The sequence below is a fragment of the Solanum stenotomum genome, chromosome 12, assembly GCF_019186545.1.
Source record: "Solanum stenotomum isolate F172 chromosome 12, ASM1918654v1, whole genome shotgun sequence".
Lineage (NCBI taxonomy): Eukaryota > Viridiplantae > Streptophyta > Magnoliopsida > Solanales > Solanaceae > Solanum > Solanum stenotomum.
In genome coordinates, this window is record NC_064293.1 from 44365296 (window position 1) to 44426243 (window position 60948).

Sequence of the window (60948 nt, forward strand, 5' to 3'; positions counted from 1 at the left end):
AGGTATTTAGGAGATAAGTAATCCACTGCATCCGACACGATAACAAGAGCAAATGATTTTGGCCTGTAGGGTAATGGGAATTTGATGTCTGCCACACGCACTATTCCTCTGCGGATAAGATTCTTGCAGTTCACATCAACATCCTCAACATCATAAGGTTCAACACCCCATGCTTCAGTTTCTTCTTCTTTTAATAGTTTGGATACCACGGAACAAGTATCAGGTCCCACGTGCAAAACTTTGCGCATGCTGTCACCATATGCCTTCTTTAAATAAGGTATTGCCTGGTGAACCTCCGAAGTGCAGGTAAATTCACCTACAGCCATTGAAAGACAAGCAACCTCTAAGTTCAATGAGTTGCTCTTTTTGAACAAAACTGATTCGCAAATACAGTAAAAATTCATAGTGGAATATTGCACCCTGAAATAAGATATGCACTTTCAACATAGTTTAATCTGATAAGAAATGCCACCAGATATGCTTTCAGTCTTATTCCCTGTATGAATTGTTTCAAGATGGAAGAAAGGATCTTTGTAGTTCATGATGAAGGCAAACTATTTGATGATGTAGCTTAAGTCTATGACTCCTGCCCTGATCTTCTATGACATATTGATCAGTTATATGAAAAAAAGAATGTGAATCGCTAGACAACAGATCTTACTAAATTTGGAAAGATGTCAACGGTTTTAGCATGCAAGAAATGTGAGACTCTTCCCCACATAGGATCCTGAAAAAGCTAACTGATTTATAGATTAAGGCTCCCTACTATGGGCATCTGAATTAGTGGTGATACCTAAAATTCTTTCTGCTGTTAATTGTTGGTATTAAGTCCAAGGTAAGAAGCTTTCAGATTCAAGGACTTTACATTGATCACTTGTGTAATTATTTTTTTGAAATCCTGACCTCCCTATCCCCTAGCAATTCATCTTAAATTATCCTCTTGAAACAGCAAAAGTTTATCCATTATTGTTAAATACCGCAAAGACAGATAATTTAATGACATGATGCAACGGAAACCACCATTACATAAGGGTGCTTACCTTCAAGCCTGCTGAGTGCTGAACTTCCAGATGAACCTATTAAGGAAACATAACCAATCAGCCAACGTATATAAAGCCAAGTACTATGAAGCAAACAACACAATTGGCAATCAGGATCTTGCTACCACTGAGTAAATTTAAGATAATCTGAAGTATGTGTTGAAAGGATAAGAACGATAGGCAATGACAATTTCTGATTGGTGTAGGAAAGAAAAAATATATCATCACAGATGCAACCGGTGATCCCATAAAATTAGGAAGCACACAATACTTTGAAATAATTGCTTATTTTAGACCCAAAGAAAAAATAAATACCTGAGCCTCGATAGAAATAGCCAATAACAAGGACAGCACCCTGAAATTAGTAGATAAAATAGTTAAATGCACTTAATTGGAAACATAGCCCAAATTAGGGAACCAGATATTAAAACAAAGTGAATATATATTGCTAGAATGAGTCATACTTGATCACCAGTTATAGGGCCTTCAGAGAAGTAATTACGAAACTTACAAGAATGAGGAGGACTGTAGGTAATAAAGGAGTAGGGCGCGATTTTGGATGAAAAAGGCCTCCGAGGCTTCCACCACCAGCAAAGCGCCGTGTGGGGTTTCCGGGCCTTCTAGACATAATTGCTTTACTGGAATATTGAGTCCAGAATACTACACCTGGAACCAAATTAGAAAAGGAAATTTTTAACCACTGCTCCTCACTCCAACAATAGATGTGAACATATAGAAACAAAGTATTAATAAGAGAGGCATACACGCTCAAAGTTCTTGCTGTTATGGAATGGTCCACCTTATTTATGGAGTTGATCAATTGTTAACACAACCCAGGGGGGATCCACAATATGATAATGTGGGTTCACAGGAAATCGGTAACTTTAGTTTAGATTAGGTAGATGTATCAAGAAATCTAAATATTTATACATATTTAAATGTAAATCCAATCATTAGTATATTAACTTGAGGTCGTAGGAACCCATAAATTTCAAATCCTGAATCCCATATGAACACAATCATGTTGTTTTTTACAACCTTTGGCTCACACACAGAGAGTATTAAGAACCAGTATGGTGATCAAGGATCCCCAAAATAAATATAATAAATGAGGTTAACTAAATACAGATGTGTAAAGTAGCACAAAAATGGAAAGCCACCCAACTTTCTTTTTGTTCTACATGTGGATTGTCACATACGAAACTACAGCCACTCTAATTTTAACAGAACACAGAACTTCATTATCCGAAAATAACAAGAAGAAAGTTTCTTGATCTTGAACGAATTACCAATTATGGTTTTATCTTTCAACTAGAGAAATTGAATTCAGTGACTAACTACGCAATTCTTAAAGAAAACAAATGAGCGCCCAAAAGGGACAATGTGGATCTGCTAAAGAAACAACATTAATAGCAGCAAAATCAAGATTCAAGATTTAGACAAAGTAGGGAATCGGTTAACAGAAAAATCAAGATTCAAGAATGGGGTTGACAGAAAAAGTATAAAAACACAGAGATTAGATTTCAAGAAAATGAATATCGGAAACAGGGCACAAATTAAAAGAGGCAAGGAAACCAACCAAATCACGACGAGAGAAGCTTTAGAGGAACAGAATTGGCAATTAAGGAAGAAAAGAATGTATTATTGGATCTAATCTTCAAAGGTTGCTAGATTTGGATCTGTTGTTGTGTTTTACTTAGAAACATATGCATGCTCAGGTCGGATCCAACGCGTATTTTCTTGGGTGTAAGTAAGTGAAAACCAACCAAAAACTACCCTAGCGGATGGGGAACCCTGAAAGACAGCAAATGTCAAACACGTAGGAATTAGAAATGGCCATCCTTTATTATAGACAGCGACTTAAAGTTGATACTAATATATTATTTTACCCTTGCCGTCGACCGTCGGTGATCCTACTTTATTAATCATAACAAATGCACACTCATTACACTAAACATGAACAAATTATACTTCTATCTTACTCTTTCTTTTAAATTCTTAAAGATAATTTTAGAGACTTTCCCTCATATTTTACTTCGTTTTAGTTACCTCTCTTTTACATTTACAATATTACAACTAGCTCCCTTGTTTTAACTTTTTTGTAACACATGTATCTGGACTGATTTGTCCTCCCTAAAATCATATTTAATTGATTAATTGCATCACAAGTTCTAAAGATATTTAATTAATTAATTGCATCACAAGTTCTAAAGATATTTAATTGATTAATTGCATCACAAGTTCTAAAGATATTTTGGTACGTAAACAATGCACAGTAAGGTTTACCCTTCTTCAGTTTTTGGTGGAACTTTTAACAGTGAATAAGTAAACCACCAGTACAAGCTTCATCATCTAAAACGACAATTTTAGGTTTTGTACTCTGTACATCGTCTAAAAAGGAATTGCTTGTGAAAATGATAGGGCTGACAGTTAACAGAAATGGATAAATGAACTTCTGCTACGTACTTGGTTTTATCAGATTGCCCAAAGTGTGTCGGCAGTAGTGGTTGATAGAGAATTTGGTGAAAAGCTACTTTCATAACTGAGAAATATAGAACCGCAAACTATTTCGGGATTTGCTCTACAACTTGATAGTTTTGTCTCACAAGCATTTAAACGTCTACTTCTACAACAACACATAATATGTCACGGCTCACAAGTTATTCTAAGTACATGATGTAACATAAAGGAGATATCATCTATACTACAGGCAGTGTGCCGAAAATGGCTGTGAAAGCCAGAAGCATGTAACTTGCAAGAGCCTGTGAACCAGTTACAATAGGCATTTTCGTAGTTTGATAAGCACCTCTTGATATTCAGAGAATGAAATACCAGATATAGAATAACCTTATTCGTATTTAAAATGGGAGTGAAGACATCCCAAATAACTGATAACCACGGTCTAAAAGGCAGCTCCAATCCATGTTCGAATCTTCCATGTCAAGGAGATGCATGTACGTAGTTGTTAGTCACGAGTCCTCCTAACTGTGTTAAAGATTCCACAGCTGCTATAAATAAATACTATTGTTCAACTGCTATTCTGGTATCTTCTGTGCGTGGTGGTCTCCATTTGCGGTCAAATATATCCTTCTCTATGGTTTTCTGGGGCTTCAATTTTTCATCAAGAAGCTCCAGCAACTCTTGCAACCCAACACCTGTTAAGGCAGATGTCTTGACATGTGGAGCAGACTCAGATCCAAACTGATTTTCACTTCTAACGACCTCCCACTTGTTAGAGGGGTCGTTTTGCTGGACCTCTGCATTCCCACAGCCCACTAAGGAACCATTATAGTCAATCCAGGAATCTTGTTCTTCACCTGAGACCAACTCATCGGAGTAGTTACCTTGTTGATCATCTATGACCTCTCCAAGCTTGCCTGATTGCTCAAAGTCCTCATCTTCATTATCATCATAATCAAGGAGGTCCTCTTCACACAATTTATTGGATGCAACATCATTGTTTTCTTCTGACCCGCTAGGAACTTCATCCTCATTGCAATAACCATCTCCAACAAAATCCTCGCGAAGATCAATCTACATAAATTTCGAAATACTGAAGCAATGCATCTGGATCCATGTTTCAGAATTTTTGAATATCTCAGACAGTTTTTAAAATTTAGGGAATGATAGTTATTTTACTTACCTTATTCCAAACTTCAATCATATTCTGGAGCTTCTGCTCAGAGACTCCTATCTGCCCGAGAACTTGCAACACTGCTTCCCGCTGCTCATTTAGGTTTGGTGCACTTGAGTCCAGAACATGCTGCAAGAATATGTAATCTATCAGATTAGAAACTTTACAGTTCAAGCAACTTTTCTTTAGCTAACAGATTTGCAATTCTGATTTGAACATCATTTTGGTGGAGCTTGGCAGAACATAATATGTTAACAACATTGAAAATGTAATTAGAGAAAGAAGATACCACAAGGAGGTCAGCTTCAACAACCTCTTCCAATGTTGCGTGAAAGGCTTCTACTAGCTGCACAAAAAAAAAAACATTTTGAAAAATCAAGTCCAAGTGATTGCTAAGGTCTCTGATGCCATAACAAGAGGACCAGGTGGTGACACTATCCACTCACCTGTATAGGCAACTCTGATATGAATCCCACAGTATCACTGAGCAGCACTTTCCTTCTGAATATTATGTATTTAATCCAATGACCAAAAATAGGGGGTGAGCATTCATCCTCGGCAAAAGGCATAAATCAAGTTAGCTACATCAATATTTTGTAAACCCAGTTACTTAGACATCCCATCTATGCAAGAAAAACTTAATGGACCTCCTTTCCACTTTGAGAAATATCATAAACTTCCCTGTATAACGGGGGAAGTCTATTTAAATAGTCTGATCAAAATAGCCTCATTTTTCAAATTGATTGCTTAGGGGACTTCACCAACCTTTTTGTCAACAAAAAAGTTTAATGGAAGTACGAAGCGAAATGCATGAAAAAATTAAGAACTGCAATTCACTTCCAGTAAGAAGCTACAAAATAGAAAAAAATTGTCAGATGTCTCTTTCTTATTTCTCCTATCCATGTTAGGTAAGACATTGATATTGTATGGACAAATTGAAACAAAAACTTCAATTTATTACGGCATCATAGCTTATAAGAGTACTGACAAACTCCAGCAGAGGTATGTGTAATGAAACATTAAACTTTTCGGATATTTCTCAAACTAAAGGGGAGGTCCTTCTAGTTTCTCTTCACTAGATGGAAGGTCTAACGAATTCATCCAATTTCATATTACCCTGATGGGAGAATGACACTTCTTAACTTGGGGTCCACTGTGGCAAACAATCTGCACAATTAAGATCCCAAATGTTGGATAGTGTCATATAACTCAACTTGTCACAATTCAAGCTTAACTGACATCCAGCATCAGAGTCAAACTACAGACTAGCAAGTTGTTTACCATACCGATCATCGCAGTAGAGAAAGCTCTCTGATACTGCACTAACCAAAGTAGATTTCCCCTGTTAAGGAAACAATTTCATCCATAATAAGAGATTGCTGTAATATCAGATTAAAGGGATTCACGTGTTTCCGATCAACCTACAGCATTTGTGTAACCAACAACAGCAACTGTAGGAATTTCTTGACCATCTGATCCTCCATGCCTCTTACGAGCAGCACGCTGCAATTCTCGCGTACGACGAACCTCTTTAATCTCAGATAACAATTGATTCTTCCGTTCTAAAATTCTGAAACCGAAAGCAGTAGAATTAGAAATATATCATATGTATACAGTGAGCGAGTAAAACACTATTGGATCATTAACAACTAAGTGGAAACAGTAAAGTAGGGAATGTATTCAGTATATAGACAACCTCTACTATTGACTGAAAATAATTCACTAATCAAATACACGAATCATCCAAAAGGACAAAAATATTTCTGCTGACACACATTTCATGGTTAAACCATATATTATCACACACTATTCTTCAAGTTACCACATTCATTTTCATTTTTCTTCTGTAGTTCTGGAGAATACACACATGATCAAGAAAAATATGATGATATCATAGCCCTTGAAAGCACTAGTTGCTTACCGCTACACATTACTAAGGTACATTCATCCAGTCAGCTTCATTTTGCTTCTAAATCTTTAATAAAGTGAGGTTCATATTCCTTTGACTCTCAAATAATATTTCTTTAAACGAGATCGCTTGCATAAGTTGAATCATAAACAGAGTTGTGTACGCAAAAAACATGCACAATCAATTATTAGCTGACTTGACAAAAAGTGTGTTTTCCCACTTTCCCTAGAAAAATAATTAGAACAACTATGCCTCAACGCAAGCTAGTTGGGCTGGGCGGCTGGATAAATGCATCCTCAATGTCTATTTCGCTCAATTTTAACCAGTTTCGTTCCTATAATCAATAACTTAGAGTTCTATAGCATAAGAAGTTCTCTACATGTTCAACTGACAGACTGAAACCTTTCCAGCCTTATCTATCCACAAAAAACGTTTAACAAAATAATAGTACATCAGGGTCAGTAACAAACCTTCGCCGCTGAAGCTGCAATTCTGTCTCCCCAGCACCACTAATGAAACCACGTCCCCCACTTCCTCTCCTGCAAGTGAAAATGGCATACTTCAGAAACTCTAGCAGCAGCAAATGGAATTTCTTTAACTTCAGCAATCATCTTAGTTACAGTAAACATATAACTGAAAAGTGGACAACTCTGCCAGGAAATCAATTCTTTGAACTTCCAAATGCATCCTTCAGTAGAGATCAAAAGCCAGTAAGCAATAAAATTACCCTCTGGCACTAACTACTTCAGCTTCTCCACCTACGCCAAAACCATAACGTCCACCAGGACCGCGCACACGAACAAGGCGACTTTTTTTGTACATAAGTGCAGCAAACTCAGCCTGTAAGTTAATGGCAAGTCAGAGAGACTGCGAAGGTCTAAGTATTCCTTCTTCTATAGGCACAAAAACGATCATCTAAGAATACATTGAACACCATAGCGAGATAGAGCAGCAGGTCACCTGTAGCTTAGCTTCTTTCGTCTGAGCATGTGCATTGAAAATCTCTATTATCAGGCCTACACGGTCCAGAACAGGTTTACCCCAAGCCCGCTGCAGTGGAAGAACAAATCATAAAAATAGAAGGTTAAGGGGGCATACATAGAAACCTTGGCTGATGGATAATTGTAGCTGTGAGATTAATTAATGTCTGCCTTCAGAATATGAATATAACTAACAAGTACAGCAAGTCAGCAACTTTTCCAATGGCTCTATCAGTTTCTTTTAGAGGCTAGAGCATAAAATTAATAAACCAACAAGCACAATGACTTACTTCTAAATTTCGCTGCTGTATGCCAGTAAGAATTGCATTTACAAAAATGGCATCTATTCCTTCCTGCTAACAAAATGCCAGTGACCAATATCAGCCTGATTAACCGTTAACAGTTCCATAATGCTAGGAGAATTAATGAATTTATTAAATCACATTCATATAGTAAATCCTCTACCTGAGTATCCAAAGAATTTACATGGCATTTCACTGTATCCACAGTTCCAGGTCCAAAAAATGTATCTGTCATGACAAGCACAATGCACAAATCATTTCAAGAATAGGCCACAGATCAAAAACTTACCAATAGTTGGCTCTCCTTTCTACCAATAACTTAAGGAAGATTCCCACTCTCCCCCTTAAACAACAAGTCAGCTCTTATATAAGGAAAACATTTCGACCATATTTTATAAGGAAGAACCCCAATACAAAGGCAGAGGTCTACCAGACAATTTTCAACAGACAACCTTTCGCATAGATGAAGGGGGAAATGTGAGCACAAATATCCAGTTCGAACAATAACTCTTCCGCTTCTTTCTATATCCCCTCTATAGAGAACACAGTCAACTTTGTTTTGATCTGAAGGTGATGAGGGGCGAGAGAGAGAGAGAGAAAGTGGTTTAGAAATTTTTCTTTCCCTTAAGGAAGTGGTGTCTGCATAATCATTTACTAATGTGAATTCTGTACTCTCACCAGCATGATAGTTTCATTTACTCGTAGTTACAAAAATGCACCACAAACACTGTAACAACATTAAGGCAATTAAACTTTAACACACACATTTTCAAAGGGAAAACAAAAATGAAACTTGATGAGGAAGTATTAGGATATGTCGAAATGACAATGCGTCAAGCACTTAAAGTTGTTGAATCAAGCCCTTACTTTGTGACTTTGTTGCTTTACAAAATAGCACTATAACTGTCCAAGCCCATAGTTTGTTTCCTCTATTATGTAGCACTTTAATTGTTCAAGGTAATGGGGGCATAAAAAAAGAGCCTTCATATAGATAGATTATTGATAAATTTTACATAAATTACCCAAGTTTCTAACTTTTTTCCCAAGGACAAGCAATATTGCAGAATGGAATATATCAACTGGGAAAAAGTAGAGTTCAAAGTGCAAATATAACCATCTATGATCAAACCTGTTTCAGCTATTTTACTGTATCTTCTCAGTTTCAGATACTCTTTTACTAACTACATTCAATGTGACAGACATTACTCTAAGTTGACTGTCTTCACTCCCTGAAGAAATGAACCACCATAATGGAGAACCTTCTTGCTTATTTCAAAGCTATTGATAAGACAAAGCAATAAAAACAATAGAGTACAGATATCATACTTCACATTAATGCTTTAAAAAAAATTAATGCATTTGACTCAATGGGAAAGAGATCATAACCAGCTAAAATGCTTGAAAACAGGTTAAGGAATAGTGTTCAATACATTAATGAAATCTCAAATTTCATACAGGTAAGGAAACCATGCGACATATGAGAAAACCAGCACTTGGTAGCCTTATTTTATGTACCTTTTAGAGATGATATCGCGGCTGTAACGCAAAATGTATCAATAAGTTGAAGATAATAATCACTTCTGTTGAGCAAGCCTTTTTAAAATCTTACAAGAGTTAGACTGGCTTTACATGTACAGTTTTATCTCAACGTGTAGATATCCGCCCACTAAATACACGTGAAGGAATGTTCAGAAAAAATATCATTCTGGCTGATGCATTGCTTAGATTCAGACGAACTACTTTCCTTGATTTTTTTCCTTAGTATGGATGAGATTAAAGTTAGCAGTTTAGAGTAGAAAAGGCATTTTTCTTCACAACATACTCAAAGGTCAGATATAACATAATTTTGAGGTTAGTTTTAACAAATTCAGAAGGGACTCATCCCATGAAGATAATAAGTTCTCCATCACTTTTTATAGGTTGAAAGAGAATTTGGTATATTGTTCACAGTAAATGTTGGTTATTCGCTTACCTGAAAAAAGAGCGGCAAAAACATTAGTAAAAGAGAAAGAACTCTAACATAAAGCGAATGCTTTTGTTTCAGCAGTTGTCTGAAAAAGTTGATTACACAGTTTATGAAAGAGATTAAACCAGGACCTGTTATTTAATCTTGGAGGTCCTAGCTCTTGGTGTTACTATATGTTACGGTTACCTACAGATTTAATACAAACATTGCTTGGATTTCTAATGAGAATTCATATACTACCTCTGACCCAATTTATGTGAGGATTCAAACAACTTTTCCTTTGATTACAATTTTCTCAAACTTCTTAGTTATGTTGCATTATAGCAGTTTTCATGTATATTTTCAAATATGTACATTAAATTTAAAAAATATTTGATGAATCTATATCCGATTTCTTGATCAAAATTAAGTGTTCTGACACTCATACTGATAATTGAAACAAAAAACACAAAGAATCATTTAACAGATTACGTGACGAGGAACAATGGTACGGGAAACGCACCAGCGCGAATTGATCGAGAAGCCGGGTTTTGGACGACAAGATGATGGGGCATTTGTTTATCAAGAAACTCAGTATCGTAGAACCCATCTCTTTGTTCTTCAAGGGAATTAGACAGGTTCAGTGCCTCATTAAGTTTAGGCCTGAGAACCGAATCAGGCCGAAACCGAGGCTGAACAACAAATAGCCTTGGAGGACTCTTAGGGTCCGAGTTGAAGTCATCTCCTGACCCATCTTGATGCTTCTGTAGAAGAAGAGAGCTACAAGGCAGTGACAGAGAATGGAATAAAGATAATTGAATAGACGGTGATGGATTAACGGGCAAGTGGATTGATTGAGTTGGAGTAGGCAGTAGAGAGATTGAGAATTGAGAGAAGTGGCGTAGGGCTTGAGGAAGGCAAATCTTGGAGGTTAAAGAAGATCGCAAGTGAGAGATTGTTCTGAACATCGGAGACGACGGTGTTCATTAGGCGTTTCCGGCCGGTGACAACTGATATTACACGGCATATATATATGGGGTGACAGTCGCAGCCGGTGGAGTTGCATTGTGCATGTTGGGTTAGCCCAAAACCGATTTCGTTAAAGTTGGACGGCCCAAGCCCAATCCTTATTGATAGGCCTAAATTAGGAAGTAAATGTACGCGACTCTAATTTCTAAAAAACCATTGAGAACTTGTTTGGGGCAAATATATAATTATTAATTTCTCTTTAAATTTTAAAACTTGTCCCAATTTTTTATATTTTATGAAAAAATCACTTTTTTTGTGACCTTAAGTCTCAACTAATTCCTATCTACCTTTTTCGATAACCTGATCTAAAAATGCAGGCACGTCGTGAAGAGATTATCTATTCGAAATTTGTGAAAAAATTATATTAAACAATAACTAGTTAGTATTATTGTAATTATTCTTTTCACTAAAAGATTTTCGTAACTAATTGTAATTTGACGAATTGTAATAGCTGATAATTATGTTATTAGTAGTTTTTATCAAAATAACATATTATGATTGCAGAATAATATACTATTTAGATTGTTATAAAAATATAATTTTGTGTCAAATTTATAAGTATTTTGGATAGGTGTTAGAACTTATGGGTAAAAGTTATGTTTGTTATATATGTCATGAAGGGAAACATACATAAATATATTATATTAAGAAAATATTTACCATTTATATCACCAACATTTTTTTTCACTTGATTTCTTTTAATACATTTATAATACAATTTTAATACATATTACAGAAAACAATTTATAAAACACATTGAATACAAGTTTTATTGATGGATAATACATTTATCACACATTTTAATACAATCTGTCAATATCTTAATAAACAAGCATAATATATTTCAAAACAATTATAATACATATATATTGCATATATAATTCACTTTTAATACATATTGCAGATTTATCCTAGTATTGTTATGTATTGCTATAAATGGTAATAAATAAAAGGTATCGCTAAAATAAGTAATTATTTATTAAAAGGTATTCATCCAAGTAATTTTTTCATTTTATTTTTAGAAGAAAAAAAGACCCAATTTGAAATGTCAAAATTATTTTCACAATTAAATAATTTTTTTTATTTAAAATAGAGTAGCCAACTAATATTTTAAAGAAATTAAGAAAACTTGATTATAAGAAGATTCAAACAAAAAAATCCTTTAAAAGTTTCGAGACTTGGTTAAGGGATTCTCTTTCCCGCTTCAAGAAGGTAGTAATACTTGAAATGTCCGATAATATGCAATTATCTGACATTTTCACTAAAAAAGTTGATTAAATTATATTAAGTAAAAAAAAACGTTTGATCATTTAAAAAAAAAAAGAGAAACAAACTTGAAACAATTTTATTAATCAAAGATGAATAAAACTCACCCAAGCTGAATACAGACTCCATGTCTCAGTAGGGGTGGGCATAAACACCGAAAAACCGAACCGAACCGAATTATTTTGGTAATTCGGTTTCGGTATTTCGGTTTTCGGTTCGGTATTCGGTATATGGTTTTGTATTTTTCGGTATTTCGGTTCGGTTTTCGGTATGTAATTTTTGTGTATTTCGGTTTACCGAAATATATTAAATTATAATATATATTAATATTATATTAATTATTAATATTTAAAAATAAATATTATAATTTAAAATTAAAAACAAAAGTTTGTCTTTTCAAACTTTTCAACTTTACAAACCCACTTCCCAAAAGGCAAAAATTACCGTTCCCACTTCTCACGTCTAGTCGTCTACAGACTATAGCAGCGTCGACCATTCCGGTGACCAGCAGCACGCAGCAGGGCAGCTGGCAGCCGTAGCACAACAACGACCGATAAATTTCAATGTTATAACAAGGATAAATTTCAATGTTAACGACAATTTATTATTTTGAATCATACAATAATTTGAAAAACAGAGTAAAATAAGCAAAAAGAAATAAACATAAATAAAATAAACAAAAAAATTACAAAATTTTAAAAAGCCCACTAAGCAGGCCCATAACAAAAAACCGAATTAACAAAAACCGAACCGAAATAATAAAAACCGAACCGAACCGTTCGGTACACGTTGTACAAGAACCGAAAACCGAAAAAACAGAAAAAAAAAAACCGAAACCGAACCGAAATACCGAATGCCCAGCCCTATGTCTCAGGCTTTTATTTGAGCATGAAAAATAACAAGACCCAAGAAGGAAATGCAGACGTAATTCTTGAAAACAAAAACTTGATTCAAACAAATAAGTGATAACGGGGCAGTAACAAACTAACAATACATAAAACAAAGTAGATGAGGACATATATTCACAACAGACATCAAATTTGGATCCAATGCTAATATCCAGGCCATGATGCACATAAGTGTGACAAATTGATTTTTTTTTAGAGAAAAAAAAATCGGATGAACTTAACCCATGACATAACAACTTGAATAAGTGACATCAATCAACGATAGAAAAACCAAACAAGCAGGACCATTATGAGGGCTAAAATTTGGCAAATCAAACAGAAAAGATTTGAACGATAGGGCATCACCTGCTTACTAATACAAAGATTCAATAAAGAAGTAGAGCTCAGACTTCAAACAAACACGACAGTTACTGATTCTAACCCATTCAATATAAACACTTAACACGATGCTTCACGATATCAATCATAAGACAGGGCAAAACATAATTATATACAGAAACAAGAACAAAGTGTAAGATTTTGCAGCTGGATTCTTGTACGAACTCGTACAAATTCCAACGGATTTTCGAAAATTTTGAAAAGGAGCAATCGATTGGGAAATGAGAATGGAGAGAAGAAGAAATGAGGAGCTTAGAATAACTGAACTGTCACTCCAAATCAGATATTTGTACAAGTAACTAACTGATTCATTAATTACTAACTGACCAATAATAGTCTAACCAATTCTGTAACTCCTTTCTATTTCAAAAATATGTGGCTAAAACACACTTAAAAGATTTGAGGGATAAGGATCTGAAAAATACCCAACTTTGGTTGGATTTGCTATTGCGATACTAAACTTTCACAAGGACCTATTATCTCCCTAGACTATTTAATACCGTATTTTTTACCCCTGAACTATTTAATAGTGTATTTTAAAGGTATATATGTGCCCACGTGGACAAATTACTATTTATAATTTTGCATTATTTTTTATGTCCATGTGGGGCAGATATATATGTTTAAAATACGGTATCAAATAGTCTAGGAAGGTAATAGATCCTCATGAAAAGTTTAGTATCGCAATAGCAAATCCGATCAAAGTTGGGTATTTTTCAAACCCTTATCCCAAGATTTAATATAGTCTTCAATATCCAAATATAATTTTCCAAAAGAAATTAGAAATTGATGTCCAAAATTGTTATTAGATAAATTTTCCGCTCATTTTTTTAATAATATAAAAAGAAATCAGAGTTGTAACAAACTCCACCCTCTAAACACATGCAACTCAGTTTCCATTTTAGACGCCATGAATGATCAAGGTAAGAAAAAATATGTTTCAATTAGTTCATTATCTTTGAAACTTTCTTTAACTATTGAGAATTGCTTCTTCTTTACTGTCTATTTTTGTTTAATTCTGCACAAACTATTATTTAATCAGAGCGCCACCCTCTATACGCATGTAATCTTGTATCATTCTCCATTTCCTCTCAATTTCCATTTTAGACGAGAAGATCTAAGAGATTGCTTCTGTCTCAATTAGTTGGATTCATCTTCGGGACTTTCTTTACCTGGAAAATTCCTTTTCATTACCGTGTATTTGTTGCACAAACTGTTGTTTAATCAGTATAATCTTGTATCCACATAACCAATCTTCATTTCCTCTGTGAAAATTTTGTTTAGTTCCGCACAAAGGATTTGAGAAATTTTCTTATTAGTTCCGCACTGTATAATCTTTTTTTTTTTTTGGCAAGTCTCTATACCGTGGATATACCTTAATTACATCAGTGTTATGGCACATAAAAGCCAGCCAGTTTGTCCGCTACTTTGTTAGCTTCTCTAAAGCAGTGCCTAGTAATCATCACTTCATGGTCTATTACTAGTTTCTTGATCTCATGTACCTCTTCCTGTATCCTTCAAGGTACTTTCCAAGAGTCATTTATACAATTTTAAATGAATAGTGAATCTGTTTCTCCCAAGATAAAGGTATGACCATTGTCCACACATTACTTGAGCCCAAAAAGAAATGACGAGGCTTGAGCTAGGTTGCTAGAGAAAGAGTATTGCATGGAGTCTATGTCTCCTTTTGACATGAGCATCAGTATTTGCTACAATAATTATACGTCACCAAGTTAATGTGGTTCAATTAATGCTCTGGTAAACGTGAAGAAAGTTCAGAAGATTTAACACAAACTTGAATGTAGTTTCTTGTTCACTTTATTGTCTTCTTTTGGCATGAACATCAGTTTCTTGTATATATATATACTAAAATGTTTTTTAATCTTGTTATCTTAAACAGGTCATGTGTATTCTAAATTTAAAAATTGACAAAAAAAGGAAAAAACATTCTTTAATATTTCGAAACGAACAAAAAACGAAGACAAATAAAATGAAAGACACTATACAATTTATTTATTTATTGTTAAAAAAGACTTATAATAATTCAATTATTACTAAAAAATGAGGTCCCTCAAATTTGAGGGCCTAAATGGAGGCCTCGTTTTAAAAGGCATTGAGTTGTCCTTACCGACTCACTCTTTAAATTATTATTTCATGAATAAAATGAAAAAAAAAATATCGATTCATGTCGTAACATCGATCCCACGACTTACTCCCCGACTACTCCAACCTCCTCTTTAAATTATTATTTCCTGAATAAAATGGAGTTTTTTTTTTATCTTTGTCGTAACATTTTTTAAATCCATTCAATTTGAATTGGTATTTTTCTCAATCACAATATTACGAACATGGATAAACAATTTCTTTGTGAAAATGTATGCATAGCCAAAACTAGACCGCCCTTCAATCGGGTCAAGTTATAATTGTTCAAATTGATTTGATAGTGATATGATCAGTTAAGTTTTATTTGGCGACACCTACGCAACTATCCATAACTGTTATAAAACATTTACCAAGGAAATATATTAGTTATATTTTACATGAAATATTAAGATATGGTAATATAACACGTAATCTTTCAAAAGTATAACAAATGTTAGAAGTGCATTTGTTTGATTTAATATCACAAATCTAGGAAAAAAGTTTAAGAGTTGGAACACATGCATGATAAGAATTCCTGAAATTTTTTCGGGATCTTGATTAGTGTTAAGCTAACTAAAACATAATCTCTTTGGTTAATAAAATTCAAAAGGCCGATAGCTTTGAGAAGGTGCATGTTCATAATAGGCACATACATAAAACAAATTTCATGTTAAATAATACTCTCTGTCCCTAATTATTTGTCCACTTTTGACTTGACACATCTATTAAAAAAATAAGTATTGATATAGTGAGTTTATCATTTTACCCTTATTAATTATGAAGGGTATGAATTAAAGACTTAAGGTTTTCAAAAAGTTCTACATTTTTCATAGTAATTAATTGAGGGTATAATAGGTAAAAAAATTGTCTTTTCTTGATTTGTTAAAATTGACAAGTAATTAGAGACAACTAATAAAAAAAATTGGACAAATAATTAAGGACAGAGAAAGTATTAAAAGTGTTTGTTTCCGTAAGATAGAATGTTTTTTCACGTGATGAACTTATGAAATTGTTGCAAGCAGCACGAATGAGGCTGCTTTGGAAAAGCAATCAGTTATCGAGTTGTCTCGTAAGGAGTATTTATGTCAATCTATTACTCCCTCCGTTCACAATTAATTGTCATGGTTTCCTTTTTTAGAGTCAAACAATAAGAATTTTGACCAACATTTTACGATGTATATTTTCATCATATTGATATACAAAAAATTGCAACTTATAGTACTTTTCGTATAGTTTTTGATTATCTAATTTTTTTTAAAAAAATATAGAATTAAAGTAATCTAATTTAACTTTAAAAATTAGTCAAATTGACTTTCGAAAAGCGCAACATGACAAATAAAAATGGACAGAGGGAGTATATAGGTATATTACTCCCTGGGAAGTGCTAAATGGCCAGAATTATGCGGTTATAATTTGGTCAGAATTGTAAAAAAACTAATTTAACCTTCTTCCATTTCAAAGTAAAATCAAGTCTTTATTACTACTATTTTCTAAACTTCTAGAAATACGTGTGAACAACAATTTTATGTTTAATGAGTTAGAATTATTATTAATTGTGTGAAGGAAATTATTTAATGAGCTTTATAATGTGGGACCCATTATAGTCTAACTTCACCTTCTTTTAATTCTTCCTAATTCACTCTTCTTTGTTCCTTTTTCTTCATCTTTTTTGTCATCCTTTCTCTTTTCTTTCCCATTACATGTAAAATTAAATTATACAAATTCTAATTCCATAAGAAATTTTTGGATACAGTTTATCAATGATTTTCTAATTTTGAACTTGCAAAACAACATTTGTTTATTTCTATTATATACAATTCATCCAATTCTAAAATCAAGCACACAAAAAAAATATTCATTAATATCTAACTTCATAACACAAAATTTGTTGGGAATAATATTAAATTTGTTTTCTTTATTTTAATTTCATTATAATATATTTAATACACTATCATCAAAATTTAAAACAATATGATTTGATTTTTTTTTCTTCATTACTATACTCATTTGAATATTATATTTCATAATCGTCTTTTAAAATAAATAAAATATTTTTTTATGGCAAACTTAAAAGATTATTCTTTTCAGATAATAAGAAATATTTTTTTAATAAAGTTTGTAGTTTAATTTGATAACTATAAAAAGATAAGTTTTGTGGGATAAATTAAATAATTAGATGAATTTAATGTATTAAAAAATAAGAAAGTAATTTTCGTGTTTTAAATTTTTTTGATATTTTATAGTGAAAATATGTCATAACGCTATAAATAAGTTTATTACATTCAAGGTAATTTTAGAAACTCCCTTTAATGTGATACTTCTCACAAAATTCAGTAATATATTTGATACTTCTCACATGTGATTTCTTTTTTTAAAAAATTATTTCAATGATTAATTTCAATCTTAAACATCTATTTGTGGATTTATTTACTTATCATTATTTGAATATTTTGTTCAAGTTAATAAAAAAAATATTTTTTTTTCATATATGTGTATAGTTCATTCGATTTATTTTTAAAAATAAATATTGTTCATTTAATAAAAAAAAATTGCACGTTTTAGTTAAAAAAATATTTTTGAATAGTACCTTTAAAAATGTTCATAAGGTACCAATGCATACCTTTAAAAAAATATTTTTTCGCTTAAAATAAATCTGAAGAAGACAATTAAATTTCTCATTAATATTAACTACAAATGACTATCTTGTCTACTTAAGATTATACTTAATTATTTTGTAATTTAGCGTAGATTCAAAAAAAATTAGTTGAATTTTTCTTTAAATATAATCAACTAAATAAATTAGTCTATATATATTGGATGTTTTTCAAGAGAAAAAATAATATTATTTTGAAAATTAGATATTTCTAAAAAATAATTGATGATAAGACATTTACAACTATGCCATGAATAATACATTAGATTTTTATGGCCAAAAGAATTTTCCCATTAGGATATACATTTTAAGAAAATAATTTTCATTTAATATAGAACTTTTTACCGAAGGAGACAATTAAATTCATGTTAATATTATACATAAAAATATGTTTTTAAATATAATTTGAAAAATATTTCAATAACAATAAACAAAACTCAAAATACATTCGAATTGATAAAAATCAACACATTATAGAACTACGTAATTTAATTTTTTTAAACATAATAAATAAATATGTAGTTTAATTTTTTAAATATGTAGTTTTAAATACGTAATTTAATTTTTTAAAACATAATATTTAAATATGAAGTTTATTTTTTTAAAAGATAATATTTAAATATGAAGTTTAATTTTTTAAAACATAATAATTAACAATATCAAAACTACAACGTTAATGTGTAACTATCTTGGTTTGTTGTGAAATAGGATCGACACTTATGAATCATATGATTTTTAATATTTCTTTATTGAGTCGATATCTACCGATTCTAAAGTATTTTGAATATTGACTGTTATTATTGAACTATTTTACATTATATTTTAAAAAATAGTTTAAAATTGAATTAAAAAAATTATTTAAAATTGAATTTAAATAATTAGTTAAATAGGTAATTTAAATTTATTCATATAATAAATACAATAAAATTACTTAATTTTAAAAATTCTTAATCAGTTTCAAAAAAATATTAATTTGAGAGCAAAGAAAATATATATTGTGACTACAACTATGTATACTTAATATTTGAACATATCATTTAATAAAACAACAAATAATACTGATAAAGAAAAAATATACATGTGATGAAACTTTGATCTAGTTCATGTTTAATAAATTTGTGTTGTCATTATCATCGGAGAACTATGAAGATGTTTCTCTTTCAATTTTTTTTTTATAAAAGTTTATTTTGAAATCATAAAGAACGTTCTATATCCTTTCCTAGTTATTATAATTTTTCAATGAAGCACCATCAACATTTTTTCCCAAAAAAATATTTGTATACCTCTCTAGTACTAAAATAAATAAATAAATAAGTATTAATTTTAGTGAGTCTTTATTTGTGTATGATGTGATTCATATACGTTCGAGGATATGAAAGCAATCATATAATGGACGAAACATGATGGTAATTTCAGTTTTCTTCATATTTCCTTCACATACATCCTAAGTATAATCGGATAAATATATTTTTATCAATTATAGTGAGTTATAGTACTTTAATTTAAGTTATTTTTAAATATGTAAATTATATTTTAAAAATAAATAAAGATTCTATGTTCAAATTTATGATCAAAATTAAGAAGCTTGATTCTCGATAATCACAAGATATCACTTAAATTGGGACAAATGAAGTATATCATTGGAAGGAGCGATGTGAAATATTAATATTCCGAAATCAAAACTATCAAATATACTTGAGTCCGGAATCCTAAAGGGCAAAAAAAAATTGACAAAAATTTCAAAGGGGTACATCAATTTTTTTACCAAAAGAGCAAAAACGCTCCTTACGTAGCGATTTTCTTTTGACGCTGCTACTCCGTTATAATCAAAATTGCTGACCTACCAGCGATTTTGTCCAAAAAAAAATTCCTTTTTTTTAAAGAAAATCGCTGCCCGAGAAGCGTTTTTCACAAATTATTTTTAATAGTAAAATTAGCAGTGATTTTCTTTTAGAAATTAAAAAAAATAAAATTGGAAATCGCTCCACTTGTAGCGATTTTGGTTTTTTTTTTTTTAATAACACTACAATTGTTTGAATTTTTTTTTTGAGAAAATCGCTGACAAAGAATTTTTTTTTACCGAAATCGCAGTCAAGGCAGCAATTTTTAAAAGTTTTTTTTTGTTACTAAAATCGCTACATGTGGAGTGATTTTCAATTTTTTTTTTATAATTCTGAAAGAAAAATGCTGCTAATTTTGATATTTAAAATTTTTTTTTTATAACAACGCTGTCATAGTAGCGATTTTATTTTATTTTAAAAAAAAATCGCAAAAAATGCTTCTCGGGGAGCGATGTTCTTAAAACAAAGGAAATTTTTTTTGGACAAAATCACTAGTAGGTTAGCGATTTTGATTCTAACAGAGTAACGACATCAGAAGAAAATCGCTTTGTGGGGAGCGCTTTTATCCTTTTGGTTAAAAAAATAATTTGATGTACCCCTTTGAAATTTTTGACAATTTTTTTGCCTTTAGATTCCGGACTCAAATATACTTACCAGTTTTATAAATAATGAGATTTTGAATGGAAGGGACACTGTGAAATATTAATATTCCAAAAATCAAAACTATCAAATATACTTACTAGTTTTATAAATAATGAAATTTTGAATGAATTACGAATAAAGAATAGAATATTAGTTATATTTTGGTACCGTTAATTTGTTGAATTATTTTCCGAAAGTTTATATTGCCAACTATTCCTAGTAACGAGGTTCGTGGTTGCTAGTTGCTACTACCTCCTTATGAAACAAATAAAAGATATGTAAAGTTTTAGAGTTTACATGCAAGGAGGGTTCACTAACTCGAGGTTCCAGATCAGGTCCTTGATAAAAAGTTTGGGGATCTTCTCATAGTTGGTTAGTTTTGTAGCTATGCCTATCTCTTATTTTCTATTATCTAGGTAGATAAACAAATTTTGATTGTAATTAACGAAATATTTTTTAAATTATAATTTAAAATTTATCTACAATATAAATAGGTAATTTTTTTTAAAGAAATTGGTATGAAATATATTTTTATTACTTTGATCAAAATATGATAATAATGTTATTACATTATAGATTTCGTTAAAATTAATAACATTATTTTTATTTTGTTCATTTGTTTCGTTATAGAACGACATTAAATTATATACTCAATCAATTTTTTTTCCTTTTCTTTTTTAGACGAAATTAATATTTTTCTTAATAAAAAATTGTCATATAGTTTAAAAGAAGCATAGAAAAAAAAGGATTAATAATGTAAGGGTAGAATAGACATTTTAAAAAGTCAGTTAGGAAAAAAAGGCAAAGAATGATTATTTCTCAAAATTGAGGAAAAATTTGATTTTTAAAGTAAAGTTGGAAATGTAAATGATTTTCACCCATTTCAAATAGTCTAGTTTTTCTCTGTTTATGTTTAGTTATTGCTTTTCATTTCCTTTAGGTATAGAAACAAATTAGTTATAGAAATCACATTCTAAATAATCAATCTTTACTGAAGTGGACTTTGATAGACAACTTGGAACCGGAAGGGAATTAATGATGGCTTTAGAAAACAATTATGTACTGCTAAAATTAATAAGGCAACAATTTTGATTCATGTACTTATCGAGTAAACCAAGAGACTTAAGCATCGGATTGCTAAGCCAAAGCGCGGCTGACCTTTCGCCTATTCCAAATTAAAGTTTTGCCTCCATTTTTTATGACAAAAGATTTGAAATAAATATAAATACTAGTTCAAAAATTTAGCCTTGTTTTGTATCCGGATATATTATTATTCTCTGCATGCAGGCAAAAAGATATTCCACTAATTGCTCATGGGATTTCTCGCCCAAAACTAGCTTGTTTATTAATCTTTCAAGCATAGTCACAAAGAGAATTACATTTCATTAATTAAGAGGACACAATAAAGGTGAAAATTAGGAAGGAAGAAACTAAAATGGGACACACGTACTTGAAATGTTGCAATACAGAGTTCTTCATCTATATTGCAGCAGTTGTGTTTCTAGTCTTGTGTGCTGGTCTCATGTCTGGCCTCACGTTAGGCCTCATGTCTATGAGCGTCATTGATCTTGAAGTTCTTGCAAAATCTGGAACGCCCAAAGACCGTCTCCATGCTTGTATGTACTCTCCACATATATTCATTGATTTCTTCTTGCTCCAATATTTCCAATTATAGAGTTAACAAGTGAAAATTTTAAGACATTTTTCTTGGTCTTTTGACAAGATTGAAGAGTTGATTTTTTAATCGTGTACCAACATGTTTAACTGCTACTTTTCTGGTAACTTCAGCAAAGATCTTGCCCATTGTGAAGCAACAACATCTATTGCTATGTACGCTTCTGATTAGCAACGCTGCTGCTATGGAGGTAACCGCTGCTGCTATAAAAGAAGCCGTAACAATTATTATTCAATTGCAATTGAAAGGAATACTTTGATTTCTCAGGCACTTCCTGTTTTTCTGGACGAATTAGTGCCAGATTGGGGAGCAATTCTTCTTTCAGTAACATTGATACTCCTCTTTGGTGAGGTTAGTTCTCGAATTTTACAAATTAAACGCCTTAGCATGTGCAAAAAGGGATTTTTTAATATATTTTTTCTGCTTTTGCTTTCATTTTCTATTGAGTATAATGTTCCAATTAAGTAACATTTTGGTATGTAGATTATACCACAATCTCTCTGTACAAGGTACGGGTTAGCCATTGGTGCAACTGTTGCTCCACTTGTTCGAGTTCTTATTTGGTTTTGGTTTCCAATAGCCTATCCAATAAGCAAGGTGCGAATACAGGAAACGCAGCTTATTGTGTTTTTTCCAACAACAACAGAAAAAATAAATTGATGAATTTACTTACTCCATCAAGAAAAGAATAGTATGTGTAATTTTGCCTTCTTATGTTCTTAATCACCAGATCTTAGACTACCTGTTGGGAAAAAGGCATAAGGCTCTATTTCGAAGAGCTGAACTGATGACATTAGTTGACATGCACGGTAATAAGGTATTTACCTATCACTCTCTGCTGAAAGACTCTTGTTCTGTCCCTCTTTTAGTTTTTAAGGATGAAAAATGTTTGGTGCTTTCAGAATTAAAGGCAAATCCAGAAAGACTTATTTATGTTTTGCACATATATAGGGTTCGAACACATAACACTGGGTTCTGCTAAACATGGCTGGACCGACCACTATTCAGAATCTACATTTCCTCCTCCTTGACTTAATCCTAGTTTGATGCAAATTGTACATCTACTTGCCAATCCTGACCACTTGACTGTTGTATAGTCTCAAACTCCTTAGAGGCTTCTTAGACACTGTGGAGATGTCATATGTTATTAACTTCTCGTTGTTGTTGCTAATCAGGCCGGAAAAGGAGGAGAATTATCCCTTCACGAGACAAATATAATTGCAGGAGCACTTGAGCTCACTGAGAAGACTGCAAGGGATGCCATGACTCCTATATCTGAAACTTTTGCTATTGATGTCAATGCCAATCTTGACAGGTACATTTCACTAGAGTTAACATGACCACTACCAAAATAGATAGAAATCGATAATGTCTACTATAATTTATTATGCATACCTAATAAATGATGTCTTTGAGCAGGGTTCTGATAAATTTGATCTTGGAGAAGGGACATAGCAGGGTTCCAGTGTACAATGAACATCGAGCAAACATAATTGGACTTGTCCTGGTAATTATTTTCTGCTGTCTCAGTAATGCACATGAGAATGTGTCGCTGAGATATAGTTACCTTTCCGATATAATTTGATAAGATCCAAGCGGTATATGTGAGATATGTTGTTCATGCTAAGTTTCAAAATAGATGAACTTAAACATATCCCTGGAAATTATGCTGACCTTCTTCCTAGAATTAAGCTGGGAAGTGCTGGTGTCCCAAGAGCAAAATCTTTCATCTTATCCATTACAGGTGCCTGCTCCAATAAAATAATATGATGTCTATCCATGGACCATGGAGCAATAAATAGCAAAGAAGTATGAAGAGATACAGTACCCACAGAAAGAGGAAAAGGAAACGAAGGGTTTAAAGGAATAAAAATTTCTCAGATTTTCCAAGAGACTAAAAGACTCAGTAATTAGTGCAAAGAGAACCGATAAGCAGAAATTTCTTGTCAAAGCATGAAGTATAATTACAAACTACTTAGCTTCACCTAGGATGTGAGAAAGTGGTTTTACAAACCGCCTGAATCTTTATTGATTCAAACTGGATCATGATTCAGAATCGAGTTCTTCTTTGAGTTAAAATAGCTGTCTCATATAGATGCCTGACTCTGTTAATGTATGCTTAATTACTAATTATGGTGATAACATCATAAGAATTTATTGTTCTGATTAACAGGTGAAGAATTTGGTGACGATTAATCCAAATGATAATGTGCCCGTGAAGAATGTAACAATACGGCGTATCCCAAGGTAGTTTAGCTGGAAACAAAATATCCAAATTGTCTCTTGGATGTTATCTGCATAATAGTCAGTATCACAAATTCCAATTTCTTATTTGACTCTCAGTTCTAACACCTAACAAACTGCTGTAATATTTTCTTAGCTTAGTTAAAGTCCCCTGACATCGTTTGCACAACATGCTAGAGTTTCAGCGACAATGCCATTGTATGACATACTAAATGAATTCCAGAAAGGTCTCAGCCACATGGCTGCTGTTGTGAAAAAGCCAAATGGCACAATCGAGAAAGGAAGCGCCAATCTGTCCACTGGTGGTGAGGAAGAACTTACAGTTCTATATATTTTCTAGTCATTTTACTGTAATCTTGCATATCTATACCTCTGCCTTCTGTCTTACTTTTCCGCGGTAATTTCTACATGTGAAATGCTATATCAGTAAGAGAAGTGAGATTGAACATTCCTGGGGAAATGTTTTATCAAAGGAAAAGCTCGAGGGCCAGACGATCATTGAGGAAGTCAAAGAGATTCAGTGCAAGTATTTCGCGAAGGGAGTTGTCAAAAAGCAGAAGGTGGTCAGAGGAAGTTCACCCTGAGATCCTGCCAATTAAGGAAAAATCACTTTCAACTCTTTCTTCCGAAGAAGTAATAGGAATCATTACCATGGAAGATGTCATTGAGGAGCTTCTAAAAGTAAAGAAAATGTTCCCTCCTGTAAGTTTATTTTTATATCTATCACCTAAAATTGGTACTAATTTCTTGGTGTAGGAGGAGATCTATGATGAGACAGATCATGTTGATGCCAATTCCATGTCTAGACTCGGCCGCGCATCAGCATAGACAAGTCACACCGGGTAATGTACTCATGAAGCACCAAATTCAACATTATTGATGTTATTTGAACAACCTGACGGAAGAAGCAAATACACTTGAAATCATATTAGTCAATTTCCTTGTGATTATAAATGAATCGATTTGCACAAGCTATTTATTCCTCATCTATGTAACATGTCGATCCCTGACCCCCTCTTAATTTTGACTTATAGCAAAATTATATCAGTTATTACGCCTCTGCATCTCTGACTTTCCACGTGTTTGGAGGGGTACTACAGGTAACAGGCTTAAAGAAATAAGTAGGCATATTCTGATTAATCATTTCAATAACAACGACATATAGTATAATCTCAAAAGTAGGTGCAAACATAACACCATCGGTTACAGAGATTGTTTCAAATAAATCCAGGCTAAAAACTTCAAGTGGGTTGGAGTATCTCGTATGTACATTTGAAGCTCTAGGCCTGTCCACTAGCCCACGGGCTATCTCATGGGACTGGTCCATCTGGCAAACGTGTGAGTCCATTATATTTATTAAAAAAACTACAACTTTTTTGTTTTTAAGAAAAAAAAGACTTGAAGAGATTGGTAGGCACGATTAATTACTTTAGGTATCTAATCTTAAATGTTAATGAGTGGTTGTTAATTATTTGAGTTCTTAGGTATAATACTTATTAATTAGAGAGGTACGGCTTTGGATAAATCAATGAGAGTATAACATGTAGCCTACCTAATTGATTCAGATTTCAAAGCAAAGTACATCAGAATAATAGATCAAATGAACTTAGATGAATAGAAAACTAGGATAAGCAAGAAAATAATGGGTTCTATTAGTCAAGATAGTTGTGCTGTTGTGACGATACATGTCGAAGGTATTCCGCCATTAGTTATATTGGAAGAATAATTTTAAAAGGTCTCAAAGTTAGTTTGATAGTCATGTTAAAATTTAAAATTTGTAATTCAAATTCTTAAAAGCTGTTTAAGTTATGTCATATATGAAAATGAAATGGTGTTAAAATTCGGAACATGATATAGTGGAGGAATTAATATCCCATCAAATACATGAAATACTACTATTTCAATTTAGAACGTGCCTAAATGATATGTTTTATGTAATGTTACTAATCTTGAAAAGATCAATTTAATAATTTATTTAATAGAGGTATAATACATAGACATTTTAACTTGATTTTACTTGGCAATTAAATATTCTTATAAAAATGTACATTTAGATATTTCAACTCATTTTTATTGTATTTCATGGACATTTACATAACACAAAAAAGGATATTTAGATGATCATTTTAATATAATGAAAACAAATCGAGATGTCTAGCTAGATATACATTTTCAAATTAAAAATTTTAATGGTCGTTTTAACAAAATTATATTTGGAATTTTAAATATTGTGGAAACACCGTTTGCCTAGGTGGAAGCGTTCCAGAATGTGGGAGGAGAAAAGAGAGGGCCCATTGATACCATTATGACGCATGTCATTCTCCGTTGGCCCATTAATGAGATGGGTCAATCTTCACTTTGACCACTCTACTTCTTTTTCTTTTTTCTTTTTTCTTTTTTTCCACAATATTTTACTCTCTTTTTATTTAGATCTGATGTTACTTTCGGTGGGGGAGTTGAATATTTGTCTTCTGGGGCCCATCCAATCTGCTTGAATGTTTTTATTCTTCCATAAGACGAAAAGGCATATCATAATAACACCATTATTAACTTCAAATTTAAATCACTTTGCATTTGTCTTTCTCCTAATTATAAATCTAATTTCTTTTCTTCTGTGATAAACTGAGAATAATGTTTTTTTTGTATTATTACTTTTTCATGACGGAAAAATAAATACGTAGTTAAACTTGGTATTAGTCATCACAAATGGAGTTAGTAATATACCCTCTTCATTTATTTACTATGTAAATTACGGTAGACCGTAACTTTTTAATTTTTAAGAGTGAAATTTATGTATTTAAAAATTGTTGTCCATCTTGTATTCCTAAGATACTTAGAATAAAACTTTGAAGAAATTGGTAAGAAACAACAAAGTTTAAAGAGTATATTTTCAAACTAGAAAATTAAAACTAGTAGAGAAAATAGAATCAGAAACAGATTAGAAATAATATAAAAATATTTTTCTCAAAGAAAGAAAATTGAGCCCACTGAATGCACAGTGTCCCCTTAAGGAAATTATTCCCCTCAAGTACCCGAGGTTAACAGAATATATCCTCTCAGGATAGAACGATCTTACTCACCGGTGTATCGGTACCTAAAACCACGATGTCAGCGAACCACTCAACGGCAGTAAAGTACACTTTGAATACTAGATTTAGTAGTAGTAGAAAAAGTTCAGAAAAATTAGTTCAACTAAAATGAGAGGAAATCCCTCAATTTATAGAAAACAAAGGGTAGTGTGAAAAAGTACTTATTGTGCCTTACTGGAAAGGTCACAAACCTTTGGAAAAGTCACAATCTTTCAGAAAGGTCACAACCTTTCATAAAAGTCACAACTGTTCATAAAAGTCGCAACTCTTCTGTAACAACCCGGAAAATGATAGAGTGAAACTAGAGCCTCACATGTGAGTTTGGAGTCGAGAACTTAATGAAATGATTATATTTGAATTTGACCCAAAAAGTTCTTAAAAATGTGCTTCGGAAGTTACCGGAAACTTGTTTAGCTCTATATAAAAAGATCCGTTTCGTTTTTCGAAAATCCGACTTCATATTCTTGTTTAGGGGGTCAAATTGAGTGGGAAATGGGTCTAACCCAAATTTTAGAGCAACCGTATCAAAATCCGAAATTTCAAAGTGAAGCCTTTTTCGAGGGTCTACTTTGGAGGGTCATATCTCCTAGCACACAAATTATTTGGGTGGCCAATAATATATCCATGGAAAGCCCTTTGAGTTAGCTACCTAACGCACTTCGTTTCATCTCATTCGGAGTTCGGACGAAGAAGTTATGCCCATTTTCGTAAAATCTGTCCGGCAGAAAAAGGCAATTTCCAGTAGCTAATTTTACTGTTCACCCGCCCCATTTTTTTTCTAAGTGTTGGACGAATTTTTTTCCAAAGGGCATATATTATTTCCTAGATACCATTAATTCAATTCCCATCCCTAAAACATTTCCCTCTCTACAATCCTCCATTAAGAAGAAGAAGAACTTGGAGCTAGGGCTTGGATTCAAGGCTTTCTTCATCAATTTTCTTGGGGAATCATAGCAAAGGTATGGTGACCCTTGATCCTTGATTATCTTTCCTTCAAGGAGTCCATTAAAAAGGGTTTCAAAAGTCTTCAAAGAACAAAATTTCTATTTTCTATTCTAGGTATGGGTTCATGGGTAAAATGTTTTCAAAGTCATTATATTGGTGAATTGAAGTTGTATTTATGATTTTAAGATGATTTTATATGAAACTTCTTCAAGAACCCATGATTTCTCTCTATTCCTAGTTTATGCCTTTATGAAGTGGGTTGCTTGATAATGAATGTATATGAATCAAACTTGTTTAAATGTCTTTAGATTGTTGGAGTATGTCATTACCCATGCTTATTTTATGGTGTATTGTTGGTATATGGATGAATTGAGGATTGTGGCCTTATGGGCAAGTTATGGATGAATTCTCTTGTGGTAAGAAAAATGGTTGGGACTTGAGTGTTGTTGATTATGGCTTTGGAGGATGGTAAGTTAGCTTAATCTCATATTATGGATAAAAATTGTTCTTGCTTGGTTTGATCCACTTATGGTGGAGGTGTTTAATTATGAAATGTATTGTGACCATGGCCTTAAAGGCATAGTATGAGAAATTGGAGTGTTATCATGACATTATATGAATGAGAATTCAATGAAGATAATGTGATCATGTTATGAACGTAAAGGTGTTGCTATTGAAAGATTATTTCTCAATTTGACACTCATGAATGTTGATGATAGAATATGAAGGATTCTTCAATATAAAGTATACCTTGAATTGGTAGGGCTTATGCATCATTTTCTTGTATAAATGATTATATTGTTGATTGTTGAATCCTCGGATCGGTAGGCTAGTGGCACCCTTCCACACGAGCTTATAATGAACCTTGGAATCGGTAGGCCTATGGCACCTTTCCATGAAGGTTAATGATGAGACTTGAACCGGTAGGCCCATGGCACCCTTTCAAGAGGAGTTAATGAGCTTTCCTAAATGAACCTTGAAACGGTAGGCTTAAAGCACCCTTTCACGTGTTAATAAATGTAATTTGGAGTTGGTAGGCCAATGGCACCTCTCATATGTGATAATGTCAATGTAACGAACTATTCTATGGGAATGTTGGCTAAGCACCGAGTGGATTTGGTTAGATGGAAACTCCCCCAATAGTTAGGCATGAGTTTCAATGATCGTCTACCTTATCCCATAAACTATGTGCCCGCATAGGTAGCTAGTGGATCCATTAAGCTATATACCGGTCTTCCTTAGGCAAGTAGACCACCTCTTTACGGTGTGGGGACTTATGACACCGGATTCCATGACAAGCTCTCATGGTCTATGTCGGTTAAACGCTTACTTCCCATCATGCGAGATTTCATTATGGTTTCTTGATAGGTTCTACAAAGTGTAGGTAGTAGTATGGGATGCTACCTATACATTGCACGAGTAGGCTTGGAGAGGGTCATAGTGAGTTTCTCTAAATCCTAATGTATGTGATACAATTGTGGCCTAAATGAGGTTATTAAAGAATGTTGGCTCTCAAATGCTTAATATGAGATGCATGCTATACTTGGGTTATATTACGAGTTATTTTCCCTTGTCATGTCTTAATTAATGATATACCTCTTATGTATGAATATGGTGCAAAGGTGAAAGAAAGGAATGATAAGTTACCTTAAGTGACCTTAATGTGGTGCCTTAGTATGGATGGTGGTATGGGACGCCATCCATACATTGCACGAGGTATAGCATAAGGGTTTCTTGAGGTGAAGGTCCAAGGTAAAGGTTTTCATGTTGAAATTGTTTAAAGGTAATAGTATGACTTACATGATGTTTATGCTTGTATTGTATGTCTTTTATGCAACTATTCATGGTACTTCAAAAAGTGGCATAATGCATGGTTTCTAACCAAAATGTCCCTTTTAAAGCATGTTTTACACGGTTATCATACTTAGTACATTTTGTGTACTAACCCATATTCTTCATATTTTTACTATAAGTGTAGGTTCCGGCAAGTGATCCCTCCTAGCTAGTTGAAGTGTTAGATTGCTTTCCTCCAAGACTTGGTATGTCCTCATGGATTCGAGGATAAGACTTTTAAGTTCTTTTGTTCATGTAATAGACTTAATAGACTTCTTTTGATTGTAAAGGGTCGTGTCCCTACTTATGTTTTGTGACTGTGTCTAAGATGGCCATGTGAGGTTTAGACTTTCGCTGTGTGTTTTTAAAATTGTTTTAATGAAGTTTAAATGTGTGGATGTAAATAAGTTTTTTTTTATTCCGCACTATTTTCATTATTGAATGCAATGAATGACTATGTGGCTCGTATAAGACCCCTTCAGGGTCGAATACGCCATGTTACGACTAGGGGGTACTCTCGGGTCGTGACATCTTCATTTTCCATTCACACCTTTTAAAACCCAACAATCCCCCGCATGAATGGAGGATGACTCCAAGACAAAGAAACGTACAAGTATGTGTACTTTACAGGCAAGAATTAACTGCATTTGGATAAGTAGGTTTTCCCTTGGACTTTCCGTAGTGAACATATGTCAGATATACTCGGTCAATCTGTAGATGCGATATCTTTGAACCGTCGAGCTTTGGTGTATACCTAGACAACCATATGTCACACAATTAACCCTGTACCATTTATGGTTCTTACGATTGTGTTCGTTTCAGCCATGAACACCTCCTGATTTCATGAGATTATAGATAGATGTACTTTTGACAATCATCCTCTTTGAAGAGGCTCACACTTCACACTCACATAGGTGATTTCTAAACGTGTTATCGGGTAGATACACTATTTGATCAAATCTGTCAAACTTAGCAAATTATTAAAAACTTTAAGCTTTATTAACTCATTAACAAGTCTTAATGTTGTATCATTGTTCCTGAGCATTGTCTTCATCATGGGAATAATTGAGTTAGTTGATAATGCCGAACCGTCAGTCACAATTTTGTTTTTCTCCTTGAATCTAGCTCTTGGGATCTCCAGTCTGCTAGATAGAGTTACCGCCATGATGACTTGTCCTAAGCCGTAAACTCATTCCCTTAGATGATCTTTCAACTTTCTCTCTAGTTAGGCCTTTTTGTAAGTGGATCCGACACTTTATCATTTGACTTTACATAGTCAATTATGATAATTCCACTAGAGAGTAGTTTTCTAACGGTATCATGTATATGTCTTATATAACGAGACTTTCTGTTATGCATCATACTTCATGCCCTACCTTTTGCATCTTGACTATCAAAGTGTATGCATACTGATGCCAAAAGTTTGGGCCAAAAAGAATATCTATCAAGAAATTTCGGAGTTTTTCAACTTGGTCACTGGCCTTATCTAGAGCACCTAGCTCAGAATTCATTGTAGAGCTACGATACATGTCTTTTTGGAAAATTTCCAAGAGACTGCTCCTCCACCAAGAGTAAATACATATCCACTCGTGGATTTTACTTCATTTGATCTCGGTGATCCAATTTGCATCACTATATCCTTTCAATATTGCATGATATTTGTATAATGCAAGACATAGTTTTGAGAATGTTTTAAATACCCCAAAACTCTCTTCATTGTCATCCAATAAGTTTGATTGGGATAATTCATGAAGTGACTCAGTTTATTAATAACGCATGCTACATCTGATCACATACACTTTCTAATATATATCATACTTTTCAATACTCTAGCATAATCCAATTGTGAGTCACTTTCACCTTCATTCTTTTGAAGTGTAAAGCTCACATTATTGGAGTCTTGACAATATTAAAATCCAAATATTTGAACTAGTCAAGTACCTTTTCAATGTAATGAGACCGTGACAATGCTAAACATCTTGTAGTTCTAAGAATTCTTATACCTAAGATCACATCAACAACTCCACGATCTTTCATATGAAAATTGCTTTCTAGCATATGCTTAGTAACATTTATGTCATTAGTGTCTCTACTGATGATCAACATATCACCAATATACAAACAAACAATGACCTTGTGATTTTAATGTAAAAACACTTATCACTTCCATCATTCTTAAATCCATTTACCAACATAGTTTGGTCAAATTTCTTTTGTCACAGTTTGGGTGCTTGTTTTAGTCCATAAAGTGTCTTAACAAGTTCGCACACTTTCTTTTCTTTACCAGGAACCACAAAACCCTCGGGCTGTTCCATGTAAATTTCTTCCTCCAATTCCCTATTTATGAAAATTGTTTTCACATTCATTTGATGAATTTGGAGGTCATATACCGCAGCTAATGCAATTAACATCCGAATGAATGTAATTCTAGTTACTGGCGAGTATGTATTGACAAAATCAAAATCTTATTTTTGTCTACAGCCTTTGACAAAAAGTCTTGTTTTGTATTTGTCAATAGTTCCATCGACTTTCATTTTCCTTCTGATTATTCACTTTGAACCCAAAGGTTTATTTTCTGGAAGAAAGTCGATTAACTTGCAATATGGTTGCTCAAGATTGAATCAATCTCACTATTGACACCATCTTTCCAAAAGGATGAGTCTACAGAAGACACAACAAATGTTACAAAATCATATTCGAAGGAAGTAGATGTCCTTTGACATTTAGTATGCCTCTCAATCTCTTTATTAAGTACATTCTTTTTTTTTTTTCTTTCCAAGGTCTTTTAGACCCTTCACTAGACTACTCGAGTCTAATTTTACAGTCCACAGTCATAGGTCCTATTTTAATCATTTTAGGAATAGGAACTTGGACTTTGGCTAGACACCCCCACACTTTGAAATATTTCAAGTTGGATTTCCTTCCTTTCCATTTCTCATATGGAATAGATTGTGTCCTGAACAAACAAAACTTTTTATTGCTTTCTTTCTGGAAAGATAACTTTTTTTTTGTTGTTCCCTTTTGCTGTAAGGATAGCTTCTAAACACAAGTTTTGTGGTAAACCTGAACTTATAAGTAATGTAGCCATCATTTTCTCCAAAGTTTGATTTTTTTTTTCCATTCTGCAATTCCATTAGATTGAGGTGAATAGGGCAGTAGTTTGATGGATAAATCCACTTTCCAAACATATTTCTGCAAAAGGAGATTTATATTCTCCATCCCTATCACTTTATATCTTTTTTCCAACTGATTTAAACTTCAATTTTATATTGCCTAGACGTTTCTATTGCTTCATCCTTACCATTAGCAAATATACATAACCATTTCAAATTCAATTGTCAATAAAAGTTATGAGATAACTTTTTCCAACCACGAGATGGTGTTGACTTCATATCACAAATGTAAGTGAAAATCAACTCTAAGGAATTAAAATTCCTTTCAACAGATTTATAAGAATGCTTAGCATACTTAGATTTCACACAAACTTGACATTTTTATTTATTGCACTCAAAGTTAGACAAAACTTCTAAGTTGATCAGTTTTCCATACAAGGTTTTATAATTGACATGTCATGTTCATGTCACAAACAGTTTGACTCAAGAAAGTAAGAACAAATAAAAATATTGAGTTTGAAAAGCTCTCTGCCAGGTAGCTTTTTCTCACAATTATTTTGTTCATCTTTCTTACAATTTTTGTGTGATACAAACACTGTTTAAAGTCACCACCTTGTCAAATGTCCTTTTCGGAAGGACCTTTTCATAACTTTCAATTTGATTGTTATAGAACTACCCATGAACAAAGTTTCATCGGGTCCAATAAAGACAATATAGTCCAAATGCTTTTTTTACAAAATATGACAAATGACTATTCACCAATATTCATGTCTATACAAATAGTTATATTTAATAGACATATCTTTTCATGAAAAATCACAACATTTTAAGTGACACTTTGTTCATAAAAGAACTCAATCATTTTGAACAAGTATACATATAATTTGGTAGTTTCATACTAGTCATACTATATACTAGTAAACGAGAAACTCAACGACCACAATATCAAATATACTCCAAAAATTTTGTGGGTCTAACATAATACAAAAGTATCATCAAATTTCGTATCTTGTGCTCCAAATTTAAATTAGACACTAAGGGCCCGTTTGGCCATGCGATATGGTATCATGATATGGAATCATGAGATGAAATTGAAGGTTTGTTTGGACATGCGATATGTAATTTTTGTATTGTATATTTTCTCATAAACATGAAAATCCCATAAGTTGTAAAACTATTAAAATAGCCCCAATGTTTATTCAATCTTATCAAATACACAAAAAATTATAAAATCACATAACAAATTATTACAAATTTATTTGTTCTCCACTTAAGTAATTGTTTCATCTAACTTTAATTTAATAAAAAAAATTAAACATAAATTGTAGTGTTGCACCGCTTTAGGAACCTCCTTTGCGATTACGATATGCTTGTTGCACCGCTTTAGGAACCTCCCCTTCTATATATGTTCCATCAATCGCACCAACACAATCCTACCAAATAAAAAAATACATCAATATTAGTTTAGTGAACATAAAATAAATTGGAAGCATTATAGAATGCACTTCATAAAAATAATGTTTGTAAGAGTAATAAAAATAGTGCTTCCAAGACAATGCAAAGTCATAAAATAAATATTATCACTTTAAACAAAGTTGATAGGAAATATGTAACTAAATACTAATAACTTGCACATAAAATGTAAATGTGCACTTATTAAGGCCATAAAATAAATTTATTAATGTGATTGAAATTTTACCTTAAACCAAGGCCAAAATCGAGTATTATGTCGAATTTTGGAATGTACACCAATCATAATTTTTGGTTGTATAAATGTTGGTGCCATCTTGCTAATTGCCTCGGCAACTATTTTAACATGCCGGTTAATTGTTTCAGGTGAATGTTGAAAAGTTTCACAATCGTGAGGTGTGAGTCAAAGTGACTATATGTGGGTGCGAATAATAAATTTTATGTCGGTGAGAATAATAAATTTTAAAAAATAATGATGTGATTATAAATTTTATTTACATATGAAACAAATGGTTAGTAGATATAGATGTGGGGTTGTTTTAACAAAATATAAACTCATGGATCAATTATTGTATTAAAAGATCCCAAATCATGATATGGAATCACCATGTAATTCCATATCATGGTTTTTGGAGAATATGGTATCACCTCTCATGATATGAAATCATGAGATGGAATCAGCGTAAAATTGCATGTCCAAACGCTGATTCCATCTCACGATACCATATCGTGATATGGTTTCACATGGCCAAACGCCTACTAAGTCTTATTTTATTTTGTCATAAGCAAAGAACCTCCCACATTTTAAATATGACAATTTTTACACAATGTCAAAGTTCATTCCATAAAGGCACAAAATCACAAACTCTAAGTCACTGGTATTTTTCCTCAATCACAAATAGACATACCACTTAATATTTAAAATACTAACAATAAAGACAAAAAAAAAATTGTACAATTTGTTTCTATATAACAGTGAAGTTTATTGAAAATCAAAAGTACAACACTGACTTATTATGTGAAGTTTTCATATTCTTCAAATCAATTGCATAGTCTAATTTTTCCACAGTAGAAAACTACAAAATACTTTAGTCTAAAAAAATCATACAATCAAATTTCACAAGGAGTACAAAATTATAAAAAAAAAAATTTCAGTCTCCAAACAGAATTGAACATATTCATAGATTATCACATAGATATGCTTTTCTTTTCAAATAATAGCCTTCTAGCTATAACATTTTGACATACTATTTTATCAAACAAAAATGTGCATCTCTCATTCTGCAAACTAAAGAATTTTAAAGGCAACACTTTTTGCCAAGGAAAATTCATTCAAAAAACCATATGGTTTGCAAATCTTTTTCCAAAGGCATACATGATAAATATCAAAACTGTTAACTTTTAGAAACTATTTTCCTCCTTAGATAAATAATAAGAAGGTTACCTGGTGTAATCTTTAACCGAAATACCACCAATTCTTCTAGTACCTTCTCACTTCGACCTTGCTAAACAAAGCATATAAATATTTCATCACAGTTCACTGTTTCAATATTTAGAAATTGAGGAGAGGAAACTTTAAGTATGTTAAGTTAATAATCCAAGAAAATGGGGAGATTGACGATGGTATCACACATTACATTAGAGTGGGTAAATGAAATGAAATTTTACATCGAATGGTTCTATGTGATAAAAATGTGTTACAGAGGAGACTTAATGATAAATTTTATAAAGTGATTATTTGGCCGATTATGTTGTTTGGGGGATAATATTGTTGGCTAGTCAGGCATACATTCAAGAATATAGAGGAGACGATAGATTGACAGTGATTGGTCTAAGAAGAGGTAGAGATAGACCAAAGAAAAATTATGAAGAGATGTTTAGACATAACATGATAAATCTTCAGCTCAATATAGACATATTTTTAGATTTAAAAAAACACAGAGGTCAAAAATTAAAAATAAAATTAGTAGGTAGCTGAACAATTTCTCCATATCCTCTTTTAAGGAACATGGTTCTAGCCTTCTAGCTTAGAACACCTTGTATGGTCCCTCTTCTACTTATTCTTACTTGTACTATTATTCATTTGTGTTGTTTTTACTTCGAGTTATTTTTACAATTTTTGTTTGAATAGTTTTCTTTATTATACAATATTTTTATCATAAAATTTTGTTACATGTCAGACTTATTTTTTAAAAGTGAGTAAAAAAATGTCGGAATCACCTAGGTACATTATTATTATTGTTGTTGTCTATTAAAACATTAGTCCTATACAATAGTATTACATCAAAATTTAAAATTGAAATACTTTAATAAATTAAGTGAGAAATAAATTTGTATGTCAAAATGTTCGGGAAGTCTCACAATAGCAAAAATGTCAATTCATAATCGATGGATATAGTACTACATATAGAAATTGCATTAATCTACATATATTTAAAATATTTCAAAATGTCGTGGTCAATGATTGTAAAAATTAGAAAGAAAGTATGCTTTAACCTTTTAATGTAGATGACATTAATTCTTCTCTAGTTACAGAAGTGGGATCAAATCAGAAATTATAAGCCGCATCATGCGTTTTGAAAAAGACTTTTAGTCACGCTTTGAAACAGGGCAGAGACAGAGAGACGTAAAGATTCGACTAAATCTTATTCGTTGAAAAATTATACTCCCTTTGAGATAGATTAAAAATTGGGATAGAGAAAGTATTATATTAATAGAATAAAATTAACTTTCTATGCATACATATAATCCCTTTTAACATTAAATTTCTTTAAAAACGATCTTATTTGAATTTCTATCATCACCACTATTTTGCTACATGTATTATAAGATTTTTAAGTAGTTTTTTAAAAATAAAATCATTAGGAAAAGAAGAAGCAGAATGATTTCGCTGACAGACAGGCTAGATCAAAGTAAATAATGATGCCAACCACTTTAATCCAGGACAGTCAATTATAGCACAAATAGCTGAAATTTGAACTTCATTCAACCAAGTTTTTAATTATGCTCATTCGAAAAAAGATAGTAATTGGCAAGTTATAGTGTTTGGTGACAATTTGATATCCACTAAATAATGCCGTTTCTTTGAATCGTTCATGTTTAAATCTGTGTTTCAGAAAAAAGTATTTTACTGTTGATGGAAAGGAATTAAATACTGCTCATCTCATACTGCAAATATTTAGTCGCACACTTAACCTCAATATTTGTATCGAACGAAATAATTTAATTTAAGTAGTATAAATATTCAAATACATAACATATGTCTTAATAAATTGATTTGGTATAAACAATACCGCGCGGGCGTACGTCTTTTTCTTACATTTAGCAGTACTCTCGTCTTGGATATTCAAGGCGGCAAGTAACGGAAAATGGAAAAACTATGTAATTAGACATATTTCAATATTATATAGAGTATATTATTTTTATTTTTAAAATATTACGTATCTTACCATTAATTAAGAGTTTCTATGTATCTTACACTTAGATACATTTTTTTTGCTACTAGTACACAAAAATAAGGACGAATCAAAATAGATACATATATTTGTATGTATCTGGAGGGATCGTGGCGATTGAGATGGAGAGAGGCACGCGAAATTTGTTACGTATCATTGATACATGCGAACCACTTGGATACAATACATCTAGAACAAATTACACCTAAATTTGACTCCATGTATCTGCGATACATATATTTAGACTATTTGGAGGCACAAAAATGTGGTAAGATACGTAATATTGCAAACTAGAGTGTATCTAAGCAATTAGCTTCTAAGCTGTTCAAATTTTTAATACACTGTTCCAAAATTTTATTTTATTTTTTAAAATCTAAGATATTTTAAATCAAATTTAAAAAAGAGAATTTACCGTAAAATAAAAGGGGTACTTTTAAACTAGAGGCATGCATGAATGATTCTTGGAATTTCTGTTATAAAATGTTCTCTTTTAATTTTTGTGATACAGTTTGAATCGATATAAAAAAAATGAAGATCGAAATTTTGGAGTTAGTAAATAGTTGAGCGTTATTTTTTTTTATCAACATTGTTATTACTCTATCCAACTATCTTATTCTTCAATTTATTACATATGACTTATTATTTTTTTTACTTTGATTATCCGTATCAAAGTATCAAACTGTCTACTTTCACAAGCAAGGAGAAAGGTTACACATACATCACCTTCCTAAAATTCCTACTTTGGAATTACATTAAGTATGTTGCTATAGCTTGAATCGTTATAGAATTTAAGAAAAAAATAAGAATTATTAAAATTTGTAATTTTAAATATTACATACCATTTTTGTGACGATTGAGCTACGATTAACTTATGATTTTCTTAATTACGTCATTCCATTTGTGTACTTATAAAGACTTCTTGTTACGAGCGAAAAAACTTTTTTCTTAATTTTAAAATAGACTACGAAAATAAAAATTGAAATATTATCATTTCATATTTTACAAATTGCGTGGAAATTAATTTTCATTTGTTCAGTTGCATATTAAGATAAAACAATTTTCTTTTTCTATTTTATCCTTAATTTTTACTAATTCATTTCAAATTATTTCTTAAGCCCATAAAAATTATAAATCAATTAAAAAAAAAAACTATAAGTCAATTAATATGAGTATCAAGATGACATATTTAGTACTTCATTTCATTTATTATTTCTAAAGAGTGCAAAATACATTGTGAATTAAGCAAAAGCAATCGGATGGAGTAGAAATAAAGTAGCTGTTTTAAGTAGACACCTAAAATCAGGGGAAATAACAAAAAAACAAAGAGAGGAAGTTTCATAAAGTTTCTGTTCAAATCAAACTGTTTCTAAATTTATACGCCACAAGAAGTGTACTCGTCTGTTCCTAATAATTTGTTCATTTTTTACTTCACACACTTATTAAAAAAAATAAAATTGACATAGTAAATTTATCATTTTATCTTTATTAATAATAGAATTTCAAAATCAACTTATTCATTAAAGACGTTCTATCTTTTTCAAAATTATTAACTCTTTAATTAATTATTAATTCTTTAAATAAATTAAAGATATAATAGGTAAAAAATATTATCTTTTCGTAATTTGTTAAAAATAACAAGTAAAAAGTCAAAATTGAACGAGTAAAAAGGAAAAGAGAGAGAGTACATTTATTATAAAATCCTAACAGACATTGTTGGTAGAATACATATTCCGATTTTTCTGGCTTTTGTTGCCTAAAATTTGTAGACCAATACTCCTTCATTATAAGAACGCGTAAACAAACGTGATTGTACCAAACATTGAGGCGCCACAAATATCTTTTAGTTATATATTGGCAACAACCTAACATTTGAATTCCCCCAACTGTAACTCTTTTTCCTTTTTTTTTAGCGGTGATGTTTCCGTTTAACTTTTGCCGAATTGTATCGTGTATATAAGTTAAATATTAATTCTCAAAGACTATAGTCTATAGACATGCATATTCAATTTAAAAACTACATGAAGTAATTGTTTTTTTTATTCTTATTTTTTTATAGAGAAAGACAAATTATACAAATAGTAAAAGTCGAAACAAGAATTTTAAAGTTGGTAGTAACAAAACCATCCTGCGTGTTTCTGTGATTGTTCGAAAAACAAAAAAGTAAACTACAAACTACAAGTCGTGGTGTTGAAACAGAGCTGTAAATGAGCTACATTTTTCTATGATTTGCTACTAAAATATACGCACGATTTGCCTTGCTTTTTTTAATATTAGGATAAGTACTATCCACGTATAATTTGTACAACCTGGAGTGGACATAAGCCAACCCACTGCCCAGGCATCAAATTAGAGTACAGATTAATGCTGTACTGCTAAAAGTAATTATGTACTAGAAACTCAATTCCAATTTTCTTCAATTCTTTACATATTGGGGTCAAATGTTAGAAAACGAAGCTAAACAAATAATCAAAAAGAAAAATAATGACCTAAAAAATAAAAAACCCAAAACTAGGAAAAGGGTAAAATTAATTCCTCAATAGAAAAGGAAAATTTAAACCCAAACAAAAAAAAAAAGGGGGCAAAACAAACCAACCTCATAAAAAATTAACATACCTGTAATCTGAAAAGTATGATTTTGTGTTCAATAATCAGGCATAAGATGACTGATTTTTCCTTCTTCAGCATCCAATTTTTGCTCAGTAACTCTCAACCATATGCAAACAGCAGTAAAACTTAGCACCAAACTCAAGAACCCACTTCCTAATCCGATCCCTACAATTGCCAAAACCGATAACCCATTACTCTTTTTGGGTGGCAATGGGTACCCGTAAAGATCCTTATTCCCATCAAACGAACTGGCATTGAATCGGGGCAAATTTCCGCTCCGGTTACCCAGTGAGGCTGGTATCGGACCCGATAATCTATTGTTGGATACGTCGAAAACTGATAGCCGTACAAGGAGGCCCAGTTGCTGCGGGATAAGCCCATTAAGCTGATTATCATGAAGATCGATGACGTTGAGGTAAGCGCAAATGGCGAGCTGTTCAGGAATTGGGCCTGAAAGTTGATTAGCTGAGAGGTTGAGAACAGCCAGATTGACTAGGAACTGGAGTTCCAGAGGTATTGGGCCGGAGATTGCGTTGGAGGAGAGGTCAAGAGCTTGGAGATTGGTGCAATTAGAGAGATAAGGAGAAATGGTACCTTTAAGCGAGAGATTCGAAAGGGACAATTTGTAGATGCGGCCATTGTTACAAGTTGCCCCTTGTAGATATGAAGTGAACCCATCACAAGGTTTAGCGAAGGAAGATTTAGTCCAGTTTTGAAGATTCTTCAAAGGGTCTTGTAAAGATTGACTGAGATGGGTCAAGCACATCTCATCGTTTGGATCTGGTGTACAAAAAGGGAAAATAAGAAGGAGCACAAGTAGGTTGCTCCAAATACCCATTTAACTAAAGGTGGAATGAGAAACGAGAAAAAAACTCTTGGCCAAGAGTGAGAGAAAATCAAGAATTTTGTAGGAGGTGGTGGCTCTCTTTTTTAGTCTTTCTGAAATTTGTGTAGTGTTGTCAGCAAACAACGTTAGCAGCGGCTGAGGCAGAGCCGCAGAAAGAGAGAGAAAGGACGAAAAAAAAAAAAAGAGAAAGGAGGCTTGTGTTCTCTCTTTTTCTTTTTTTGTTTAAAAAAAAGTTTGTGGGAAAATTGGAGAGAAGAAGCAACAAAAAAAGAAGAGGGATTTCTGTTATTCCATTCTATGACTGTACCAATTAATTTATAGTAATAGAAAAAAGGGGAGGGGGTAGAGAATTAATAAAAACTAAAAAGTGTCGTGTTGGTGTGGTTCTGAGGCCTGAGGAAGAGAGAATGAGTTATTTCATTCATTTATTTAAGTCATACTTTATGTAATGGTTTGAGGCCAAATAAGTGAGAGAAAGAGATGTGATTTTGGGGCCAGGCAGCAGAGCACTCATTCTACAATGGCAAATCACCAAAGAAAATTAAAGAATTGGAAGAGTGTTAGGTGAAAGTGAAAGGAGAAGGGGAAAATAGAAGCACAAGAGAGAGTGCGCATTGAGTTAATTCATTTTTTGTGTTGTGGAGCACACTTGAACGACTATGAAAACGACTATTCCATTTTTTGTCCTCTAAACACTTGAGGCTACATAACCTTTTTTTTGGTTTCTACAGATTTCACTCGTTATTTTTTTTCTAAGGATTTGCATTTAACTTTTATTCAATTCTAAAAGTTGCACATCTTTGCGCCCTTTCCTTATTCTTTCATGTAATTACTAATATCTTTCGGAACGTGCACTATTTCACTATAAGCACAAAGTAATTGCGAGCTTTCAAGTAAAATTAATATTGTCGCTAATATGGGAACCAAGGAAAAAAGACGGGAGTGCCGTAGCATTTAGTTAAATTTACCCTAAATTCTTCAGCCAAGTGATCCTAAATGGATGCAAACGATCGTATACCAATATGGGCATACATTATTTTGGTTGAATGCTTTAATTCATATGAGAAAAATTAAACAAACTAAACAAGTGTGCCAATAAGGTTGGACCTGTAAATAATTGAACGAGATAGACCGAGGCAAAATTTGTGAACAATTAAATAACATAAATTAATCTTGTCAATGTAGCATGATTCATGAACAATTTTTTTTTTTTTAAAAAAAAATTATACCTAAAGTCATAACCCTGTCCACTATAGGAAAAACACAAATTATGATGGAATATTTGTGACGGACTAATTCATCACAATTTTATGATGAATTTGATACGATTTTGTAATAGAATTCATCTATATGAACAAATTTGTGATACTTGAAGAATAAAAATCACACTTAAATTCATTCACTCACCCGACATAATTTTCATTATTTTGAATGATTGATAGTGATTCTTGTAGATATAGAGAAGCCACAAATAAATAAATAAAAACCTAGTACTCAATTGAGACTCATGATTATTATTCACATGATTAAATTAGTACTACTTGATGTTTGCAGATCTAAAGAAAAAACCATACAAAAAAAGAAAAGAAAAAGAGGCGGAAGCATATAAAATTTTATGTATCGATTAAACATAATTAAATGATATCCCTTATAAAAAGAAAGTCATTTTTTGGCTTAATGTAGATACTACTGAATAAATTTTTTCCAGAAAAAAAGAGAAGAAAATGGTGCCCAGAAACAGAAAGAGAGGAGTTATAACTGAATTATCTCACACCATACCCTTTTTTTAATGCTTTATTACATTTCTTGTCTATACATTCTTAAATTAATGATGCCTTTTTCTTTTGAAGACTCTCTTTTCCAATTTCTTAGTTCATTTGAAAAATATTTAGTAGAAATTAAATGATTAAATTAATTGGTGTACCTAATACCCTACTAATTGCTTCAATGTTCAACTATTGTCTAAGTAGCGCTCACATGTATTGCATGTGACTATAATTAAATAACAGTAATATAATAATTAATTAGAAGGGTTAAAAAGAAAAGAAAAATAATAAATCAAGCCAAAAAAAAAAATCTTCTGACATTGTTCCTTCCTGCCTCAGTGGAATGTGGCTAACCTTAAACTAATCCAAATTAATTATACTGTTACTCTCTCACAAAATAATTAACGAGTTCAATTTTTACTGTTTTCACTTTTCTCAAGCGAGACCCCTTAACGTAATATATATTTTTATTTAAACAAGTAACATTTATTTCTATTTTTTCCCCTTTCCTTCTGGAATCGTATGTTCAATTCTTCATTTGTTTTAACTTTTAATTGGAATTTTCTAAAAATTATTGTGTTTCCTATTATTACCAACTCAGAATTATCTGTCCCAATTTATAGTACAAAACCTTAGTTGCACAGAATCTCCACTTTTGATGCCGTATCCGTATCGGATTCTCCAAAATATCCTACTTTAGATAAAACTGTTGACCTTTTTAAAGAATCCGAGAAACATAGATAAAAACTATTTGCAGGTTTATTTTCACTTTTTTTTTTTGGGTTGAGGTGAAAGACATTCAACCCATCGTAGCCCAATCCAGTTAGCCCATTAAAATCTATTCTCCTAATCAGCCCACACCAACCCAATTACCAATCCTTTTAAGAAAAAAGTTACTACTTCAAATACTGTTTAGTTAACAAAGCTGAGATAATTTAGGGAATGTGGAAGAATAAATAACCCATAGACATTGTAAATGGTTTGAGCTAGAGGAAAATTTGCTTTCCTTTGTATAACTATAACCTAAAAATCACAAAATACTGAAAACATTTATAGAGAGAAAAATAAAAAATAAAATTGTGAAAGGTCAAAAACTATATGTCATGTGATGTTACAAGAATCCAGGATTAATTTCTACAAAGAAACACACTGTTGGGGTGTGGGTTGAAACTTGAAAAATGATGGATCAATATTCATGGGTCAACTAGGCCAGACTAAAAAAGTTTAGGGACCTACCATTCATGGAAGAGGATTAAATCAGATATTATCGTTATCTCAAAATTTCACATCAAGTTATATGAAATTGCGTAAGACACTGGTTTATCATGTTTGTTTTAAAGTCCCTTTCCCTTAGCTGTTTTTGTATTTTTATTAAATATATAATGGCAGAGCTTAACCTTAATAGTACTTCCAAAATTATAAGTTCAGAATTTATTTTTGGTAGTTTTCTTAAATACATTTATGTTTCGTATGGGGTTCGATTGGATATTAACTAATTAACACACTCTAACTGCCCTAGAAACAAGGGCAGACATACCATGCCGATTATGGTGTGCATTTGACCGAATCCATTAGTTTGAGTCAAAACTCTATTTTTGTTTTAAGGATCGATTTTAAAACAAAAATTCTTTAAATTTTAGAATTCATTAATTTTAAACTATTAGAATTTATAAGATACATAAACTTCAAATTTTAAATTCGCTATGGTTCGGAAAAGAGGCCCATGGAATATTTTGTGGGCGTAAAATGTGGGCCTATATATGCCTCCTTCGAATTTCTTAGGCCCTTGCTTTTATTGTCATGTGGAGTCTCCAATAAATCAACAAAGTGCAGTAGTAGTACCTGGTCCCTCAGACAACAAATATCCATTTCCTTGGCCAATAACATCTTCATTCTCCCTTTGTCACTTCACTTGCTACCAAGTCTTCTTGGAATATGCTAGACAATGTCATTTTTTGTGCATGCATGTGTGAGAGAGATTGAATATTACTTGTGTTCTTTGTCTGTTGAAATAGGAACATTGCTAATAAAATCAATTGACACCACGTAATTACCCCATTTTTTCATCCGTGGCAAATTGAGGATTTAGAGTCAATGAGATCTGTATAAAAATTAGATTTTTCTATAACAATAAAGTTTTCTTTGGAATCGATTTTCAGGTTGTGTTATAATTGTTTGTCCTCTATCAAACAAATGATGTTGTTATAAAAAGAATGGATGGTACTTGAAATTTTTTGGAGATCCACTTGTGACTTTGATCAAGTGATTGAGGATGCGTGTGAAGAAGAGTACAAAGGTGAATGCTACTTAACATATAGCAAATGTAGGTACATACATGTGCTCTCGGTAAAATTGGTCAGCTGGTGAACAAGTCCATTCAATGTCGTACGTACTAAGTAACAGGGCTTATATATATATATATATATGGAGCACTATTGATAACGACATTCATGGTGGATCTAGCTCAAGGGTGTAATAAGTAGTACAATTCAATCCTTTCATTATTTGGTATGTATATTTTCCACTTGTGTCTTACCATGGACAAATAATTGGAAATGGTGGATCTCCACTTATTTCAAGTGCCTTACATTATTGGTCATCACTATGTTTCTTATTCTCTTTTCTTTTGAAGTGATATATAGGAATTATTAGAAAAGATGTCCTTGTTTAACCACATATTGTAATTAATTGTCCTTGTTATTACACTTCATTTTTAAAAAAAAAAAAAATCCTCGCCCCTATCTTTTTTGCTCTCTTGATGACTAAAACTGCAACTTTAAGGTCAGAGGAGTAAAGCGCTTACCATCTAAGCAAGCCCTCTTTGTCAAAACTGGTCTTCATAATCCTAGTTATGTTAATTAAATTTGCATCCAGGAGAGTAGTGGGTGCTATTTAGCACTCTTCTAACTAATGTTCCAAGGTTAGGGAAGAAGACAATTGTGTCAAAATCTTCTCGAAATACTTGGTATGACAAAGTTCAAACATGCGGCAACCTCATAGATCATTGATGTGGAGAGATTGTTGTCTGGTTGGATATTATGGTCGACAAAACTTTTTATCCAGAATTTGGTCCCGATGGCGATTTACCAACTCTGGGGAAGCACACGTAACAACATTTTTTTTTCTTTTCTATTATTAGGCTGACCTGAAAAAGAAAGGAGAAAACTAATCAATAATGACTTCTTGTGGTACTTATTATGAGTCTCCACCTTTCTCTTAGTACCACCAATCGTTTGCCATTTATTGATTTGTTTTTCTGATATTCAAGATTTAGTGAGTTGGCCAATAAGCTTGTGGGACTAATTCTATTGCTGGCAACAGTTGTGAGAAATGGAGTAATAGATTTGTTTTTCTTTTCCGATTTAAACTTGAGACATTTCGATTTAAATTGTCACCTTCTGACTATTGAAACATCATGATACTATGAAATGATGTTTTAGTAATGGCGAATTCTAAATTTGATTAATCTAAACTATACATTTCCTTACTTGAACGTCACAGTAGTACTTAATAAGCATAATTCCTTGTTTTAATTTGACGTCATTTCAAAATATAGTTCAGTATCATGTTGTGTAGCTACACAAAAGATGCTTTACAACTTTGGTAACGGTTTTTCAATATTGGGTAGCGAAAGTTAATTTTGAAGTGACTAAATAAATATACAAAGATTTATGCAGCACGGCCTTTAATGTGGTCCTAAAATCAGCAATTCGTGCACTTACACCTTGATTATCGATACGAAATTAAAACTTAGCCAAAAATTGATTTTGATGCATTTCAAGTCGGAAATAGTTAGCGCATCAAAGATGTATCTTGCTAGGAGCGTCCAGTTTACAGGCTTAACAGAACTTAGGCCCATTATATTGGGCCGTTCTCGATGTTGAGCCCATGCAATTTTCGTATCCAGCAAAGAATGGTCACACTCTATTATAACCTGCACTGCATTATTCATCTATGAAATAGAAGTTTTTAATAGATTTGGTTTGATGTGACGATAACATTTGAACATAGCATGTTCATGTATTTGTGCTTGTCCCTTCACACTTTCGACACCTCTAACCAAATTAGACAGAATAACTCTATGGTAAAATTATATAACAATCTAGAATAATATTATTATTATTATAGCTATAGCTAAGTAAACTGAAAGCCCCTTGCTGATTGACTCAATTTTTGAAAAGATTATTCACATTTACATAATTGAGCCTAATAGTGAAGAAACACTAATGTTTGTAAGGTCAACATGAGACTAAAAATATGATGATTACTTAGTTAACCCGATGCCGGAATGAAATGAAAAGAGTATATATTCATGCCGACAGGACATTATAATAAGATTCTCAATAATGCGTGCACACGGGGGTTAATATTACAGTACCATGAAAGGACTACGTTGTTGATAATGTATTTCCCTATTATTGAAGACACATTGATTACCCTCACCCTGTTTATTTCACCAACATCTTGCTGTACCAGGGGAACACTTCTGATGCTAAATATCCTTAAAACTTATACTAAAACCAAAATTCCCGTTCATATTTAGCTGTTAAGATTTGAGAATCGCAAACCACAGTACAGCTGCGTCTGGAATTTAATGATCTGCTAAAACATACTAGTACTAATTTCATTTAAATGCCAGCAGCAGAGTGGGGTTTTGCAAAGTTTTCTTTGTGGAAACATGGAAGTAAAATATCAACGTTATAAGAAGTTTTACAAATTAGAATAGAATAACTGTGAAAAATTAAAGTTAATTTTTTGGAGTTACAAAAAATATCTTAGATATTTAGTAGAACTTTCTAGAATTTGGTAGAGTAAATATCTTTGATATTTATACTTAAGAATAATCTAGACGTTCTAGATACTTAGAGTAAAGTATAGAATAATCTAGATTCTTGTTAGATATTTAAAAGACAAGATCATCTAGATTTTTCTTGTAGATATATCTAGAATAATTTCTAGAAGCATCACCACACTAGTATAAATAGGAGATGGCCTTGTACATTTGTATTCAAGGAAAAATAAAAGCACTTAAAGAGTCTTCTTCCATTACAAAGTTCTTCTTTCCAAATTCTCTTTTTAAGTTTCTAGCTTCCTCTTCTTCTTTAGTTGAATCTTTCGATCTTAGTTAACGATCTTGAGTTAGCAGAAGGTTTCCCGAATATACTTTTCTTCTGCTATTCTCATCAATAACTTTGTGTACTTTTTTAATTGATAATATCAGTTATATATATAAGATCATTTATAGAAACCCGGCATTATTTTTCATTTAGATAACGATAAAAATGTTTTTATTTCTTTGTTTTTTTCCAATTTGAAGTAGATTAACTGAATAAGCATTTGGAAATAAAAAAATATTATGTGTTATTATTTGGAAAAAATCATTTTACTGTAACCCATTAAGTAATTGTAAGAGCAGTTTTTGACCACCAAACTATTAATAACATGGGATTTTTTAGAACAAATTATTAATTGAAAATATTTTTGACTTTTTGTTCAATTTCACATAGTTGAATTATTTTTATTTTTATAATAACCACGGCTTACTAAGTTCACTTTATTTACAATGACAATCAAAATTCTCAAATCAGTACCTTATCAGTTATCACATCCTTGATAGAGAAATGATGGGGGAAAAAAGAAAATTGGTGCATCAGCTGGTCATGTACGGATCTACTAATGCATAATATTAGAAAAATTGGGTCATTATTTGCACATATCAATGCAAATTCAATGTCTCAATTATTCGACAATCAAATCTTCTCTTTGACTTAAAAAAATCTTCCTTTACTAGTATCTTTTTCTTTAGCACCAGCTGTTAAGTGATGTATCCAAACCCTTTTTCATTGTATGAAATATTCCACTGCTAACTGGACGGAACGTTTTATTCCAAATCCTTTACTTTTTTTGGTTATGCTTTATATAGATAAGAGTAAGTTTAGACTTTTAGCTACTTTGATTTCCTCTTTACCAGCATATTAATTAGTCCAATTTGAAACAATACAAAAGCAAATTGAAATGATGAATTAATACAAAATTATATAGCACCCTATTCTTCCGCTTGACTAACAGAGATAAATTAATAAATATAAAATATTTGCTCTCTCAACTCAAGTAGCTTAATTAAAATTTTCAACAACAATTTTCAAACAATTCAATATGATATCAAAACGGTAAAACTTTTTATGTTTTCATATTCATGGTCTGTGACAGGATTAAATTTTAAAATGAAACGATTGACAATTAAACAGAAGAAGGTGGACAATATTAAATGTTTTAATTTGTGTGTCTAACTATTTCTTTTGTTTTTTTTTTTTTGACAATTCTTTAATTTTCGGTTGGAGGGAGAATTTTTACTTTACAAAATAAGGGGTCCCCAAAAATTTATTAGCAATATGGAATGAGATTAGGAACTAGAGAAAGAAGATGCAACAAATTAATTAGAAGCTAAAGTCAATTAATAAACCAGCAAAGATCCTAATTGGCAATCTATTTTGCTTCTTTTTTTGAAAAATAAGCTGGCACGTTCATCACCTTTAGAGAAAGTTGATGAAAGAAAGAAATCTTGTAATGATGTTTTAAGAGGAAAAAAATGGAATTACATAGGAGAAAAGACAGCATTAATTCCTGTTATGGTCAAGGCCTCAAAAGTTAAAGCTAAAGATCACATCTTTGCATTATTAGCAACATATTGAGCTGTTTTTGTAGTTAATATAGGTCCACAAATAGAATAACACTAATTATAAATTGGATTTTTCTAAATAGTCAACCATTTCGTACAATTTTAACTCATTCATTCATCCATTCATAGATAGAAGTTGGCAAATTGTGCTTTTTGGAACTATCATCAACTTGCATTTAGAAAACAAATAAAAGAAAAAAAAAAAGATACTGAAATTTGGATGATGTTAGCATTAAGCATCTGTCCATGCAGCAAAAACAGGGACGTTAGGCCTTAACTGGGCTGATGAGATCCAAGAGGTGATATTAGTTGCTGGACTAGAGATTAGCTTTGGTGCAGATTGAGGCATTGCGAAATTATGCATCAAATGGCCATTGTTTTTGGCAGGGCTGACTTCTCGCGAGCTGCCAAGGCTAGTTACTAGCGAAGAATCATTTGATAAGTGAGTGTTAATTCGCGCAGATTCATCCATCTGACCTTGTAGTATAGTAGAGCTCATTGTGTTTGTGTCGATTCCAGGAGAGGAAGACTGATAAAGTGACATTGTCCAATCTACTGCATTTCCATTTTCCTCTTTATTTTGGATATTAACTTCACCCTGATGGCTAGCATTTGCAATAAGGTTTTGATTACAGATTTCCTTGCTTGTTTCTGTTTCTTTTTTTCTCCTAGCTAAGTCCCCAGCAAGAAGGGTGTTACTAGCCATAATACGCTCCACATCGTACCTTGATATATCAAAGTTAGTCACAGCATTTACACCGCGAAATTTAATTGCAGCAATGTCATAGGCCTCAGCAGCTTCTTCTTGGGTGCCTGCAGTATTGATCCAAGAGTTTAACTTGTATACACGGACAAAAATAAAAGGATCATGTTTCATCACTTAATAGATAACTACAAATAATAGTTCTTAAAAGTGAGACTAAATTATTGATCCAATGAGATTGAATCAGAGACAGCTTTGCTGAAAAGTCAGCCAAAGTATATGCAGGAGCAGTTTTCATTCAGGGAAGTGTATAACAAAACAAAAACAATGAGGGGAAAAGAACAAAAAGAGAGAGAACCATATTTAGACTTAGATTAAGCAGTAAAAAGTGAAAGATTCCCATAAAAAAAAGACAGCCTTATGAGTAAAATCCAGCCTTGCTGACATAAAGTTCTCTTATTGGTTCTTGATCAGCCTTACTACCAACTTTAAGACTTGGCATTTTTACTAACAGATAAAGATTTAGTATAAAATTGACTTTATAGTATAGAACACTCCTTATTAACAGGTTAAACTGATCTTATCTGTAATAATAAGAAAAAGTAGTATCACAGAGCATGGTAATGGTAGAATGTACTCACTAAATGTCCCCAAATAGAGGTCCTTGTTCCCGGCCACTCGGCCGATACGAGCTTGCCATCTCCCGTGCTGATGGTGTCTGCTAAAGCCAAAACGAGAAAAAAGAGTGATTTTCAAATTTTGTAACAAAAAAAAAAACTCCTTAATAAAATTGCAGACTTAAATTGTAGTGAGTATCAAACCTTGTCACTCCTCTATACATTGAAGCACCTCTTGAAAATCCACTACTCTTTCTGCAGAAATTGGGACAAATCAACATGAAAACTGATTAAGTACGGAAAAAAAAATATAACGATAGATTTTATGACAATACATTTAAGCAGATAAAGACCTAACCTTCTCAAGTGAGCTACATATTCTTGCCTTGTCATGTTCTTCATTTCTTCAAGCTCTTGTTGATAATTTTCCAACTGCATTCGACATTCAAAAAGAAAATTAGAGTACTAAATAACAGCATAAACAAAAAAATTACATTGGTAAATGATCAATTTTTTTTAACCCTCCCAACTTACACAACCTTAGGGTTAGTGGTGGCGAGTATTTACTATCTGAACAATCTAATACCGCTTACCGGGAAATTAATGTGTGTGGAGGGTCCCCAGTACTTCAGTGCTGCTAAATCATATGATCTTGCAGCTTTATCTTCCATGTCATATCCACCTAATTTATATGATCATTTGATTAATAACAAGATATATACGCACTCATGGCTCAATCATTTCAAAGAGAAATATAAATCAGCGTTTACCTAGATAGACTGAATGAACCGACATGCATCCCCAGAAATAATCATGAAGAAGTTGAAAAAGAAACATTTTTATATCAGTAAAGAGAATAATTCATCAGAAGATATAAAAAAAAATATGTTTGACACGAACCTTGTCTTCCTTTCCTGCTCTGTCCTTCTTTCTTACAACTGTTGTCCCATAGATGAGCTTCGTATCTACCAGTCCATCTATGCCTAAATTAATTTAGATGTAAAAATCAGTATATTTATTACTGTAATCAGATAACATATTAAGTTATTACTTCAAAATAAGAGTAATTAATTACCTAGTGACTCCCCGATACTGTGAGGTTCTTTGTCCAAATGTATCAATAGACTTTCTATGAACAATTTGCTTTTGATTATTCGCCTTCTCAGACCCTCTTTTCTTTGTTTCAATGGCAATACAGTCTGTGACAGTTGGAGAGATTTGTTGTGTTTGTGTCCCAGTAACGCAGCTTGATTGAGAGCCAGGGCTCATTGATAAGCTAAGGGACTTAAAATCTCCATATGTCATTGCACCAACAGAACTAGATTCTGCACCATTATCAGCCATGCAGCCTATCATATTTTGCTCCAATGCATGTCCTGTTTGATTTTGATAGTTTCTTGACACCCAGTTATTCATACCAGACATTTCATCACCTGTCATTGTTGGAACCTGAAGATTGCTGCACTCTGTTTTCCCCTGTTCTGTTGAGTGATACAGTTCATGTCCTCTAAATACTGAAAAATCAGGGTAGTTCTGTTGTTGCTGCTGATGTCTGGCGTTTTCTTGAATATGGTTCAAGAAATCTTGGCTATTGGTGGTCTCATTTTCTTGATTTTGGTTATAGTAAATGTTGTGTAAACTGTGAGCCATACCTCCTCTGTTACAACCTTCATAGTGATGAGACCCCATTGCTGCATCACCAAAGAAGTCTTCCAGTTTAGGTGTTGAACTTACCATACCTTCAAAAATAAAGTCAAAGAAGATTCCATAAATAAGCACAAAAAAAAAAAAGGAACCCCATTTAAAGAAGGCAAGTTTTGAGCAGAAACCTTGTGGTTGTTGTGGCCCGTTGAAACCTTTCATAATGCATAATGAACCATCAGACTTGAGAGGCATAGCTGATAAAGAAGAGAAAAGGGTTGCATTGTCACCTTCATAGTACATAGCTGGATAGTTGAGATGAGTTGGAGAAAATCTAATTGGCACTGAACTTTGAACATCACTTGATGAACCAGGTTGAGTACTGTGATGGTGATCAGTAAGAGGACCCTCTAAGCTGTTTATGTGAGGGGAAAGTGAAAAACCAAGCCAGTTGCTGTTGTTGCTGTCATCATTACTCAAAGACTTCATCTTTGTTACTATGAAATTGAAAGAAAAAAAAAATCCTGTCACTTTTAAAGAGATTCAGAGCAAGTTCTTCTTGGAGCAAAGCAAGTCAATCATTGGGAGACAAATAAACTAATCATACTCACAGCCTTTCTTTTGTTCCCCACCACACCATTTTCAAACTCATTTTCTATTTTTGTTTTCTAGCTGTGGACTCTCTAAACACAACTAAATACTAGTTGGGCTATATGTGTGTGAGAGTGTGTGTGTATATATATCCCACTAAAAAGATTTGCAAAGAGAAGAAAGCAAGTCCCTTTAAACTAGTAAACAAAAAGAATGATCTCCAGCAAGAAATGCCGGGCATCCTTCCTGCATTCCATTGGGATCTGTGTTTGAGAAAGACATCTTCTTTTGCTTTTTCTTACGCTCCACTCTGCATCCTTCTCTTGCTTTTGCTTTTCTCTCTTTTGCTTTCTATACATGTACTACTACTTAAGAAACATTGTTGATTAGAATCGAAATTAGTGCTTCTACTGTGTATAATGAGAAATAACCAACAAATTAATGTGTCTGCCTGCAACTTATTTGAAAGAAAATAAGAGCTGAAATAAACTGTGCAATTAAAGTACGCACCAGCCACACTGGTTTAATTGTGTTGAACAAAATTAAAATCAAACTCCATATTGTATCTGTTGAAATTTAATGAGTAACAAGTGAAAACATTAATGGTGATTTTAGTAAACGTGTCAGAGGAAAAAGACATAAAACTACAAAGATAGTATTAATAAGACATGATATAACAATCAATTAGCTGTGGCCTATTGCCTTTTACAGTCATCCAACTGCATCAGCGAAGCTTAGCTTTAGATTTTCAACATATGCAGAAACACATACCGTCCATCTGGTCAATTAACAGCCTGCATATACACTACTCTACTTTATTCGTTTTTCTTTTCTTTTTTTTTCAATCAGTTTGATGGGTTCACATATTAAAACTGCACATAGCACGGGCAAATTTTTCAAAAAAATCTTCTTTTGCTGCCTTTATTAATTTAGGATCCGTTTGGCCATGCGATATGGTATCATGATACGAAATCATGATATGGTATCATGAGATGAAATTGAAGTTTTGTTTGATCATGCGATATGAAATTTTTGTGTTGTATATTTTCTCATAAACATAAAAATCTTATAAGTTGTAAAAACTATTAAAATAGTCCTAATTGTTTTTTCAATCTTATCAAATAAACAAAAATTTATAAAATCGCATAATAAATTATTACTAAGTTATTTGTTCTCCACTTAAGTAATTGTTTCATCTAACATTAATTTAATTTTTTTTTAAATTGAATATAAATTGTAGTGTACTAGTCTTTAATACAATCCTCCCACATAATACATACAATTTTCTCACGTTGAACTTGCATTTCTCGATCATGTGACCGAGAAGACGAACCAACATTGTTACTTTGAGCCATTTGTTGGTCAATATCATCCGCAACTACATTTTCATGCTCATAGACCATAAATATTTCATCACTTTAACAATCGGTTGGTGTGAGTTAAAGTAACTATATGTTGGTGAGAATAATAAATTTTATGTCGATGAAAATAATAAATTTTAAAAAGTAATGATGTGATTATAAATTTTATTTACATATGAAATAAATGGTTAGTAGATATAAATGTGGGGTTGTTTAAACAAAATATAAAGTTATGGATCAATTTTTATATTAAAAATATCTCAAATCATGATATGGAATTACCATATAATTCCATATCATGGTTTTTGGAGAATATGGAATCACATCTCATGATATGGAATCATGAGATGGAATTAAAATCGCATGTCTAAACGTTGATTCCATCTCACGATACCATATCGTGATATGGTATCGCATGGCCAAACGCCTACTTAGTATTCTACCAGGCATTAGTCCATTGCAAATTGTGACTATGAGTTTCTTTGTGGCATAGTTAAATCTTTAATATGGAGTCCTCTTTCTAAGAGAACATTAGTTTTACCCAAGGGAAAACTTTTTGGCTCGTAAATAAATTTAGTCAATATCAATGTGATGATCAAACAACGAATGAAAATATAAAAAAATAAGGTGAAGTACCAGTCAAATCACTTTTCCTAAGCATCTTTTTTAGTTATTTTTTTTTCTTGGAGAATTACGTTGGGTGCAATAATATAGAGGTGAATTTCTGAATGTACCAAGGGAAAGATTTTGCACTGGCTTGACTATTCCTAAATATTGCATGCAATTTTGCATGAAATATTCCACGGAGACAAATTTTCCAGTAAGAATGATTTTGCCGATACACTAAGTAAAGATAGAGAATGGAATGTGGGAGAGGTGACCCTTTTTTGATTGAAGTAATGATGAGTAACTCCACCAAATACACAACGGGCCAATAACAATTTGTCTAAAGTGCATGGCCTAACAATTTTTTTTTTTATAAAGGTACAGTACCTCTTTGCTACCCCAACAAAAATTGCTTTCTTTCATTTTCATGTCCATTTGGCTGTTGAAACAGATGGGTAGTGGAATGTGGATAGGGGTCTCTATTTTTTGCTCTGTCTTCTTTGAATAGGCCCTGTCAAATGACCCTTTTTTGGATAATGTGGTTTACCTGTATATTAAGGGTTCCCCATCCTTTATTACTACTAAGACCATTTGTGCCCAGCAAAATTGAGACAACAGTGTGTTATACTACTTGTAGCTGTAATGATATTACACATGACCAATTATTAACTTGGTCTCAGAAGAGAAGGGCTTAAGAATTAACCTATATTGGGCTTTATAAGGAGTACTCGTTTTGGTGCTCATGATAGTACGAGTCCGGTGTCACTTTAAAGCGCCCTTAAACATGTGGGGGGTGCCATCTAGTAGTACTTAATATGCCCAGCCAAAGTGTTCGACTATATGTCGCTCAACATCCAACACTTAATATTAGGTTATTCCGTTATTGTAGTTGAGAGACATTTTCAATCAATATTTTCAACGACAATTCCCCTATCACAACAAACAACTAGATTTTGGACGGATCCATTTTTTCTTCTTAATCTATTATTCAAGGGAGAAGAATATAGTTGTAGGATATGACCATCACTTCAATAGATTAAAAGGCATGTGGAAATAACACTGATCATGATGAGTTAAAAAAAAAAAAGAGTAGCAATTGTTATTACACCTTAATGACCTTGCGATTCAACTTGAATCTGGTCGATAAGAACAAATCTCTTGCCCAAAGAGGGGACCAAGAAAGTAAAGAAAAAAGTCCAATCATATGCCCAAATTCAATCACCTTTGGTGGTTTTGGACTCAACACCTTCTTTGCTACATGTCTAGCAAATACTGATGCATCAGTCGCTTTACTCCCTTGAGAAGCCTTTGCACGCTCAATTATAGCTTCTTTAAAATTCTTGTAAAGTTTCCACTCATAGTTCTGCAATCTTTCCACACTATTATTCCCAAAACTTGACCTTATAGCACCCGGGACCACAATAATTACATCTATATTAAACGGGCTTAACTCAACCCTCAAAGTGTGCGACATAGAAAAAACCGCAGCTTTACTAGCACAATAAGACCCTGCCCAAGGGGTGGACACTTTTCCCACAACACTCCCTACATTCACTATACTTCCACTGCACCGCGATGCCATGTGAGGGACTACTTGTTGAACCATCCTTAATTGCCCCAATGCATTAATTTCATAAGATTTTCGGATTGCATCCAAAGGCAACTCGGCTAAAGGCCCCGTGCTTCCTATTCCAGCATTGTTGATCAAGATATCTATATGCCCACATTTGGATATAATTGAATTCACAGCAGATTCTACGCTTTCGTCCGACGCAACATCTAGCTCAAGTGTCTCAATTTTATCTGATTGTAGATCTATCATATCAGACATTCGTGGGGCTACATCAGATGCAAAAACTCGGCAGTTTTGTTCAGCAAATGCTTTGCAATATTCGTAACCAATGCCACCCTTGGCACAACCAGTGACTAGAACAACTTTTTGGTCACCCATAATTTATCGTTCAACGTCTAATTCATTTCTCTAGTAAATTTTATAAAGTTATTAGCTGAATATATTATCTCTGTGTTCTCCGCCAGTACCTAGGAATGTACTAGCATTAAAGAATATGCTAACCCATATTCGTCAAGATATATTAAAGTGGCCGGCCAATTAGTTGACGTAAATGCATATTGTAATACAGAGAGAGGGCAAATTTATGCGCCTATTTTTTTTTTTTTGTTACGCTGCCAATTGAGTTTGTAGGAAATAATAACCATAAAAGTTCTTATTTGGATTAGTGACACATGTTTTAGGTTAAATTAAATGGCTAAGATTTAGTTATCCAAAATAAATCTCTAATTATGATTTAAATAATAAGTACATTATATATTTAATTTTAAAAATTATTGTAAATATAGGAAAAAAGGCTCTCCTAATTTTTTTTCGCCTAGGACATTTTTTTAATTTTCTTTTCAAATTAATCATTTTATTGCATCTTAGAGCCTAGAGGAAATAGGGCGAAAATAGGTGAAATAAAATAGGATAAACAACATCATGCGTAAAAACAATTTAGGAAGAGAACTGTTTCCTATGTTGCTAAGAATTAAGATTATGGGAGTATAATAATTTTTAAAATCAAATATATAATGTATTTATTAACTAATTCATGGCTAGAGATTTACTTTGGACAGTTAAATCTTAGTCATTTAATTTAACTTATGTCATATAATCATTAATCCATATAGGAGAAAATAGAGAGAATAGAAATGAAGAGGAGCAAATTTCAAAATTATTGACGTTGATCAGCAACATGAAAAAATTATGCGTCTATTTTTTTGCTGTACTTTCTAAAGAATACATATGTATTATTATTTGTGGTTATTCAATGAACTTGGTGCTGAATTATTGACAATAAATAGTAATAATTACCAGAAGTAGAAACACTTCTCTAAATCATATTAAAATATTTTACTCTTTTTTTTTTCGAATGCGAGGTCTACCGTTAGTGGACCTCGATGGTACTCTTTTCAATAATATATTCCAATACAAGCTGAGTTAATTCTCAATCGTACATGACCAAATTACATACTTCAATAAAGGAAAACTTCGGATTCTTTCAACAACAAAAAAAAAATGGAGAGGAAAAATATATATCAGCAGAAAGGAAAGTTGATAAAAATGAAAAAGAAATATCCCATTTTTCCCATCTAACATTTGTCAAAGTCGAATTAAATTCATACCCAATACGTAGAAAATAAAGATAACGTTTTTGTCGAGAGCAATAAAGAGCTGAGGTTAAGACTGGGTTTCCAAAAGAGTGAATTCATATAACAGTAGAGTTGTGTTTATATGGATAGCACGTAATCAGGTCTCCTGTTCAAATTTCGTCTAACGAAAAATATATTATGCAATTTTTTTCAATTTGGCATAAGTACAACTACTCAATAAAATAGTGGAAGTACGCACAAATTACTCAATGAATTAGTGGAAATATGCACAAATTGATCGGAACACTAGCTTAATTAAAAGTTCGGAAAATGATTAAAATTGCCCCTGAACTATGTGAAAGAGACCATTTATACCCTTCGTTACATTTTGGGATAAAAAATGTCCCTGTTGTTATCCTAAGAGACCACAAATACCCTGAAGAGTTAACACCCCAAATTTTTATTGGCATGGCAAGCCACGTGGGACTAATCCTTCCACCTAGCGTTGCCAACTAGGATTCACTACAAAAGAACTAGACCTTTAGCGGCGACAACAGTCGCCACAAAAGCCAAGAAAATCGTCACTAAAAGTTTTTAACTTTAAATTTTAATGTTGTGTTTTTTTTCTTCATTGTTTTTAAAAAACAAAAAAAGATATCGATTAAGTAGGAGTTTGAAGACACTGTATGTTTTATATTTATGTCATATGTAATTTTATAAAATGTACAATGATGCATTATATAGTAGGAGATTTGAATCGAGAAGTAATTTTGATGATTTTTCGTAATAATATTGGATGTTTTTAATATTGACATGGCAAGTTATTTATTTTAGAAAATTAGGTTGCAATCGAAAATTAATTATCATATTTTTTTGTTGAAAAAATAGGTTTTACTAGCGAATGGTTGTTGAAGCGTTAGTCGCCACTAAAAATCACTCATAACCTTTAGTGGCAATATTTTGAGAATTTGTGGCGACTTTGTCACCACTAAAGGTCAAGTTCTTTTGTAGTGAATCTTAGTTGGCAACGCTTAGGTGGAGGGATTAGTCCCATGTGGCTTGCCACGTCACTAAAAATTTGGGATTTTAACTCTTGAGAGTTTTTGTGGTCTCCTGGGATAACGGCGGGGGTATTTTTAATCCCAAAATATAATGAAGGGTATAAATAGTCTATTTCGCATAGTTTAAAGGCAATTTTGACCCCTTTCCGTTAAAAGTTTAATGTGGTGGAGGGGGATGTTAAAGGATTAGTCCAGTGAATTCAGGTGGGTACAGAAAATCCAAGCAAAATCTAAATTAAGATGAGAGGAATGGCAAATGAGGAGTCAACAGAAAAAGTTAAAGGTATACAGCAACCTAACTGAGAACGACCATATAACGCTGCAGTGCCCTGCCCCTATCCTTGATATCAAAAGTTATTTCATCTACTTCCCCTTTTTAGTGAGTGAGACTTATCCTTTCTTCTCCCCAATTAAAGTCCCTTCACTTATTATTTATAACTCCTTTACACAAATAAACCTAGTTCATCTTTGGCTGAATACCTAGCCTTTTAAATTTTTGTTAAATAAATTTCATTTTAAAACACAAACTAAGAATTGTTTTGATCGAGTATCTAAACATATTAAAGTGTTTCTATTGGAACTTTCACCTCAAGTTTTTAAAAAGCTTTTATGTGTGTTCTCAAATAAGCGCAGGAAAACTCACATAAATAAATTCCAAAATTTTAGTTAGGAGTATTTACTAGTATGAATATTTTATCATGTATTCCGGTTTTTGATAGGAACAAGTCATAATTCAAATGTGAGAGTTGGTTTTGTTATGAAACATTTTAACTCTAATATGAGAGTTGCTTTTCCAAGTCATTCGAATTTAGTCGAGCTCCAATGCGGG

General features: G+C 32.4%; 6 protein-coding genes across 8 annotated transcripts in view; 1 reads left to right on the forward strand and 5 right to left on the reverse strand.

The window, feature by feature from the left end:
* LOC125846383 (probable pectin methylesterase CGR2) overlaps window positions 1-2865 on the reverse strand; it is a 5033-nt gene extending 2168 nt beyond the window's left edge. The window contains exons 1-5 of the mRNA XM_049525790.1: window positions 2620-2865; window positions 1552-1706; window positions 1356-1395; window positions 1041-1076; window positions 1-316 (exon numbers count right to left, since the gene is read on the reverse strand). The exon at window positions 1-316 is cut by the window's left edge and continues 59 nt beyond it. Of these exons, the coding sequence (XP_049381747.1) occupies window positions 1-316; window positions 1041-1076; window positions 1356-1395; window positions 1552-1668 (509 nt within the window). The 5' untranslated portion in view covers window positions 1669-1706; window positions 2620-2865. The remainder of the gene's footprint in view (window positions 317-1040; window positions 1077-1355; window positions 1396-1551; window positions 1707-2619) is intronic.
* Window positions 2866-3782: 917 nt separating this feature from the next.
* LOC125846348 (GTP-binding protein At3g49725, chloroplastic) lies at window positions 3783-10837 on the reverse strand. Of its 2 annotated transcripts, none has more exons than XM_049525747.1 (13): window positions 10334-10837; window positions 8029-8093; window positions 7854-7916; window positions 7544-7633; window positions 7311-7423; window positions 7054-7122; window positions 6100-6244; window positions 5961-6016; window positions 5791-5841; window positions 5121-5175; window positions 4964-5020; window positions 4684-4803; window positions 3783-4574 (listed from the first exon to the last, which is right to left on the reverse strand). In XM_049525747.1, the coding sequence occupies exons 1-13, from the start codon at window positions 10776-10778 to the stop codon at window positions 4062-4064; spliced, it is 1842 nt and encodes a 613-aa protein (XP_049381704.1). In that variant the 5' UTR covers window positions 10779-10837; the 3' UTR covers window positions 3783-4061. The 2 variants fall into 2 exon arrangements, with proteins under 2 accessions (XP_049381704.1, XP_049381703.1); XM_049525746.1 differs by having other exon boundaries at window positions 7854-7919.
* An 11266-nt stretch (window positions 10838-22103) lies between these two features.
* LOC125846364 (DUF21 domain-containing protein At2g14520-like) lies at window positions 22104-25491 on the forward strand. The gene is made up of 11 exons (XM_049525769.1): window positions 22104-22285; window positions 22458-22534; window positions 22612-22695; window positions 22828-22941; window positions 23075-23161; window positions 23520-23659; window positions 23764-23851; window positions 24518-24591; window positions 24766-24893; window positions 25016-25269; window positions 25345-25491. Exons 1-11 carry the CDS (start codon window positions 22105-22107, stop codon window positions 25414-25416), a joined length of 1299 nt encoding a protein of 432 aa, XP_049381726.1. The 5' UTR covers window position 22104; the 3' UTR covers window positions 25417-25491.
* Window positions 25492-40898: 15407 nt separating this feature from the next.
* Window positions 40899-42634, reverse strand: LOC125846381 (receptor-like protein 44). The gene has a single exon (XM_049525788.1). It carries the CDS (start codon window positions 41936-41938, stop codon window positions 41135-41137), a length of 804 nt encoding a protein of 267 aa, XP_049381745.1. The 5' UTR covers window positions 41939-42634; the 3' UTR covers window positions 40899-41134.
* A 7743-nt stretch (window positions 42635-50377) lies between these two features.
* Window positions 50378-54320, reverse strand: LOC125846347 (AP2-like ethylene-responsive transcription factor ANT). Of its 2 annotated transcripts, none has more exons than XM_049525744.1 (9): window positions 53542-54320; window positions 52788-53451; window positions 52613-52695; window positions 52483-52491; window positions 52306-52394; window positions 52071-52144; window positions 51917-51967; window positions 51737-51816; window positions 50378-51205 (listed from the first exon to the last, which is right to left on the reverse strand). In XM_049525744.1, the coding sequence occupies exons 1-9, from the start codon at window positions 53840-53842 to the stop codon at window positions 50625-50627; spliced, it is 1932 nt and encodes a 643-aa protein (XP_049381701.1). In that variant the 5' UTR covers window positions 53843-54320; the 3' UTR covers window positions 50378-50624. The 2 variants fall into 2 exon arrangements, with proteins under 2 accessions (XP_049381701.1, XP_049381702.1); XM_049525745.1 differs by having other exon boundaries at window positions 50381-51205; window positions 51737-51813; window positions 53542-54319.
* Window positions 54321-56918: 2598 nt separating this feature from the next.
* LOC125846378 (short-chain dehydrogenase virD-like) lies at window positions 56919-57909 on the reverse strand. The gene has a single exon (XM_049525784.1). It carries the CDS (start codon window positions 57860-57862, stop codon window positions 57014-57016), a length of 849 nt encoding a protein of 282 aa, XP_049381741.1. The 5' UTR covers window positions 57863-57909; the 3' UTR covers window positions 56919-57013.
* Between the last annotated feature and the right edge of the window lie 3039 nt (window positions 57910-60948).

Coding starts and splice junctions, on each gene's coding strand:
- LOC125846378 (XM_049525784.1), bottom strand. CDS start 57,862: ATGGGTGACCAAAAAGTTGTTCTAGTCACTGGTTGTGCCAAGGGTGGC.
- LOC125846347 (XM_049525744.1), bottom strand. CDS start 53,842: ATGAAGTCTTTGAGTAATGATGACAGCAACAACAGCAACTGGCTTGGT. Junction 51,968..52,070: donor TATGTAGCTCACTTGAGAAG/GTTAGGTCTTTA, acceptor CAATTTCTGCAG/AAAGAGTAGTGGATTTTCAA. Junction 51,817..51,916: donor ATGTATAGAGGAGTGACAAG/GTTTGATACTCA, acceptor TTTTGGCTTTAG/CAGACACCATCAGCACGGGA.
- LOC125846348 (XM_049525746.1), bottom strand. CDS start 10,778: ATGTTCAGAACAATCTCTCACTTGCGATCTTCTTTAACCTCCAAGATT. Junction 7,424..7,543: donor CGAAAGAAGCTAAGCTACAG/GTGACCTGCTGC, acceptor ATTAACTTACAG/GCTGAGTTTGCTGCACTTAT. Junction 7,123..7,310: donor GAAGTAGTTAGTGCCAGAGG/GTAATTTTATTG, acceptor TTTCACTTGCAG/GAGAGGAAGTGGGGGACGTG.
- LOC125846364 (XM_049525769.1), top strand. CDS start 22,105: ATGGGACACACGTACTTGAAATGTTGCAATACAGAGTTCTTCATCTAT. Junction 24,592..24,765: donor ACAATACGGCGTATCCCAAG/GTAGTTTAGCTG, acceptor ACAACATGCTAG/AGTTTCAGCGACAATGCCAT. Junction 25,270..25,344: donor TCATTGAGGAGCTTCTAAAA/GTAAAGAAAATG, acceptor TTCTTGGTGTAG/GAGGAGATCTATGATGAGAC.
- LOC125846381 (XM_049525788.1), bottom strand. CDS start 41,938: ATGGGTATTTGGAGCAACCTACTTGTGCTCCTTCTTATTTTCCCTTTT.